At 46.9% G+C, this 67,688-nt stretch overlaps 1 protein-coding gene across 1 annotated transcript; it reads left to right on the forward strand.

Annotated features, from left to right (window-relative positions):
* Nucleotides 1-32,476: 32,476 nt before the first annotated feature.
* LOC111844447 (protein kinase C eta type-like) lies at nucleotides 32,477-60,376 on the forward strand. The gene is made up of 14 exons (XM_072702537.1): nucleotides 32,477-33,253; nucleotides 42,101-42,164; nucleotides 43,418-43,571; nucleotides 46,209-46,243; nucleotides 46,747-46,829; nucleotides 47,682-47,811; nucleotides 48,740-48,873; nucleotides 49,674-49,814; nucleotides 49,967-50,140; nucleotides 52,316-52,470; nucleotides 55,209-55,347; nucleotides 55,641-55,829; nucleotides 57,786-57,932; nucleotides 59,472-60,376. Exons 1-14 carry the CDS (start codon nucleotides 32,903-32,905, stop codon nucleotides 59,619-59,621), a joined length of 2,046 nt encoding a protein of 681 aa, XP_072558638.1. The 5' UTR covers nucleotides 32,477-32,902; the 3' UTR covers nucleotides 59,622-60,376.
* Nucleotides 60,377-67,688: the final 7,312 nt, after the last annotated feature.

The raw sequence follows: 67,688 nt of genomic DNA on the forward strand, positions 1-67,688 counted from the left end.
CATAGTTGAAAGTGGGAGGGACTTCCATGCTCACATGACTTCACTAGACTCTACTTAGCAAGCATACAGTGATTCTATGGTGGGTTTGCTAAGATGAACAGCAAAATGCTCTTTGTTCCTGCCTTATTACATTTACTTTTACTTTAAGGTCGTCATGTAAGCACAGCTTGATCCTGTTTTAGTTCGGAGCTGAAAGCCGCAGCAGACGCCAGCTCCCCCAGCACCGGCCCGGTCTCAGCAGCCAGGTCTGAGTCGTGTTCCAGTTTGACTGTCCAGTCCGGGTACTGGAGGAGGTGGGGGGGGGGGGGGTTGTTTGTATGCCTCGCTGAGATTGGGTGGGGCACATTAGCTGATTAGCTGTTTCATTAAGGTTGTTACATTGTCTGAAAACTGCAGAAACACTCTAGAACGTGCTACAGCTATGTGGCCTGGGTCTGTTTTCCATCTGTCAGCAAGCCCCCATTCTCTGCTCAGATTTGTTTTCTCTTGTTTTTCTTTTTAATATCCATCTTACTCTGTATCCTTTTCCAGTCTTTGTTCCTGAATTGCCCCCAGTTTGTCTGTGGAGTTTGTGCTGTCTGAAAGCTCTCTATGGTATGTATCTCATGGACCTAGAGACCTATGGCCTCAGAAAAGGACACTGCAGGTTTCGCCCGTGACGATTCACACGTAACCGCTGGGCTCCTTTCGCTGCCTCCATCAGTATCTGTCTGTCTGTGTTTCACACGCTGCGCCTTTAACTGTATCTTTCTCATCTTCACCCCTTGACTTTCAGCCACATCAGCGGCTCCAAGCAGCTTTTCCTACTTTAACATAAGATTTGGCATAAGATTCAAGTTTAGGTATCTGGTGGTTCTTCGTTTCGACGTGGATGCATGTGTGCAATTTAAGAGACCCTGAGTGACTCCCATCGGACTGCACTAGAATGAGCGGTAGGAGTACAGGTCATTGAGCTCATTATACTGGTTATACTGGCCTTTACCTGCCAGACCACAGAGCAGTCCTGTAAATCTGCATACGGCTGCATAGTAGCGGAATATACGGGTAAGCATTATTAAGCATTAAGAATGGTTTTTAAAGGTATTTTACTTTTAAATGTAGAAGCTGTGTGTGTCTGCATAGAGAATATAAAAGATGTGTGCAGTAAGCAGTATATTGTGGTTTGCAGTGGGACTCACTGGCGGATGGTATAAGATGTGTGCGGTAAGCAGTATATTGTAGTTTGTAGTGGGACTCACTGGCGGATGGTATAAGATGTGTGCGGTAAGCAGTATATTGTGGTTTGCAGTGGGACTCACTGGCGGATGGTATAAGATGTGTGCGGTAAGCAGTATATTGTGGTTTGCAGTGGGACTCACTGGCGGATGGTATAAGATGTGTGCGGTAAGCAGTATATTGTGGTTTGCAGTGGGACTCACTGGCGGATGGTATAAGATGTGTGCGGTAAGCAATATATTGTGGTTTGCAGTGGGACTCACTGGCGGATGGTATAAGATGTGTGCGGTAAGCAGTATATTGTGGTTTGCAGTGGGACTCACTGGCGGATGGTATAAGGTGTGCGGTAAGCAATATATTGTGGTTTGCAGTGGGACTCACTGGCGGATGGTATAAGATGTGTGCGGTAAGCAATATATTGTGGTTTGCAGTGGGACTCACTGGCGGATGGTATAAGATGGGTCAATGTTCTCTATTTGAAACTGAAAAGGAAAAGCTGGAAAACAGTGCTATCTGTCAACATCGTCTGTTGTGCTAGTCATTGTTTTTTTGTCATGTTGTTTGTCCAGAGGGATGTTGCTGTCTAACTATGTTTCATGTTATAGACAAAGTTGATTTGAGCTTGCTTACCACGCTGTACCGAAAGCAAACTCCACCGACCTCGCTTATGTGGTCTTTGAAAAAGATTTTGATGCTGCTTATATTTCTGAAGTTTTTAAAAAATGGTTTGGTTATGAGTGAGCAGGAGTCTAAGGAATAAAATCTGAGGCATCTTTAGCACAAACCTCGACCAGTGGGGATTGGGCTGGCAGCGCTGCTGTTTGCGTATGCGTTTCTGCCCCCTGCCCCACCTCTCCGGCATCGCAGTTTTGTAATAATTCTCTGCATTCCCTGAGGATGAGGGCTTTGGAATTAGGAAGAAGAGGATGATTTCTGTGGTTTAGGACTGGAGCCAGAATCCTTAGCGCCTGTGCTAAAAATGAAAGCAAAAACGAGCCGATGTTTCTCTTGGCTCTGAGCTAAGAAATGATTCAATCTCAAAGCCATGAACTGTTCACCACCAAGTGTCAATCTGGACGATATACTGAGCCCCTGTCCCTCCTTCTAATTGAGGGTGGGGGGAGTAAGGTTTTTGTGGGGAGCAGTTGTCAAGCAGCCATCTTTCATCGTCACGGCGACAAAGGGCAGCAATGGGGCCGTTTAGTCTGCGCAGGTCTCCCGGGATCCGGATCAAACGCAGGAAACCACACATGGGGGGGGGGGGGGTTAGGCGTTCGGCCGGGAAAGGTGCTTTGGATCGACACCTACCATCAGGCGTCAGAACATTTCCCATAATCCTCCACATGTGTCCTGGGTATAACAACCACATGTGACTTCAGCTTTGTGACAGCCAATGGGAAGTCAAATCAACATTTTTATATTTGCCAACCATCAGGGTCAGCAGCCTTCTATTGCACTTTGGAGTTATAGTCACTTTCTTTGGTTCTGTTACACAGAAAGTAAAGTGTCTTTTGCTCAAAGGTGCAGAGGAACTGGAAGCTATGCTTGGTGCATAGAGGCAAACATTCCCAGAACACGTTCAAGTGGCCTTAAAATCTGTTTTTCAGTCTTTCACAAAAAACGTTCATTCTTATGAAATTACACTTGAGAAGGAATACCTGCGCTGTCAGCTGTGTGAAGTGACTTCAGTGAGGGGCTTTATGAGGTGTGTGTTACCGTTGAGGCGGCTCTCTGGGAGTCCCCAGTGTTTCGTAAGAACCTTTGATGGGTTTTCCATGCGCCCAATCAGGTCTAAGCAGCTTCACTGAACACCTTAACAGCTTGACTGCTTTCCATTGAGCACAGGAAAACTGGAGAGTTATAAAAGACGACTGTTTTGCATGACGCGGCTATTGAGCAATCAGGAAACTATAGGACAGACAATTCTCAAAAACTTTGGACATATTTTGGTGAGATTACAAGCTCTGCACAATGAAACCTAGTAAGACCTGAGGTTTCTTTTATGCATGATGAGTTCATCTGTCCTCCCTGCTGTCACGCTCATCACAAACATCATGACTGGAGAAAGTTGCTTCTCACGTTAATCATTCTCAATCTTCGGTTCCCTTAAGCATTTGTCCTCTTTGAAGCTGAGGACATTGTGTGCCTCTCTGGTGAACTAGTGGAAGGTGACAGGCAGCTGTAGGGAGCGACCAGTGGACCTGGGATTATTTACCATCTTTCTCTGGGAGCCCTAAGGTCTGCAGAGCGGAAATGTGCATAAGCAGGAGCCTGCGGGCTGTTTGGTCCTGGTTGAGGATTGTGGCTGGACTGAAGGGGATCTGAGCTATGAAACAGTGACATGCAATAGGAATGCAGCCATTGAGTGTCGGAGGGGATGGGGGCTGAGCTGGCCCTCAGAGCGGGCCCCGGACCCCGGGGCCAGCTGGCCAGTACTGGGGGGTAGGGCTCAGAAAGGTCGCTTCCTGCGCCTGACAGCATCTCATCCATCTCCAGCACCACCATTCCTCTGTGGTCTGTCATCAGAAAAAAATATATAAACAAAGGAGGCCGCGCTGGGCTCTCGGGGGCCGAGGCCGGTGCCTGTTCATTAGTATCTGTCTGAGGCCGCCAGGGCCCAGCTGCCTTCTCAGGCCAGTGTGCACATTCATATTTACTTACGACTCACTCCCCTTTCTTGGGAGGATTCCTTTTGACCAGTTTTATTTGCATTTCCCTACATGTTAGTTTCATGCCCTGTGATTGGCTGTCATATGTGCATCATACTGTCTTCCTGACCATGGTTTCTTTGAATCACCAACATCTTATCAAAGCCACTTAAGAAACTCAATTAGCTTAAAACAATGTTGTGGCATAGTCCTGGGGGGGGGGGGCATTGCATTGGTGGAACCTCCTGGTGACCCCATAGCTGAAAAAAACCTCGATGTGGAATGATGTAGAGTATAGAGAAATGTCTTAGTAAATGTCTTTAATAGTGGAGTAAATGTGATGCGGTGCCTCATAAGGTGCCCATACAATGGTCTAAGTGGTCCTCATCGGTTCCCGTCCAATGGAAAAGGGTGCTGCTACGAAGGGGCCTCTATGCCCCTCCTACTTGATTACGTGCCCCAGAGGAGGCCCTTTCCAACGGCTAAAATGTAATGCGAGGCTGTATAGGGTGTCTGTCCATGTGTGGGAATGAGAGCAGGTGTCCTAATAGATGCCTTTCCAATGTCATGTAGTGCTATATAAGATGCCTTTACAATTGAGTAAACTTGAGGTGCCTTTCTGATGGATGTAACTCATGTGCCCTCTAGTATGTCCTTCTGAGTGAGTAAACAGGATGAACTGTCCTCTGAGGTGCCCTCTGAGGTGCCCTTTAAGGTGCCCTTCTGAGTGAGCAAACAGAATGAACTATCCTCTGAGTTGCCCTTTAAGGTGCCCTTCTGAGTGAGCAAACAGAATGAACTGTCCTCTGAGTTGCCCTTTAAGGTGCCCTTCTGAGTGAGCAAACAGAATGAACTGTCCTCTGAGGTGCCCTCTGAGATGCCCTTTAAGGTGCCCTTCTGAGTGAGCAAACAGAATGAACTGTCCTCTGAGTTGCCCTTTAAGGTGCCCTTCTGAGTGAGCAAACAGAATGAACTGTCCTCTGAGGTGCCCTCTTTGGTGCCCATTAAGGTGCCCTTCTGAGTGAGCAAACAGAATGAACTGTCCTCTGAGGTGCCCTTTAAGGTGCCCTTCTGAGTGAGCAAACAGAATGAAGTGCCCTCTGAGGTGCCCTTTAAGGTGCCCTTCCAAGTATGCAAACATGATGAAGTGCCCTCTGAGGTGCCCTTCCTAGTAAGCAAACATGAAGTGCCCTCTGAGGTGCCCTTTAAGGTGCCCTTCCAAGTATGCAAACATGATGAAGTGCCCTCTGAGGTGCCCTTTAAGGTGCCCTTCCAAGTGACCAAACAGGATGAAGTGCCCTTGTAATGGTGGAAAAAAATATCTCTGATGCCTGCCCTTCCAGTGAAGATAATAGGATATGAGATACAGTTTCCTGTATATGTAAGAAAATAGATTAAATAATGTACCCCCTAGGTGTTCCTATGCATGAAAAAGTGATATCTAGGTTGTCTCTGTTGTCGACAAAACATTAGTTGAATAATCTTAATCTGGGATGGGTAAAGAAAGGTATATCTCAGCTGATTCTATGGAAGTGCACTGCAGCTGTCTCTGAGCTGATGAGGTGCTTTGTCATCTGTGATGTCACTGTAGCCGTGTCACCAAGCAGGCAGCACTGAAAGCAGGGAGCTGGGGTCGCTGTCACAGCCCAGTAGGGAGCTGGACAGCTGTCTGCTGCTCTGAAGGTCAGCCAACAGCGTGCATACATACTCACTGGCAAACGTGGATCTGCACACTCACTCACAGCTACAGCCACTGTAACAGATAAACACTCACTGCTACACTCACTCTAACAGTTAAACAGGGACACGCTCACTCACAGCTACACTCACTGTAACAGATAAACAGGCACACGCTCACTCACAGCTACACTCACTGTAATAGATAAACAGGCACACGCTCACTCACAGCTACACTCACTGTACCAGATAAACAGGCACACGCTCACTCACAGCTACACCCACTGTAATAGATAAACAGGCACACTCTCACTCACAGCTACACTCACAGTAACAGTTAAACAGGCACACGCTCACTCACAGCTACACTCACTGTAATAGATAAACAGGCACACTCTCACTCACAGCTACACTCACTGTAATAGATAAACAGGCACACTCTCACTCACAGCTACACTCACAGTAACAGTTAAACAGGCACACGCTCACTCACAGCTACACTCACTGTAATAGATAAACAGGCACACTCTCACTCACAGCTACACTCACAGTAACAGATAAACAGGCACACGCTCACTCACAGCTACACTCACTGAACAGATAAACAGGTATACGCTCACTCACAGCTACACTCACAGTAACAGATAAACAGGCATACGCTCACTCACAGCTACACTCACTGTAATAAACAGGCACACGCTCACTCACAGCAGAGGTCTTGCCGCTGCCACCGGGGGGCTTAAGGGGCAGAAACAGGAGATGTGTTGGGGACACGCCACTGGGACTTGGGCCAGGAGAAATACAGCAGCGTTTGGGGCAGCACTCTGATGATAGATCTCCCTGCAAGGGGCCGGGGAATCTTCCACACATTCCGGTGCTGGATGCTCCTTCCAGAATAGCAGCAGAGCTACAGGCTGCCACCACAGCCAATGTGCCAGAGTCAGTATTTATGCTGCAATGACGCTTCCCCACCATTAGTCTGGGGTCATTTTTAGATTTGAATCTTAAAGTGACAGCACTGAGAGAAACAGTGTGTCCTTCTGTGCAAAAAAGGGGATGCATGTAACCTCGCTAACATACCATGTCCTTAGCAAAACATGCACAGAACATCCCTAAGCTAGAGAGAGAAATCCTGCATTAACACTCTCCCAAGGAGACCATTTGGATGCTTTGAATAATTATGCAGATCCACCAGAAATGATATAGAGGAGCCGTCTACTCAGTGTCCTCTGTCTAACCCTGAGATAGGTCTCGTTACGTTGTCCTGGGATCAGGGATTAAGTGCATATGATAAGCCTCTGATACATGTGCAAGGCTGATCTGTCTTGTGTCAGGCAGTGACCAGGGTGTGGCGCTATTCTCATTGTGGAAAACAGGGGCTCAGTGAGCGCATGAGAGATGGCGACCTCCCGGAACACATCATGTGAGCTCTCAGCATGCGACCCACTTACTCTTTTGAGCTTGTTCGCCCTCTGCAGGGGAAGAGCGGCACTTCGTGCACACAGACACGGTTAGCTTGTGGCGAGGACAGCTCAGGAATTCTTCATCAGCTGGTCAGGTGGACTGGGGGATCGTGCTGCCCCAGGACAGAGAGAGAGAGAGCGGCTGACACGGGGGTGGCGATGAAGTGGGGGTCGACAGCATAGCTTATGTTGGTCTTTGTACATTTACAGCAGCTCTTAATGAAATGTAATTCCAGCTTTATGCAGATAAAGTCAGACTTTTGTTATTTAGAACAAAAAGGGGTTTTTGCAAAGTTGCTGCTACTTTAAAAAGTTTGCTTCTCTCAAAAAGTATAAGCCTGTTTATTTACTTTATTTGGCTCAGTTCTTATGCTGTTTTTTGATGCTATTTGTTATAAAGGTCACTCCTGTGAGTAGCATACAAGAGAAGGAGCCGTTTGGTATTACTGTATATTCATGTCATTTTTATTGACAGTAAACAGACAAATATATGGAGTGTTCTTTCACTTTGGATGCATGGCATTATAGACGTAACATGTACATACACAGAGCAGATTAGGGGCCTTTTGCGATGTTTACAGTGGGCCTCTAAACGAGAGCGCAGCAGGAGAGGCACCGCCAGCGTTACGCTTTACTGTGTGACGTGTTAAGTGTCTCCCAGTGCGTTAATGGGCTGTGATGGTTTACTGTCTGGCCTCTCGTCTGATCGCAGGGCAGAGTAAGTGAGGCTATTTGTCTAGGATGATTTAGCCTCACTCCTCCCCCACTCCATCCCCGCACCCCCAAACAGGGCAGTGTTAGTGAGTGTGTGTGTGTGGGGGGGGGGCGCTGGGGGTGATATTAGGTTTGCTGGCTGTCAATCAAGAGCACTGGGTGAGAGGGACTGAAAAAGAAGAGGCCCATAGCCTGAGTACCTCTTGGGGGTCCACACACACACACTCGCACACACACACACACACACACATACTGTACATACAGACACACACACACACACACACTCGCACAGACACACACACACATACTGTACATACAGACACACACACACACACACACGTAGGGTAAACATATACTTATGGGGACCGCTCATTCATTTCAATGGGAAAAATGCTAACGCTAATTATGACAACCTTAACCCCTACCCTGCCCTAACCATAACCATAAGTAACCTAACAAAATACAAGAGTTTTTGCATTTTTAGTTTTTTCATAGCAGTCACCGATTTTTATAAAATAGAGTTTTCCCTTATGGGGACCAGGAAACCGGTACCCATAAGGGAAAAAAACAGATATTTATCACATTATGGGGACATTATGTCCCCATAAGGATAGGTAAACCGGCTCACACACACACAGATACACACACACACAGATACACACACACACACGTAGGCACTAAGGCGGGGAGGTACACTCGCACAGACACACACACACACACACTCGCACAGACACACACACTCGCACAGACACACACACACAAACACTCACACAGACACACACACACACACACACACTTGCACAGACACACACACACTCGCACAGACACACACACACACACACACACACTTGCACAGACACACACACACACACTCGCACAGACGGAGCCCTGCAGGTCCCTGAGGGCTGTCCGGCTTACAGCTACATGCAGCCATCTTGGATGAAATGGCTCCATGGGCCCCGGGGGGGGGTTCGATTAGCAGGAAGAGCAGCCTTCGGCGCCTGAAATAGCCGAGGCTCCTCTTCACAAAAAGCACGGCAAGATCGATAGGCAGCCGCCCCGCGGATGGGAATCTGCGTGCAGAGCCATCTGCAAAGCAGCCGCTGCGGCCTGATCACTCGCCCCAAGACGCCCGTGAGGCCTGATCACTCGCCCCAAGACGCCCGTGAGGCCTGATCACTCGCCCCAAGACGCCCGTGAGGCCTGATCACTCGCCCCAAGACGCCCGTGAGGCCTGATCACTCGCCCCAAGACGCCCGTGAGGTCTGTAAGTCGAGAGGAAATCCTTACAGTTTCCCTGCTGTTTGGCTCTGAATCCCGTCTATATGATCCTTCACCATTTACACAGCTACCACATTCACTTTTTATATGTTTTCACATTGGTTAATTATATTCATTCTGAATGAAGTTTTAAACACACAGGCATATGGTAGAACACTACAGAATTCCATAGGTTTTGGAACCGTCTCTAAAACCACATGACTTTTGGCCCGAACGTGACTTTATGGCAAAATCCACAGTCCCCCCCCCCCAGGCGCTGCTGCTGTATGGTGCTGAGGTGCCGGTGGGATGTCAGTCACACTGTAGCTGGAGCAGAGCACCGTCAAACAGCCCCTCGCATAACACATTACAGCCATGTGTATCATGCATTATGCATTATGAATACTCTATGAAGCTCTCATCTATAGAATCAGAATCACAATGCTTTTTATTAGCCAAGTATGTTTCCATACAAGGAATTTGCCTTAGTGGTGCTTTTAGAAGACATTACAAAAAACATACATCAATTAACAAAGGTATGTACAGAAAAGTAATAAACACTAGACTGGCAATTGGGTAATGTAATAATTATATGGTCATTTTTAAGAGTAGCAGTAATGATGACAGTGATATGATTAAACATGTAATATGTATGTGCATGTGCATGTATGTACATAGTAATAATTGTAATATAAATATAAAACTATATTAATATAACCTATATATATATATGATATAATAAATTAAATAGTGCAATTATTAAGTAGCAGCCAAGTCAACTCTATGTGTGAGAGAGCAATATGTATACAGAGTTAGCAGTATCTGTGCCTAATGTGCAGGAGTGCAGAATCTAATCTATAGTGCACTATAGATGCCTTCATAATGCATTATGATGGCCAGTATAAACATTAAGGATGCTTTGTACTGTATTATAAAGGTATCTATAGCGCATTACAGATGAGAGCTTCATAAGGCCGTCATAATGCATAGTACATGACTATAATATGATGTGCCTTTTTATAAATATTTATAGTCATGTTTATAATGCGCCTCACATCTCTGGGACCAGGGTTCCAGTCTCCGCCTGGGTTCCATGTGTGCGGAGTTTGCAGGTTCTCCCCATGTCGTCGTGGGATTTCCTCTGGGTACTCTTGGTTTCCCCCCACAGTCCAAAGACATGCTGAGGCTAATTGGGGTTACTAAAATTGCCCATAGGTGTGCATGTGTGAGTGAATGGTGTGTGAGTGTGCCCTGCGATGGGCTGGCCCCCCATCCTGGGTTGTTCCCTGCCTCGTGCCCATAGCTTCCGGGATAGGCTCCGGACCCCCCGCGACCCAGCAGGATAAGCGGTTTGGAAAATGGATGGATGTTTATAATGCTTTATGAATGCATTATAATGTATTGTTAATGTGTTTATAAATTAAAAAGCATGGCTTAAGTGTTAATAAACCATTGTTAAACCATTTTAAGTATATTATTATTAACAACAACAACAATAATAATAATGAATATACTTCTTAGCTTGTAATTCTGCTCTGTAATTCTACCTTTGCAATACTGGTGTTGGCTGGTGAGTGTACAAGCATGTTCCTCCTGATTTCGGATTTATCAATGAGGATGTGAGTGCGTTTTCTGCTCCTCGTTGGCCCTCCTGTTGGTTTCCTGTTATCCTTCTTCCTTGCTTGCCTGACCAGAAATGTGGCCTTGGCGGGCAGAATTTGCAAAAATGCTCAGTTCATTGGACTCTTTCTGCTGTTCAAGCACAGGACATGCATTTCTGTGGTCACATTCAAATTCCCTTGTATTTCAGATGGTTTGTTTTTCTTTCTTGGTTTGTTTTTATGGACTTTGGGATGCTGTTTCTCATATTTCCTCAGGGCTTTGAGTAGCTACTGTGATTGTTCACCTTTTTTAACTCCCCCACCCCCCTTGCTTTTGTTGTACCCACAATGCACTTCTCCCCTACTCAGAGCACATCATACTCTTCATGGTGAGCAACTTCCCTTTACTGTTGCATAAGGTCCAGAGTTTCCCAGCAGTCAAGAACAGTCTCATACCAGAATCAGTTACCTGAATGATGAGGTGAGGACTTATTTAGTGAAATTAACAGGCAGGGGTATAATCATGCCATCTTAGGTCTTCTGCCTGATTCGATTCCAATTCGATATCAATGCAATAGGAATACGACATGAAATACTATAAAGCAGCTTTACATATTTGGAGAGATGCCTAAAAAGCTCAAAATGGTGCACAAATTTACAAATGCGGAGTCACTGCGAACAAATTCTGAAAACCACTAAAGAAAAGGCCAAAGGCTTGTATTCCACAATCTTTTGAGGGAAATAAGGGTGTAACTCCTTAAAAACCAAACCTCTTTCAAAGCACAAAAAATGACTTCTGACTGAGAATGGCTGAAATAAAGATAAAAAAAAGAAATAATCCACATGCCATATGTGAGAACGGATGCTAACTTACATATATGTGCCAAAACATAAATTAGAATCTTTTTATTTGAGGAACATATGGGTATTGTTTATGGCTGGGAATTGATTCACAATTGCCATATTGGGATTCAATTTTAATCTATGTTTAAGACACATTCACTAACGAGCAATCTGACACTGTAGCATTAAAATTGCAAAGCAGTGTAATTGTTTAAGTTACCATTACCATTGCATGATGAAAATAAGATAACAAAAAACACTACATAATAATAAACACACACAAATACACTGAAAAACTTAGTCCGCACTTTTCCCTCTGCAGTTCTTGTACGTAGCCAGAAACAAATAAAGGGAATTTTCCTACAGGGATCAATAAAAAAAGTATAAAGCATTACACCTGCAGACTTTTAGTCACTTTCATTTGCTTTCATTGTTATTCATGACGTTTGAAAACACACATAATTAACAATACTGATAGCAGGTAACATCTGTTATGGCGAGTGTATGGCGAGCAGGCAAGCAGGCAATGGAAGCCGTAAATGTGGGTCACAGGACACGGGACCTGGAAGACAAAAGCGAAAACCATTAATGGGAGACTGGGAACATTACGCAAAACAGGCACAGGGGAACCAAGACAACTCCTGACAGAGAACAGAAATGCAGACAGACAAATCAGAAAGAGAGACACTGGGGGAACCCCAGTGGGCAGAAGGCGGCAGCCACAGGGGCAGCAGGCGACCGTAAGGCCAGAGTAGGAGGAGACCTCGGAGGGAGTGAGGAGGAAGCCGGAGGGACAGACAGAGGAGTCCAGGAGGAAGTCGGAGGGGGCACAAGGGGAGGTGAGGAGGAAGTCGGAGGGGACCCTGGCGAAGGCAAGGAGGGAGGGGAAGCCGCAGCAGGCGATGGTGCAGCCACAGCAGGCGAAGGCGCCGTCCACCGACAAGCTGTAGTGGGGGGACCCACAGGTGACCGACGAGTCGAAGCGGGGGAACCCGCAGGCGACCGACAAGGCATTGGAAGTGGGGCCAAAGGCGGCCGATGAGTTCATGAAGGGGGACACGCAGGCAACTATTGAGCAGGAGCTGGAGGAGTCGCAGGCGCCCCTGCAGGAACAGCCAAGGAGACCAAAGACGAGCCAGGGGGTAGGGCGGGCGGGACCCGAGGGATCGACCCTGCTGGGGCAATGGCAGAGGAGTCCTCCTCCTGGAGGAGTCCGTTGGGGCCATTAGGGAGGTCCCCAGGGGTTCCACTCAAGCTCCTCCTCTCCCACCATCAAGGGAGGAGGAGCGGTGATCTGATAGTCCGGAACCTCCTCTGGGATTGGATCTGGAGCCGGGACCTCGGGCAGAGCAGCAGGCGCAGGTAGCGCTGGGACCTCGGGTGGAGCAGCAGGAGCGGGCAGTGCACTGACCACTGATACTAGCGGGCCTGGCAGCACAAGAACAGGCAGGTCAGGCACGGGCAGAACAGGCAGGTCAGGAACATAGGAGGGTGAAGTATTGACCGACGGCGCAGCAGGGACTTTGGGCGTCGGTGTAGGAACTGCCGGCTCAGGACCAGCAAGAGGCGCTGCTGGAACCTCGGGCACAGCAGAAGCTTCGCTGGACGTCACATCAGCTGCCGAGACTAGAGCCTTCATTGGTGGTGCGTCAGCCACTGGAACCAGAGCCAGAGGAACTCACGTAGAAGCCAGAACAGGCGGTGCGGGATCTTCTGGGGCTTGGTCAGGAACCTGAGCGGGTACCTCAAGCACAGGAACATCAGGGGCCGGCAAGACTGGAACAGCAGGTGCTGGCGGGACAGGAACATTAGGTGCCGGCGTGTGAACCGCGAGGGTCTGAAAATCCACCACTCCTGCTGGAACCTCGGGTGCCGCCTTAGGAGCCGGTATTGCCCCTTTTAGGACCTTAGGGATCTGGGGAATGACATCCCTTACTGACCTGGCCTCTTTAAGGGCCAGGCAAGTTTCCGAAAAGGGGCATGCTGCTATCGGCGGCAGCGTAGTGGAGGCGATGTGGGCTTTTGGTACCTGCATGCATGACGTGGCGGTGATGTCAGGAGTGAACCCTGCCAAGTTCAGGTTAGGGAGGGGTTCCTCCCAATACATGGCGGGGAGAGAAGCTGCGGCGAGAGAAGCGGCTCCCAGGAAGATTGCCGGCATATCTTCTGGGCTACTCTGTTTTTGTTTTCACTTTTTGGTTTTTCTTCGGCTGGTAGCTGTCGGCGGAGGTTGTGCCGTCTCTGAGAGGACGGACGGTGCTTCCAGAACCTCTGTGCAATGCAGTGCGACTAGCTGGGCTCTCCTCTCGGTAACACGCTGCACCAGCCGTTGGAGATTTTCGTGCACCTCGCGTGTGCGTTCCCGGACTGAGATATCTCTTGAAGGAGAGTCCCGCTCCGGCTGGCTAGCTCCAGCGCCACGGGGGCCTCCCGGACCTCGGGCTGGCTTAGCCAGTCCACCACCTCCTGCAATAAACCAATGCGTTGCCGCTCGGCTCGCGGAGGTGCGTCGTCATGGAGGTCTGTCATTGTGTTATGGCGAGTGTAGGCGAGCAGGCAAGCAGGCAATGGAATCCGTAAATGCGGGCAAGCAGAGTTTATTTACCGGTCAAAGATTTCACTCACAGGCAACATTAATGACATACGGACTCAGACGTGGACTTAAATACACAGGATCACTAAGAAATAACACGAGACAGCTGAATACAATCAGGAATTCACACAAGGTTAATGAGGGGGCATGGCACACAGGAGGATTGTACGAGCAGGTCATGACAGCATCCAATAATAACTATTTGCTCTTTACATTGTTTCCTTTTATTTCATTGTTCAATGCAAGCTCTCACCGCACATAATGTTTTGTCAGTGTCATTTCAAACAGCAGGCGTGCTGTGCTCTGCAGGCCCAGCTAACTGAGGAGCACCGCCAGCTGCAGGTGGAGATGGCTTGCCGGGAGCAGCTGCGTGAGGCCACCCAATCCAGGGAGCCAGAGGGGCAGCAGGTTCCCTCTAAGCCACGGAAGGGGAAGGGTCATAGGCCAGGGGGACTTGCAATACCAGCGCCCACTGGCAGCTCAGCGTCTGCCAGCCTCCTGGTCTCCTCAGCTTTGCTAGTACTCATGAGTTCAGGATCTGATGTCCATAAAAAAATGCCATAACACCTGGATGAGACTGGATTGTCCTGTGAGACCTGGTTCTAGAGGCAGAGAGAAGTCATGTTTTTGGCACTCGAATGAAAGATTATTTAGTGACAAAAACTGCTTTGCATAGCAGAACAGATAACATTTCATGGAATAGTTCCTGATCTACCACCCTAATTTCCCCAACAATAAACACTTATCTAATTAGACAAAAGTAAATTCCAGTTTGGCCGTAACGATTATTTGAGAGTGAAAGCCATGACCATACTGCTGAGGACAGCAATGGTACTTGAGAAGACCCAATTATGCTGGATCCTGTGATCCCCAAAGTCACTTTAGTGGTAAGTAGCTTCCAGAGACCTGGAAAGCAGGTACTCCCTAAGAGATAGTACCTCACTGTGCAGGACCCCGTCTAGTGGTTCTCCAGGAAATTATGGCTCATTCTGCATCTGGGGTTTCCCTTAATGTCACAGGGCAGCAAGGGAATCCCCCAGCACACCAGACAACTCATACTGCATCCGGAACCCCATAGCCCATCATTTGACTCCTAATTTTTAGCTGTCATATGTGAGTCATCATGTGGCGCAAATACTGTGCCGCAGATAATATGTTTCCAAATACATATTTTCCATAGTCACTTATTAGTACACAGTCACACTGAGCCTGGAGTCTATGACAGGGCACACACTCATATTACAGGTAATCAGGAGACATCAATAACCCTCAGATCTGAGCCTCTCTGTCTACAGTAGTGATGTCCCCATTATGTCTAGGCTCCAGGAGTGCCTGGCTTATGCATCAATAACCGATTCAGGAAGTGTGGAGCATCCCCTCATGCTGAATAAGCCACGGATCATGATGCCGGTGATGAACGGCGGTGTTGACTGGTGCTCCAGCAAGACTAACGGACAGCATCCTCACTTTCCTGTTTCCAAAAGCAACAGGCAGAGCACTGGGGATGGGAGCGGCCAACACCCAGCGTGGATGTGGGTGAGCAGGCCTATCTGTGGGTAAGCAGGCCTATGTGTGGGTAGGCAGGCCTACTTGTGGGTAAGCAGGTCTATGTGTGGGTAGGCAGGGATATTTGTGGGTAAGCAGGCCTATGTGTGGGTAGGCAGGGATATTTGTGGGTAAGCAGGCCTATGTGTGAGTAAGCAGGCCTATGTGTGGGTAAGCAGGCCTATGTGTGGGTTAGCAGAGTGAACTTGTTGCATGGAGTGACGATTCTTAATTCATATGAAAGGTCATTTTAAACCTGAAATGTACATTTTCTTATTTTCTGCTCATTTCTGACCAGGGAAGCTGGCACTCTTGTACTTGCATTTAAAATTGATTCACAGAACATTGAATTCATTTTCACATACAATTATTTACCGAGTACATGTCTGTCAGTGATGATTTAATGCTTTAATTCTGTGATGTGCTCATATAAGCCAATGTTATTAAACAGTATTGCTCATTTGAAATGAGTTTACTATCTGTGTAAGGTGAGCACAAGTTTTGCCAGTCATGTTTTTCATTACGTTTCAAAAATAATTCTGTGTTTTTCTCATATTCACTTTTCTGGTTTGGTTATTGTTCGTCTGCTCAGCCGCCAGCATGGCTGCACTCGATAATCATTTTGTCATGATGTCATTAAGTCTCCAGTCACCTGCTTCCCAGGCGGGGTCAGATTGTCCATGGGTGTGGACATATTAGCACGAACTCATGCCTAATGAAAGAGTCCTTCTCTACCTCAAGCCTGACCCCCTTCCCTGAAGCTGACTGTCTTCTGAAACTCATTACGCAGTTATTAACATGGCCGATCATCTGGTCCAAGTTCAGTCCAGCATGCTTTTTTGCATTTACATTTACGCTACTAACCCAGCATTGTGACTCAGGCACATCCATGTTCTTTCACACATTCAGATGCTCTGTGAACTGTGAGCCCTACATACAACCTCTCTGTAGCACCCCCTGACACCTGAGGGTTAGGCTTAGATCCAGCACTGAGATTTGTCTACCAAGGACGGCCTGCCTCCCCATCCGTAACGGCCTATCAGCGCGATCAGTGTATATAAAGGTTTGCATTCTTTCTGCCTGGTATCGTATCTAATCCTCCCTTTCCTGCAGTCTTCCTTAATTTATGTAATTCTTCATCTTATTTGTTTGTCACTCTTGTTTTTCCAGTACAGCTCTTGCCTTACAGGCTTGTGTGTCCTTTTATCTATTTCTTTTATAAAATTACTTATTGACCTTTTCTGTCGATGTATGCTGGAGAGAGGCAAAGTGGATAGCCCAAGACAGACACAGTGAAGGTCCTACACTTAGACCAGAGAGAAGACGAATAACTAACTAACTTGTGTCCCCCCTGCACTCCCTCTCAGACATTTAGACCCCGCATATGTTCCATTTTAAGTACCAGGAGGATTCACCTCATACACCTGAGGTTCCAGAGTCCTGAGCACTCTGTATAAGATGAATATAGATATTCACCTCATACACCCGAGGTTCCAGAGTCCTGAGCACTCTGTATAAGATGAATATAGATATTCACCTCATACACCCGAGGTTCCAGAGTCCTGAGCACTCTCTATAAGATGAATATAGATTGTGCCGTTGTCACATTCAGCAATTCTAGGCTCCTCTTGCATTTTTATGCCATATTTCTCAGATTCAAATTCCTGATTTGGATTTGGGATTAATGGCCAATGCAAACCACCACCTTGACGGGAAGGATGGTCCTACTCACACTGGGCAGATGTCAGCTGTCTCTCTGATGGCTGTCCTTTCTCTGACTGGATCTGCGGCGTCTGCCAGGGCGGCTCTAAACAGCGAAATGCTAAACCTCTGGCCTCCAGAGTTTGCCAACGTTCTGGCATAGCTGACACGGGCGGGTCCAGATCTCTTCTGCCCTTGAGAACCCTATCTGTCTTAGATCGAAACAGACAGGCCCAAAGTAGACCTAGAACGGGAAGGTTGTGAAGGGCAGGGCTGCTGTGACGCCCGCTTGGGGTTTAAAATAAAGCAAAAAGCTGAGACAATCAGTTTCTTTGCTGTGAACAGCCCTGCTCCTCGTACTGCTTCCCGAAACAGACTTCCTCCCGGAAGGCGTGCGGTGGACACCGAGCTCAGTAACGTGTCTGTTTTATTGTTTCATCCTCATCTAGGTGGCAGCAGAACAGCTTGTCTGAGTTCAAATCATCTCCAGGCATCTGCTCTGCATTAAGTAAATCCATCTCACATGTTCTTCTATCAGCCGGCTGCAGCTTTATGTCATAGCATCCATTTGTGGTTAGATGATGACAGTCCTTGATGGGCAGGTTGGTATCTCAGGAAGGAAATCTGCTGAGGCACGCTTCCCGGTCACCATGCACCATGGTCACGTGGCAGCACGCTTCCCGGTCACCATGCACCATGGTCACGTGGCAGCACGCTTCCCGGTCACCATGCACCATGGTCACGTGGCAGCACGCTTCCCGGTCACCATGCACCATGGTCACGTGGCAGCACGCTTCCCGGTCACCATGCACCATGGTCACGTGGCAGCACGCTTCCCGGTCACCATGCACCATGGTCACGTGGCAGCACGCTTCCCGGTCACCATGCACCATGGTCACGTGGCAGCACGCTTCCCGGTCACCATGCACCATGGTCACGTGGCAGCACGCTTCCCGGTCACCATGCACCATGGTCACGTGGCAGCAGGCTTCCCGGTCACCATGCACCATGGTCACGTGGCAGCACTCAGTGACGTGTGGCTCGGTTGAGGGATGCAGGCACTCAGCAGGTTTTGATCATGTCTTAAACTGCCGGCCCATCAAGTTTAAAGTTCTAGCTGAATATTTACGAATGCTTGCCAAAAATTATGGGGATTTTAGCGTGCTAGTAGAGGTGTACCATGTTCAACTGAAGTCATTTCCGTGCAAGAGGACTGACAGTACACAGTAATCACCCTCTCCGAGTCAAAGACTGACAGTACACAGTAACCACCCTCTCCGAGTCAGAGACTGACAGTACACAGTAACCACCCTCTCCGAGTCAGAGACTGACAGTACACAGTAACCACCCTCTCCGAGTCAGAGACTGACAGTACACAGTAACCACCCTCTCCGAGTCAGAGACTGACAGTACACAGTAACCACCCTCTCCGAGTCAGAGACTGACAGTACACAGTAACCACCCTCTCCGAGTCAAAGACTGACAGTACACAGTAACCACCCTCTCCGAGTCAAAGACTGACAGTACACAGTAACCACCCTCTCCGAGTCAAAGACTGACAGTACACAGTAACCACCCTCTCCGAGTCAAAGACTGACAGTACACAGTAACCACCCTCTCCGAGTCAGAGACTGACAGTACACAGTAACCACCCTCTCCGAGTCAGAGACTGACAGTACACAGTAACCACCCTCTCCGAGTCAGAGACTGACAGTACACAGTAACCACCCTCTCCGAGTCAGAGACTGACAGTACACAGTAACCACCCTCTCCGAGTCAGAGACTGACAGTACACAGTAACCACCCTCACAGAGTCAGCGACTGACAGTACACAGTAACCACCCTCTCCGAGTCAAAGACTGACAGTACACAGTAACCACCCTCTCCGAGTCAGAGACTGACAGTACACAGTAACCACCCTCTCCGAGTCAGAGACTGACAGTACACAGTAACCACCCTCTCCGAGTCAGAGACTGACAGTACACAGTAACCACCCTCTCCGAGTCAGAGACTGACAGTACACAGTAACCACCCTCTCCGAGTCAGAGACTGACAGTACACAGTAACCACCCTCACAGAGTCAGCGACTGACAGTACACAGTAACCACCCTCTCCGAGTCAAAGACTGACAGTACACAGTAACCACCCTCTCCGAGTCAGAGACTGACAGTACACAGTAACCACCCTCTCCGAGTCAAAGACTGACAGTACACAGTAACCACCCTCTCCGAGTCAGAGACTGACAGTACACAGTAACCACCCTCTCCGAGTCAGAGACTGACAGTACACAGTAACCACCCTCTCCGAGTCAGAGACTGACAGTACACAGTAACCACCCTCTCCGAGTCAGAGACTGACAGTACACAGTAACCACCCTCACAGAGTCAGCGACTGACAGTACACAGTAACCACCCTCTCCGAGTCAAAGACTGACAGTACACAGTAACCACCCTCTCCGAGTCAGAGACTGACAGTACACAGTAACCACCCTCACAGAGTCAGCGACTGACAGTACACAGTAACCACCCTCACCTAGTCAGCGACTGACAGTACACAGTAACCACCCTCACCGAGTCAGCGACTGACAGTACACAGTAATCACCCTCACCTAGTCAGCGACTGACAGTACACAGTAACCACCCTCTCCGAGTCAAAGACTGACAGTACACAGTAACCACCCTCTCCGAGTCAGAGACTGACAGTACACAGTAACCACCCTCACAGAGTCAGCGACTGACAGTACACAGTAACCACCCTCACCTAGTCAGCGACTGACAGTACACAGTAACCACCCTCACCGAGTCAGCGACTGACAGTACACAGTAACCACCCTCACCGAGTCAGAGACTGACAGTACACAGTAACCACCCTCTCCGAGTCAGAGACTGACAGTACACAGTAACCACCCTCTCCGAGTCAGAGACTGACAGTACACAGTAATCACCCTCACAGAGTCAGCGACTGACAGTACACAGTAACCACCCTCACCTAGTCAGCGACTGACAGTACACAGTAACCACCCTCACCGAGTCAGAGACTGACAGTACACAGTAATCACCCTCACAGAGTCAGCGACTGACAGTACACAGTAACCACCCTCACCGAGTCAGCGACTGACAGTACACAGTAACCACCCTCACCGAGTCAGTGACTGACAGTACACAGTAATCACCCTCACCGAGTCAGCGACTGACAGTACACAGTAATCACCCTCACCGAGTCAGCGACTGACAGTACACAGTAATCACCCTCACCGAGTCAGCGACTGACAGTACACAGTAATCACCCTCACCAAAGCCTGCTTTCTTCAAGTACAACAGCACTCTGTAATACTAATACCTCTCAGGCTCATATCATTTACATTTCTTTATTCAGCAGACGCTTGTCCAAAGCGATGTACAAGCCAGGCAGACAGCACATTATAAACATACAGAAACACTGAGCCAGGAGTCTAATGGACTGACCCATAGTCAGGTGTAGAATCCATTGTGTCACTGGCCCAAATGTTGTATGTTAACTGTGAAACAATGATTATCTCAGTCTCACGTTCGTTATTCGATGGGTGCTGTCCATCAGAGCTTCTCGCTGTTACAAAAACTGCCAAACAAGATGGCGTTGCGTCAGCCTAAACGTGTCACTGTGGGTGAGTAAGTATTTTTGGAGCTCAGCGTTTCAGCATTGCGCCTTAAACAAATGAGGAGTTAATGTTTTTTGTGCCCTGTGAATTCAGCACACAGACAAATGAAAATCTCAAATGACGACATTAGGCTTGTGGAATATCAGTTTGCTTTCGGTACAAAGCTGAGTCAGATATCTAATTTCAGTTCTCTGTGTGGGAGAATTTATGAATTCATAAGCTTTTGAAGAGTTATATAGCTGCAGTTAACATAAATCTATTTTTATTAAATACGCTGTTTCATTGCAGATTTAGAAGGCTAAACGCGAATAAGTGCTGTGGTGCTTCACCTTGGAGCTGCATGATCACGAGCCGCTCAGCACTGAGAGGCCGAGATTCGGGGAAGTTTAATGTCACAGCAGATGCCACCAAGGGCCGGACAATCTCAGTGTGTGCCATGACACCTAGCTTCCAAGCTGGGGTCACGGTCCTCACTGAGGAGATGGGGGCAGGTGCCGTCCTCACAGTCACACATGTAGACAGCCAGACCCCACCCCCTTTGGAACCCTCATACACCCCTTCAAGCCCGTGTCCACAGCAATCCTTGCTTTTAGTAAAAAATGGCTGATTCATGGCTAACCGACGGGACTGCTACTCAGCGTCTCTTTCGAACAGGCAGGCTCTAACCATCTGAAGGTACATAATGTATGTAATTATTTATGGTCAGTGAGTAAAACCCATTACTGAAAGCACATAAATGACTGCGATCCAGTTCAGCATGGATATTTCTGGGCCATCTTCAGGGGATATGGTTTAGAGCTCACTCTGGGGGGGGGGGGGGGGGGTGCATACAGGCTCAGACGTGTTGGGCAGTTGGTTGGTTAGCAGGGTGGGGGTAGGTGGGGGGGACTGGTAGCTTCTCATTTGTTTGTCTTGCTCCTGATGCCGTGTAGCAGTAACGGTCCTAGCCGATGAGGCGCCCTAGGCGAGCGTCAGCGCCGGCGCCCCCCGTCCCAGGCATAAAGTCTTGGTCTGGAGATTAATGTCCTGGACCTGAAAGACCTCCGAATGCTGCCCAGTTAGGAGGTAGAGCCTTGGCTGCAGGACTCTTTTCTCTCCAGCAGGTAGTGTGTCAGGATGTGACCCTTCACCCTGTGAGACCAAAGGGGAATAGATAGTTCCCCCAAAATGACGACTGTTAGCTGCATGCAGAACATAAGGACTAGAGGTGGGGGCCTCAAGTCACATAAATATTTACCAGCAAGTCTTTTCCCAGAAAGCCGCAAGGCCCCCTGATGTCACCCTCATGCTGACGGCGATTTTAAGACATTTCTAATGAATTATCATGGGATGCACAGCAGTGACAATAGAGAAGTTTGTCTTCAAGAGGCTCCTAAATCTACTTCATATGGCTTCATGATGTTCCTTTATGTCAGTAGAGTGACTGCTGGTTCTTCACACTTCACACCCCTCGGCAGCTGCTGGCGGTAACTGCCCTGATTCTCCTGCCGCAGGGGGTGTCGCCTCCCCCCCACCCCCCACCCCCCACAGACTCGATCACACTGCTCTGCAAAGACCTGAAACTGAAGGAAAGGGTGTTTTAGTGTGGATTTTATACTTACTGTCATTTTCACACAGGCATAACTGAACTACTTTTACATTTTGTCACAAGATAAAATGGAGCCTTAAAGAGCGGATTTCAGCCATAACGCAGTTAGACTGTTTACCTTTATTGAGCAGAGCAGCTCTGTTGTATGGACCCCATCTCATGGCCTGGATGATTCTGGCTGTAATGAGAAGACAATATTCCTGAGGTAGGAATTAAAGGGCCAGACCCATTCAAAGATGCGCAATGTCACTTTACAAGGAGGCTCCCTTTTGTCACTTATAAATGGTAGTAACCTGTTATGAACTGTTTATAACTCCTTTATAAGGGAAGTATTATTGTAACGTAGACACACTTTCAAAACCCAGCAAATTTAGTCGCAGAATTATAACACATTTACTGTTTCCCATCCATGAGATTAGGCTTCTTCTGAGCTCCTGCTTGGAGATGTTTGCATATCCAAAGAGGTGGCAGAGAGGGTGAGAGGAGTGATAATGGTGATGTTAGAGGGTGAGAGGAGTGATAATGGTGATGTTAGAGGGTGAGAGGAGTGATGATAGTGATGTTAGAGGGTGAGGGGAGTGATAATGGTGATGTTAGAGGGTGATAGGAGTGATGATGGTGATGTTAGAGGGTGAGAGGAGTGATGATGGTGATGTTAGAGGGTGAGGGGAGTGATAATGGTGATGTTAGAGGGTGAGAGGAGTGATAATGGTGATGTTAGAGGGTGAGGGGAGTGATGATAGTGATGTTAGAGGGTGAGGGGAGTGATAATGGTGATGTTAGAGGGTGAGAGGAGTGATAATGGTGATGTTACAGGGTGAGAGGAGTGACAATGGTGATGTTAGTGTATGATACCATGTCACAGTGCTGAATTCCTGCGTACAACAACTTACATTCTTCAGAGTGTAATATTTCATACTACTAGAACCCCATTTTCACTGATCATTGATAATTACATTTTCAGTGATAATATTTTGAAGATAGGAATCCTCAGATGATGAATTAGCCATTTTAGTCTTGGAGGTTTTTACTGCTGCTACTCAAACCACCATGACACTGGTTTGCTGTTTGCTTTGAAGACCTCAGAAGAAAAATAAAATCATGTTTAATAATGAATTAAATAAAGAATAAATGACAAGGTCTAATATAATTATAAATATGAAACAGCAGGGCATTTATAGACTGTGTTGGACAGATACAGTCCATAGACAGTGTTGTTAAAGTGTCTTTGTGTCTCTATATCGCCCTCAGGGTGTGATTGTCTGCATGTAGCTGGTGATGAACTGCGTCTCTCCAGTGTCCCCAGCTTAATGCCCTGTCCTGCTTCAGACCAGTCATTGCCCTGCACTGGCTAAACGCATTCATGGCACAGTCCTAATTCCTGAGGCACAGCACCATCTGATGGTGTCACAGAGGTATGACATCACACATTTGGCTCTTCCTGTGTTTCAGGGACCTGCTGTTGAGTGAGTTACAGTAATGCTTTTAAAGCACAGCCTTGGTACCAGAGTGTTGCGTTTGCATAGCTTGGGCACCATTTCTGAGCTGTAGGCACTGAAGGCCAGACTTTCTCAAACTTCACAGGCAGGTCAGCATTGCTTTCATTTCCCTCGAAGACCCAGTGTGGCCTCTGACCTGCATCTGGCATAATCTCTTCAGCTGCCAAAATTAACCCCCCCCGGCAGAATCTTCGTGCATCGCTTTATTTTAAGAGGTGTTGACGGTGTGTTTGATGATTGGGGCATTACGAGGCTGGCCTGCTTTGTTTGCCTGCTCCCCCCTCGCTGGGCTTCCTGGGCGATCATGTAGCTGCCCGTGCGTGACCCCCGGGTGGGGGACTAGCTGCAGTGCCCCCCCAGGCCACAGTGCCCCCCCAGGCTCCCCAGTGGCTGTGTGGTTTGCCATCTCCGTGGTCAAGACATTACAGCCCTTCAGCCTTTAGTGGCACATGGGGAGCCAAGGAACTGGGGGTCGGGGGGGGGGGTGTGTGTGTCAGTGATGATATGAGACAGGAATGCCAGTCTGCAGTGACTCACAGGGCAGTCCAGTGCATGTGCATCACCCACAACTGGAGATGCCTGTATTATTTCTTGGGATAAATTGCCGTCCCACCCAGGGTGTAACCCAGCTTTGTGCCCTGTGCTGCCTGGGATGGGATCCAGCCCCCCCATGGAACCTTGACCGAGATAATGTTGGATGGGTGGATGGATAAAACATACCTACAATCAGAACATACATCTGTTTGGAAGCATACAAACCACAGCCATACATATGTAATGTGTATCGTGCGATTGAGAGAGGTGCAAATGATGAGCAGATGTCTTTCCTAATCATATTTTTTAACTTACCTAACTTACCATTTCATGGCAGCCATGTGGGGCACAGTGAGCAAACGCTGTGCTCATTTATCCTTATGTGCTGAGAAACAATAAAGAGTCTTTAGTCAATATACAGAGTCCAAGCATAATGATGGGATCCTAACGGGGTCAAAGGGATCCCACTGAAGCAGAAACATTCCCTCTGAGTCCCAGCTACGTTCTTCCTTGAGGCTGTACCAGGCTCCAGTCCCTGTCTCCATCTTGTCTTGGGATAGTCCTGTATCCCCCCCCCCCCTCCATCCTCACTTCTTCTTGGGGATGGGGCCAGAGTGCTGTATGCTTCCTGATTTTATTCCATACTGCCTGGTCATATTTTAAGCACTGAATCAATCTCTAACCTACAAGAATCTTGCAGAAAACAGAAGATTCCATACGCTGTGCTGTGCAGGTCAGGTCAGACAGTGAAGTTTCATGAGACAACATGAAATAAACAAGCCTGCTTAATATTTCCTAAAAGGGTCATTCTGACTGGTTTCCCATTAGAAGGAAATTCAGCTCATATCTGTGTGTTTGTCTGTGAATGAGAGAGTCTCTCTGTGGAAACCGGGCCTCGGCTGCCACCTGCTCTGTTGTCTGTGTTGCTCTGAACACCCTATAGGCCACATCCTCACAAACACCCTGTAGGCCACATCCTCACAAACACCCTGTAGGCCACATCCTCACAAACACCCTGTAGGCCATATCCTCACAAACACCCTGTAGGCCACATCCTCACAAACACAGCAAACTGAAGTGAAAAAGTAAAAAAGCCAAAACTAACTGATGAATTTCACACAAAGACAGCAAGGTGAAATGATCTGTGTAAGATCTCAGTGGAACAACAGGAGCAGAGTGAATGCTCTGAAGCAGTCCTGGTAACACTGAAAGGTTCTGTCCAGGATGAGCCAGCATGTGGATGCTGGCTGTCCAATCAGGAGGGGTGGGCGTGGCCTCATGGTTCCTGAATCATTTATTCTTTCCATTGGCCACCTGGCATAAACATAAGCTTGCTGCCTATAGACAGCTAAGTGATCCAGCTCGGAATTGAAAAAAAAATCAACGATCCACAAGAAGGAAATCTAATTGAAAATGGCCAAAAATAAACATTCATGTCCATGGATCCAAATTCAAGGATTCAAAAGCTTTATTGACCAATGAAATACTTGCTTGGAGACCCTCCCTGCATACTTAAACATATAATGATAGATAACAATAAACAGCAAATATGGAATAACTGGAAAGTGAGAACAAAAAACATGCATACAATATATACAATATAACGTAATATACAGTATATTGGCAATATGCAATATTCAAACAGTATAGCAACATATCATGGGGCAAATACAATGACATATACAGGACAAGCGGCTGAGCTGCTTTTCAGATGGACCTTTAATGTCATTTCATGAATGTAAAGACACTGTTGGGGTAGAAAGGTCAGTCCAGCGCAGATCCTCACTAATAATCACTCCAGTTGCCTCCTGCCCAGAACCAGCTCAGTATTTCTCCTCCCTCAATCGATTTCACGGTCTGTCACAAACCTGCTCATCCTGTCAGTGCTGCACCGTAACTACAAGATTTCTGTGCAGCGGAACATTCTCTCCACCAAGCTGTGCATTAGATTCTTTCTTTCGGAGGTAACGTTTTGATGCTTTAAAGATTATTTCATTCCTGCCAAGATCCTGAGCATTTCCCCTCTGCGATCTGCAGCTTCGAGTTGCACGGTTACTCGAGTGACCCACACACTGTGTCTCAAGCCCTGCTTTGAAACTTCATCCTGCGATTTTAGCATAAACAGCCAGAGTTCAGCTGCCTCAGTCCACCGCCTACCCAAGCTTGTCCCAACCTTGTATTCTTTCCTTCACAGTGAAGTGTGGAAAATGGTGGCGGTTAGGCCCTGCGCCCAATCGCTCCTGCCCACATTCCTGGGAGTCTTGAGCTTTCACCCTATATTCCCAATTCCTATTGTTTGTTTTTGCAGGATGTCGCAGTTTTGTGGTACGACGGAGAGAACTTCCACAAATGGCGGATCTGACAAAATGAATGGGACATTTTAAACCTCATGTGTAAGAACCCAAGCTCTCTGCTAGACAAACACACTGTATGTTACACCAGGACTGGCGGCAGAGCAAATCTCCCGGCTGGGTCCAAGAGTTTCGGGGGCTGAGGGGGGCACGGGAGAGGAGCAATGGCGTCACGGGGGGCTGAAAGTCGTAGAGCAGCAGCGTACCACAGGAAGCAGGAGCCACACCACCTGGGCTCACACAGTATGTCCTATTTTTTCTTTTTTTGCATCTTTGGCTTTTTTGGGGGGGTTGGGCAGGCCTTTTTGATGCCCCCCATGGAGCTGATGTTGTGTTACACTGAAATAAAAAACGCCAGTGACTGTGAGTTGCACTGATGTAGGGATCAGCACACATTAGGACATGAGTGCCTTCCTGTCTGGCTGACACCAACGCCCCCTGGCTTACAGCAGGGGTACTGCAGGGGTACAGCAGGGGTAATGCCGCACTGGGTCCTCATGCAGGGGGGGGGGGTCTTGGCGGAGGAGAGACTGACCCCCGTCCGCGACGCCAACGCACATCTGGAGCCAATAACCGTGGAGGAAAGTGCCCCAGATGTGGGGGCGGCCTCCCCCCCCCCCGCTGTCACACAGAGGTCCCCCTCTCCTTACTTGGCCTACTCTCGTTTTCCTCTGCTATGTCCAGTTGGCAAAAAGCTCTCTGGGGGGTTTTATTGTCCTCAAAGCCCTGACGGAGCACCTCTGTAGAACTGTCTCACAGTGTAGCTACTCTGAAATATGAAGCAGGAATGGCCAGGACTAATCACTGACTCCGCCCCCTTTGTCTGTAACCCTGCTCACAAATCCCAGGGGACCCCATGAAAGTGCCCCCCCCCCCCCCAAAGTATCACCTTCCACCTGCGGCCCCCCCTTGGGGCAAAATGCAGACATATGAGACGAGGGCCTGGGCGGGAGGCCGGCGTGTGTGACGCGGAGACGCCCTGCATGGCCCCACTCTCCTGGTAGGGCGAGGGTGGAACCCAGAGGACCAGGGACCCGGGGGGGGGGGGGGGTGTTCAAGCGCCTGACTCACTGTTTGGGTGTCGGAGGTTTATTTAAAGCAGTGGCTCATTAATAAACATCCACATTTCCAGTCTGAGCGAATCAGATGAAGGTTCCCCAAATCCAGCACGAATCAGATGAAGGTTCCCCAAATCCAGCGGGCCCTGGAGACCTGGCACCTTCCGATAGGGAGGGGACACCATGCCGAATGGGGTTACCGTCTCCTCTGCACCCCCACCCCCCCCCCAACCTGGTGCAGACATTCAGCTGGGGCAGGAATCCCAGGGCAGAGACCCTCACGCTTTTCACTCCGCGTTCTCATGATCCATGGCATCTGGAACCCCACCTAAATAAATGCTAACTGGAAATGGAGGGTCACCCCTTCTCTTTCTCTACAAAAATCTGACTCCAGATATTTTAAGTGGGGGGGGGGGCGGTCCCCAGGACGGGCCTGAACATGCATGTCACCCTGACTCCCCACAGAGGAACCTTTCATTTGAAGAGCATCTAAGCTGTGTTTCTTGATATCTTTGCTTTTTATTGCCCTTTGTCTGATATTAGAACTTACATTTAACATTAAACATAAATTATATAGGACACATGAGAACCTAAGCCATGACCCAAGCCTTCGCAGTAGGAGTCCTGGATCAGCCCAGGCCAGCTGCTAGATACAGACAGACAGACAGACAGACAGACAGACAGACAGACACTTATACACAGACAGTCACACACACACACACATATCTGTGGGTTCCACATTTTCAGTGTTGGCAGCAGCTGGTTAGTTTGTAACAACGTTACTCAGTGCATGGGAATTGCAACAGCTGCAAAGTAAAGAGGGGAGAAGCGTGTGTGTGTGTGTGTGTGTGCGCACGTGCGTGTGTGCATATGTTTACCCTACATGTGCGTGCGTGTGTGTTTCTGTGTGTGTCTGTATGCGTGTGTGTTTGTGTGAGTGTGCGTGTGTGTGTCTGCCCAGATGGTGCATGTGAAAACAGAGAAGTTATATTATTAAATTACTGAGACAAAGCCACCCTCCGCTTTTCTAACCAACAAGGCAGACCAAAAATGTCCTATCTACAACCCCGTGTCCAAAAAAGTTGGGACATTGTGTAAAATGTAAATAAAAACAGAATGCCATGATTTACAAATCATATAAGCCCATATTTTATTGAAAATAGAAGACAACATATCAAATGCAAGACTGAGAAAGTTGTTCAGTTTCAGCATTTGAAACACATTTGAATTACATTTTACACAGCATCCCAACTGGAGTTCTATCTATCTATCTATCTATCTATCTATCTAATCAGACCTAACAAACATACTCAGATAGTGATGTTGCATATAACTCCTGTTTACTACACATGTAGTACAGTTTATCCTTTCTTCATGGCCACTGGTAAGCACTGAAAAAATGCGCACATAATCCCTCTAGTGGCCCAAAAGAGACATACACTGACTTCGTTCACTGTGTTCCCATCTATCCAAACATCCACGCCACTACAGCGCCCGCAGCAACAGTGAATCTATAGCCCATGCAAGGAAACACGGGGGAAGGCGGAGGGGAAAAGCATGAATGCTAGTTCATTATGGGGCTCAGGCACACTTACACACTTGTGGGGATGCAAAACGAAACTAAAGTTAGAGATGGCGTGGGGAGAACATACAAACTGCACACGCAGAGATCAAGTTAAAGTTAGAGATGGCGCGGGGAGAACATACAAACTCCACAGGCAGGGAGTAAGTGCAGCATTTAAAGCCCCAAAGACGCGTGAGGGAACGGGGCCGCCCACTGAGCCGCTGCGACGCCCTCAAATCAATGAAGGGAATAGAAAATTTACATGTATTCATGATTTATTTTATATGGTCATTTTAAGCAAAAGAAGAAGAAGAAGACGAATTTACGTGCATACTGTACTTCTCAAGAAAATTAAACCAAATGACAATTTAATTGTTACATTAGAGACCGCGTGCAAGTTCCTCCATATTTATGTTTCATCCGGCAGTCCAAAAGCATGTCCTCTACGTCATTAGATGTCTCTAAATTGCCTTTAATGTGTCATTTTGTGCATGGTGTCTGTGACGTTACAGCATTCAGCCCTGGGTGCCCCCCCTCTTCCAAAAAGGCTCCAGGTTCACCGTAACCCTGTACCGAAAACACTGTCTCAGTTGCCTTCTCTACTAGAAGATGAGGGAAGTATCACGGATATCAGAATAAATGCTCAAACGGCTTTCCATATGCATGCAACACTTGTGACACACTGGTGCAGTGAGGCATAAAGGAACAAAACACGCGACGTGCAGCGCACTGCTGTGTCTTTTCGGTTTGAACCTCCCTGTGTAACCAGCGTGCGCTGGTATTTTATGCAAATATGTAGGCTGCATCTCTGTGGCCGGTACCGATTACTTTACTACTGTGAGAACTGGGTACGTGCCCCGTGATCAGGTAAAGTTAGCGTACAGTGTACATCTGCATAAGCAGGAAGTCAAATTTACGAGTGAAAAGGGGAGCCGATTATTCTATTATCACCAGCAGGGGTAGCTGTTTCCTTGCTCTCCGCATACCCGTAAATCCAAATAGAAGTACACGTACTTCATATGCTATACCTATTCCTTTCCCTCAGTCCAAAATCAGTCAAATTAATTCACCACAACGCACAGCAGAATAGGGTATTTCAGACAAATGTTTCTCGGCGTCCAACACCTAAACACACTGAACACAGAACCTTCACTGGATAAACGTATTACAGTTTTTCTCGATTGCTAAAACACTATAACCAATCTTTTGAACTAAAATTTCAAAACCATAATGCTATTTTTCAAAAAGCACACCCATTTCCCTGAACTATAAACACTATTCCCCTGCTTTAACACATGAGTCAAATTTGGTGAACTGTTACTGCAAAACTCTACACACAAATGTCTAAATTTTTCAGTGCTTACACCATGTGGTCATTTAGAAAGCACTAGCATTCAATAATGTTAACTTAAGTCAGCAGAGTTTAAGCTCAGTTAGCACACAATTAACCAAGTGGAAACACTAGGAGTCAAAATTTATCACACACCAATCAGAAACTTTGATGGATAGATAAAAGGGCCAAAGTCAGCTCATTCAGGTTTGAAACAATGGATCCAAAGAGATGCAAAGGAGGAGGTCGAGGAAGAGGAGTAGAAGGAGGTCCAGGACATCAGGGAGGACGAGGTGGAGGAGGAGGTGGAGGAACATAATTGGCCATCGGGCTATTGTAAATGTCCCTAGTCAGCGTGGAGGGAATGTCACTATGTGCGCAGCCATCAGCCAATGAGGGGTACTCCACCACCATGCCATTCTAGGACCCTATAACACTATGCTTCTCCTTGCTTTTCTTGATGGTCTAAGACAACATATGTTCCAGCTGGACTACAGGGAACCAACACAGCCAGAGCAGCCTCACTACGTTGTTGTAGTGAGGCTGGATAACATCAGCTTCCATCGCGCTGCTCTGGTTCATGACTGGTTTACCAATAACCCAAGGTTTTCTAACATCTTTCTGCCTGCATACTCTCCCTTTCTAAATCCGATAGAGGAGTTATTTTCAGCATGGTGGTGGAAAGTGTACGACAGAACCTTATGTCCGTGTTCACCTCCTCCAGGCCATGGAAGAAGCCTGCCTAGACATATCAGTAGATGCATGCCAGGGGTGGATCAGGCATGCATGAGGATTTTACCCCCGCTGCCTGGCTAGGGCCAATATAACCTGTGATGTGGAAGAGATTCTCTGGCCTGATCCAGACCAAAGACAGGATGCTGAGGTGGAATAATGTTTTTGGTGTGTGTTGTACTGTATAGTACATGAATAAAAATGTGTCACTGTATATACATTGGTTGCGTCTTTTGTGTTCATCGTGTGAAAAGATTTTTGAGGGGAAGAACCACAAGCAACATGACTTGCCAGTTTTGGCAATATTGTTTTTAATTTATTGCACCAATGTGTAAGACTATGTTGTAGTGTGTGTGTTTTGAGGCCTTGTGTGTGATGTCTGTGGGCAAAGTTTGGTTTTTCAGCAACAGTGAATGGTTTTGAGTGTAGAGCTTCATTTTGACCTGAAAATACGATGTTTGGGAAATTGGGTGAGACGTTATGGATTTGTGTTTACTGTTTTGAGAATATGAGGCATAGTTTCAAGAAGTGTGTTTAAGCAATCGAGAAAAACTGTAATCGCTAGGTAATCTATCTATTTTGTGCGTATGATTCATTCCATTGGAGATTTAATTGTTAAAAAAATACCCATAAATAGCTTGATATATAATAATTAATAACAGTAGGATATGTTGGGACAATGAATCCGCAGAAAGGGAAATGCTGAACAATGTGATGAGGCAGCTGATCACAAAATTGTGAAGAAGTTTGAGAACCTCAACTATACATTTTTTAAGGCATAATATAACATAGGCTGGTCCATCACATATCTGACTGTCTCACTAGTAAACCGCCGGTCCATCGCATTAACCAGAAGGTGACACGTCCCACCCCCTGGGGGCATTAAGCCGCCCTCTTTCAGTGTCGAATGTGTCACAGTTTCTTTACTATTTCAGGTAAATCTTTAAAAGCATCGAAACGGAGGTGCCTTTTTATACCCGAGACTGTACTGAAGACAGCTTGAAGGGTCGATCAGCTTCGTTAGCTCGCACTCTCGCTAGGAAACATGCATTAAAATGTACTTCCCCTTCTTGGAAGCTGTGAAAGCCTTCCCCCAGGGAGGCTGCTTTCGGTGAAGCGTCGCACCGCGCAGAGACGCCGATCTGCGGCACACACGCCTGAATATACCGCAGCTATGAAGACTGGGACTTTCAAGCACCCTGCATAATATTTTGTTTATCTTGTTTATCGTTCATTGCTGATGTTTTATATCCACCGGCGTTGTTGAAAGTTTAAGAAGAAACGCACGGCCGTTAGGTGATGTCCTGCGTCCTCGGCTGGCAGTGAACCTGAGCTCTTCGGGCACCAACATGAAGTTCGACGGGTACCTGAAAGTGAGGATTGGAGAGGCGGCGGAGCTTAAGCCGACCACCTATTCCCTTCGCCACTCCAAGGTTTTTAACAAGAACTCCTTAGCCATGGATCCTTACATTGTGGTCAAGGTGGACGATTATAAGATCGGGCAGACCCACACCAAGCAGAAGACCACCAGGCCGACGTTCAACGAGGAGTTCTGCGTGAACGTGCGCGGCGGCCAGGCGCTGGAGCTGGCCGCCTTCCACGAGACGCCGATCGGCTACGACGACTTCGTGGCCAACGCTGTCGTCCAGCTGGAAGACCTGCTCAAATTCTCAGCTATGAATGAGACCTACGAAGGATGGGTGAGCTGAGGTTTTCAAACACACGGAAAGGCTGGAGTTGACAAAAAAATCAATACATTTTTATGAGGGGATCTGAAATGCCTAAAATTTAAGAAAATATTTGAAGAAAATAACTATATTTCTGTAAGTAATTAAAAGTGACTGAATATATTTGATATAAAAGTTTATAGCCTAAGTTAACTAGCTTCCAAGTGGAGAAATGTTTTATTGTATATGCGAAGAGTGACGTTACCTGGTATCTCGCAGCGCGATTACACCTGTAAGACCGAGAACTTCTCTTCTGTATCTGCCGCTTGTGCACTGGTGGTTCGTCTGGACTGCGACCGCACACTTTTGAAGTCGTGTAGAAGGGGCTTGTGCAAATCTGCCACCAACACAAGCGGACGCAGTAAAAATGCCACCTTTTAAATAATGTCTGGAAAACGGTAAACTATAACTATTGGTCACATTTCCTGTGTGTTACAATTAATTAATTTTACTTTATCAACTCTCCCCTCCACCCTCAAAAACATACTGGATATTGAAAAAAATTTGATGTTATTTAAGGTGGATCATGGCACTTTTACCTTCAGAATTATTATGGGGCTATAATAGTTTTCCACCAGCAGACACTGAAAATTTAACTATTGTTTCATCATAATTCACATATGTCATGTAGCCTATGTTGTGTTAAGTAACCATTTAATACCCACTTCTATATACTGAGGGCCGTACAGGCTGGTGTGTAGGTTAGGTGTCCAGAAGCTCATGGGATCGAATCCTTATCCGTGACTCTTGATCCCGAGACCCTTGACCTCAACCGCTGTCTATGCCTTCCACACTTACACATCACTTTGGCTGAGGGTATCTGCTGAAACAGGCTTCCCCAGTTCCGGTCCCGTCCTCCAAAAGTGCCAACTGAAGGTGGTAGTTGGCTGCTGAGCTGAATAAGTGTGTCTGAGCAGGGAAACCTGCAAACTGTGACTGGCCCTCCAGGACCAGAATTAGTGAACTGGATGCTAAAACATAAAGGTGATGTAAAAACATTCAAATTGAAGTGAAGTTTACACACCATCGAAATTAGTCTCCAGAGTCAGCCAGATTAAAGTTCAAGGTAACATTGTCTGGAGGTGTTTCACTGAGGAGAGTGCTTTGGCCTGACATCATCTCAGTATCTCATCATGTGTGAGACGCATCGTTGGCCTCAGAGCTGAGTAACTCATCAAATGACAAACAGCCGCATCTACAATCAGCATAAACGGGGTTTCCTGCTAAATGAACTGTTGGGGTATTTCGACCTCCACACAGGCATGAACGCCCACACACGGTGACACACAACACAGACACGTACCATAGTGAGATCGTTCCTGTCTGTAAATAGATTGCCCTTTGAACTTTGTCACTGCAGCTCACAATGACAGCAGGCCGAGATCTCAGACACAGAAGCAGTTTGATAGAGCAGCTTTTCTTGCCCATCTTGTCACGTCTGCTGTTTTCTCAGACTCTGTGGAAACCTGCAGGCACACACACGCTGCTTGCCGCACGTGGCGGGGGCCCTGTCCCTCGCTCCAGTGGCCCTTCGCATGGCTGAGCTCCATGTGCCCCCCCCCCCCCCCCCCACTTGCAGGACGCCTCTCACTTCCCCCCTCGAGAGACGCTATTATGAGTCCATCCCAGCTGTTGCGGCAGTCATGTACAGCTTCATGCACTGTGTGTTGCCTCTCGCTTTCTGCACTGCCAGTGATGCACTGCCAGTGATGCAGTCCTGATAGTCACTCATCTAAGATCTGGGCTGGGCAGATGCAAACTCAGTCCTTCACATTCTCTAGGGACAAATGTAACAAGATTAGATCAATACACCAAAAATCAGGTGGTCCACTTACAATCTCGACGATGATTCTAGCAAAGGAATAAGAATCCCTGTAACCCCAATGCTTATACTCTCTGCTGCCCATTAAGGAAGCTTTTTCTCAACAGACGAACCTACTTGTACACTGGTTTTTGTTCCAGTTGAAATATAAAGCTTAACTTCCCAATTAATAATGTCCATGATATGATTTACCTTCCATGCATGAATTTTCAGTGATCACTGATCTAGTTGGGGTCACAGTGACGGCTTAACAGTTGGGGTTAGACATCTGAGGCACCCACAGGATCACAATCATTTATGAATGCAGGGAGTTTGTCTTTGGTGGATGGTAACGGAGAGGTAGTGCAGATGTTGTGCACACAGCTCTAAGGGGAGTCAGGATCCCGGCCCACAGCCGTGAAAGTGGGTGTCGGCTCCTGGAGACGTCCTGTTCTTAGGTTCACTATGAAGCCTACGAGCCCTTGTGTCAAACATGTGACCCATCAGTTAAATGCTTAAAGTACTCAATTTATAGACTTCGGTCAGTTACTTTCCAAATTATTTATCTCTATCTAAATGAGCACAGATTGTTCTTTATTGTATAGCTTATAACTGTCAGTAATATGACATCATGCTGGAAACCTGACACGGGATCCTACTGGGTCAGTCCTTGACACAGAATCCTACTGGGTCTGTCCCCAAGATGGGATCCTACTGGGTCTGTCCCCGACACGGAATCCTACTGGGTCTGTCCCCGACAGGCGATCCTTCTGGGTCTGTCCCCGACACAGAATCCTACTGGGTCTGTCCCCAAGATGGGATCCTTCTGGGTCTGTCTCCGACACGGAATCCTACTGGGTCTGTCCCCGACACAAGATCCTTCTGGGTCTGTCCCCGACACAGAATCCTACTGGGTCTGTCCCCAAGATGGGATCCTTCTGGGTCTGTCCCCGACACAGAATCCTACTGGGTCTGTCCCCGACACGAGATCCTACTGGGTCTGTCCCCGACACAGGATCCTTCTGGGTCTGTCCCCGACACAGAATCCTACTGGGTGTGTCCCCGACACGGGATCCTTCTGGGTCTGTCCCCGACACAGAATCCTACTGGGTCTGTCCCCGACACGGGATCCTACTGGGTCTGTCCCCGACACAGAATCCTTCTGGGTCTGTCTCTGTCTCGGACTGATAAACCCTGCTGCCATGATGAGGAGAGTCCTCTGGTGCACTGACAGCTAATGATCTAGTCACAAGCACATGTACTTTCCCCACAAACTCACATCGCGCCCCAGCACTTCATCTGCTACTAGCACTGCCGCTAAACGCAGCCCTGTCACTACTTCCTTCACTGGAGGGCTAAATGCTTGAGGCTATGGGTTGTTGCACATGCAGCTGGCTGGTTTGGCTGCTTTAACGCTGTTATCATATAGTTGCCATTTTTACTGATTTACTGGCAATGGTCGCTTGGGCATAGCGGTTGGCTAACAGTTCCTTTCTGTTTGCTGGACACGTGGCTTGTGACAGAGCAGACACCCATCTAAGCGATTTCTCATTGTTGACCCTGATATCTTGATCTGTTGAACATCAAAGTGAAGATCACTGACCCACCCTAGCTGCAGCAATAGCAGGAATGTCATGTATGTGAAATGCAGTGATTGACAGCTATTAGAGCGTGTATGTCACAGGCGTGTTTACCATAAAGCACAGGACGCTAACATGGTGCCGTGTTTTCTGTATCCTTCTTATGTTAAGCTGTTCATGGCCGCATTGAGCTACAGGAGCAGAATGGCGTGATAAAGCAGCTGGCTGCGTCACTGGGGCTCAGCTGCGCTCCTTTCGGTTCTGGTGTTGGTAGTGAATCATGCTGCTTATGCTCATCACCTGCCACATGAATGCATCCCTAAGTCGGCATTGTTGCGCAGTTGCATGAATACCTGAGATTCTGCGCCTGTCATGCATGGAGATGCTTGTCTGCCAGAGTGCGGTGACTCATGCACGATTGAGACGATTTCTGTGACTAACCAATTAAGCCATGTTCCTTACCTACCAGGATGAATTTGTTAGGAGGAGGGGGGCTTCCCATTGGTGATTTGATGTTACCATGACGTCCCAGTTCAGTGTCAGAGCCCTTATGAACATGCCCTCCCACTTCATTAGCAGAGCCCTTATGAACATGCCCTCCCACTTCATTAGCAGAGCTCTTATGAACATGCCCTCCCTCTTCAGTGTCAGAGCCCTTATGAACATGCCCTCCCTCTTCAGTGTCAGAGCCCTTATGAACATGCCCTCCCTCTTCAGTGTCAGAGCCCTTATGAACATGCCCTCCCACTTCATTAGCAGAGCCTTTATGAACATGCCCTCCCACTTCAGTGTCAGAGCCCTTATGAACATGCCCTCCCACTTCATTGTCAGAGCCCTTATGAACATGCCCTCCCACTTCATTGTCAGAGCCCTTATGAACATGCCCTCCCTCTTCATTAGCAGAGCCCTTATGAACATGCCCTCCCTCTTCATTGTCAGAGCCCTTATGAACATGCCCTCCCACTTCAGTGTCAGAGCCCTTATGAACATGCCCTCCCTCTTCATTAGCAGAGCCCTTATGAACATGCCCTCCCTCTTCATTAGCAGAGCCCTTATGAACATGCCCTCCCACTTCATTAGCAGAGCCCTTATGAACATGCCCTCCCTCTTCATTGTCAGAGCCCTTATGAACATGCCCTCCCACTTCATTAGCAGAGCCCTTATGAACATGCCCTCCCTCTTCATTGTCAGAGCCCTTATGAACATGCCCTCCCACTTCATTAGCAGAGCTCTTATGAACATGCCCTCCCTCTTCATTAGCAGAGCCCTTATGAACATGCCCTCCCTCTTCATTGTCAGAGCCCTTATGAACATGCCCTCCCTCTTCATTGGCAGAGCCCTTATGAACATGCCCTCCCTCTTCATTGTCAGAGCCCTTATGAACATGCCCTCCCTCTTCATTAGCAGAGCCCTTATGAACATGCCCTCCCACTTCATTGTCAGAGCCCTTATGAACATGCCCTCCCACTTCATTAGCAGAGCCCTTATGAACATGCCCTCCCTCTTCAGTGTCAGAGCCCTTATGAACATGCCCTCCCTCTTCATTAGCAGAGCCCTTATGAACATGCCCTCCCACTTCAGTGTCAGAGCCCTTATGAACATGCCCTCCCACTTCATTAGCAGAGCCCTTATGAACATGCCCTCCCACTTCAGTGTCAGAGCCCTTATGAACATGCCCTCCCTCTTCATTAGCAGAGCCCTTATGAACATGCCCTCCCTCTTCATTGTCAGAGCCCTTATGAACATGCCCTCCCTCTTCATTGTCAGAGCCCTTATGAACATGCCCTCCCTCTTCATTAGCAGAGCCCTTATGAACATGCCCTCCCACTTCATTAGCAGAGCCCTTATGAACATGCCCTCCCACTTCATTAGCAGAGCCCTTATGAACATGCCCTCCCTCTTCAGTGTCAGAGCCCTTATGAACATGCCCTCCCTCTTCAGTGTCAGAGCCCTTATGAACATGCCTTCCCACTTCATTAGCAGAGCCCTTATGAACATGCCCTCCCTCTTCAGTGTCAGAGCCCTTATGAACATGCCCTCCCTCTTCATTGTCAGAGCCCTTATGAACATGTCCTCCCTCTTCATTGTCAGAGCCCTTATGAACATGCCCTCCCTCTTCATTAGCAGAGCCCTTATGAACATGCCCTCCCTCTTCATTGTCAGAGCCCTTATGAACATGCCCTCCCTCTTCATTGTCAGAGCCCTTATAAACATGCCCTCCCTCTTCATTAGCAGAGCCCTTATGAACATGCCCTCCCACTTCATTAGCAGAGCCCTTATGAACATGCCCTCCCACTTCATTAGCAGAGCCCTTATGAACATGCCCTCCCTCTTCAGTGTCAGAGCCCTTATGAACATGCCCTCCCTCTTCATTGTCAGAGCCCTTATGAACATGCCCTCCCACTTCATTAGCAGAGCCCTTATGAACATGCCCTCCCTCTTCAGTGTCAGAGCCCTTATGAACATGCCCTCCCTCTTCATTGTCAGAGCCCTTATGAACATGCCCTCCCTCTTCATTGTCAGAGCCAACTTGGGGATTTTTACCATCCTTTGTACTTCTGTCCTCAGTATTGGAGCTGGTCTTTGGCAGTGGATGATGACGTCACATGGGTGACGAGAACACGAGAGTAGTCAGGTGCGCATCACAGATGGTACAATATCATCTTTCTGCTCTGATATCGATTTTAAGTATCTGGCAATTCGAGTCTGATGTTTTGTCCCCTTTATAAACTACTAAGCATTACATGACATATTTGTATCAGTACATTTAACTTGGCAAACCCTCTGCATTTAGTGTTGTAGCGGCACCGTTTGTGTACGTAGGTCATGCTGCTCAAAGAAAAGCTGTGGCATCATGCTATAGTAAAGAATCCGCATGCGCACAAGTCTCCAGTACACAACATACAATGGTGCACACATTGAACTTTTAAGCAGCAATTATCCAAACTTTAGAAAGAGTATGAGGAAGACATCTAGTTTGTATTAATGTTACTGTGTTGCGACTTTAGAAAACCAGTACTGGCCTTACATACATGCATTAGGCAGTTTTGCTTTTTTCTTCCTTCAGCGAAAAGTACAGCAACTGTTTCCTCGCAGCCGACATAGCAGCTCCGACACACGCGCAGTGACCTGTCATGTGACCCTTGCTTCTGTTCACAGCATGTCATACTAGGCCTGCAAGCAATTTCATGATTTTTCAGGCTAGGCCTATCTCTGACGGAAGATCAGATTGGTTTCTTAGTACCTCGTCAAGTTATTTAACTAATTAAATGAATGAATTAATTAATTGAGCTGGTGCTGAAATTTAACTAATACATGGAATGGCTGAGGTGCCCCTGAGGAGAGGTTTGGGACCTGAAGCGTGTTCCTCTAGCCATCCAACAACACATCAGTCACTCTTTGGAGAACAGAATTAGTTCTTGTTAGTTTTTATGTTCTTGTTAGCATATATACAAAATTGTGTGTTTTTTTTGAGCAAATATACTTACTACCCAGATAACTAGCTTTAAACAATTTCTTTGGCCTTTGCACGCTAGTGTACCACCGTGGGTGGATATCCATACATGCGTATTTTGTTGACTTGAGGGTAGATCAACATGCGCTGCATTTTGGCTTTAACATTTCTGACACGTGGTCACCTGTGTAGCAGATATGTCTTGATGCGTCACTAACACATAAAGGCATGCGTTCCGGAATATGGCTGCATACCGTTCTGCAGCATTTTTGCGTTATAATCATTGAAGTTCGTTAGTCCATTAGGCAGACGGCCACGCGTGAGGTATACGCGGTGTTTAACATGCAGCATGCAGTGACCTTGCAGTGTTTGACATGCAGCATGCAGTGAACTTCTCTCAGAGATACTCACCTCAGTCAGTCATGCTCAGTAGATCAGCCAAGCAGGCCTGATGCTGATGCTGGTGACCAGCATCTACGGCTAAATGCACGGAGCCTCCCCGCAGCTTTTGGGCACCATGCGATTTACTGCACTTGGGGCAGCTGGCTTAGTTTCTTCAGCTGCTGATAAGTCTGTTTCTGAGTGACTTGAATATTCTGCTGCCACAAATTCTCATACATGCCACTCCTGCCTGCCTCGTCTAACCAGCAGGACTGGATCAGCTGTTTCACCTCCACATTTCTGACATTTCCCACCCATGATGAAACACAAAACAACTCTCAACCATTTGGGCAGGGCTCAGAAATACTACCATTTATCTACTCCAAGTCCAACTGTGTTTACTCACGATTTAGCTTTTAACTTCCTTTCTCTATAAATGCCCGTGTAAATTTAAGGAAACATTTCCATTTTATTTTACGTGTAATGTCGTAACATTTCAATATGATCTCTTTGTCGTTTGTGTACATACCTTGTTTTTGTTTTTATACCGGTAGCTTAGCAACATGTATTTTTCTGTAGGGCCAGGTTTGGTACCTGAAATAGGCCTGAGGAAGTCAGTGGCACGTATGCAGACATGCACTCAGCTTCTGTAAGCCAGCCTGGCTCTCTGCCTGCTCGCACAGCAGCCGGCCGCGGCGAGTCGCGACACGCCACCCGATACTGGCCTTTACTTGGCTTGGTGGCCCTCATGAAAAACGCCTCTCACTTCCTGGAAGGCAGGTTTCTGTTTCGCAAGTGGCATTCTCTGCAGGATTTTGGGTTTCATTTTCTCACTTTGATCATTCCCAGCAAGTGTCAGTCATTGACTTCGTGGAAGATAATGGCACTGAGGATGCAGATCGTGTCCTGTCACTCTTACTGCGATGTAGGTCACAATGTGCCCAAAACCTCAGGTATGGAAGTGTGAAATAACACTGGCTCGCCTGTTGGGGGTGCTGGTGCCCCCCATGACTGAGCTGTGTGAGGGAAGCTTCTGCTTAGAAGCCCCCTGAGCTCATGACGAATGCTGAACGTGGAGCAGAGATGCTGTGACAGGAGCAGCCTGAGCAAAGGGGTGCCAGGAAGTGGTCTCTTCCTCGCCTGTAATTGGTGGGGGTTGGCTGCTGCATAAGCCCCGCCTCTTTCCCCTGGCCAATGAGCACTCTCCTCTTTCTCTGACAATACACTCTACCTGTTTTTCAGTGGAGCTTGCAATGGTTTACGGGAAATGTTGCACTGAAAAGAGAAGTGTGCATGGTGCGTGTGTGCAGTGAGAGACGTGTACTATGCAGTGGACATGTATATGCTACAGTTGCTGCTGTTTCTGTCAGGCTCTGAGAGTGCATTGGCACCAACATTCCCCTCACATCCCTGCTTGCAGTAATTACTTCCCGCTATTAAGCTCTAATTTTGTGTTTGAGTGTTTATATCTCTGAGAGCAGTCATTCTTTTTCATGTAAACGGTCCTCAGTTCGTTTCAGGTCGTATCTTATGCGGAAGCTTAGCCTTCTAATTACAGACCTTGACTCACAATGTGTTGCTTCCTTGTTGTATTTCTTGCCCAGCTGGACCTGGAACCCGAGGGCAAGGTCTATGTCTTCATTTCTCTGACAGGCTCCTTCACTGATGGTAAGACTCCGCCCCCTCTCACCCCCTCCCACAAACAAACTCCAAACACCACAGCAGACTCACAAGATCTTAATTCCAACAGAAACGCTTAAGCCTTGGCCTGGGCTCTGTTTCACTGCTATATTTCACTCAGCTAACAAACACTGTGACAAATTATAAGTATAATAGTGCCTTATTTCCCACAAGCAGAACAGGATGGTGGTGGGCCTGGAGCTTATCCAGGAAGCTCAGAACAGAAGACAGGGAACACCTTGTTCATGGATGTCACTACATACCAGGACACTCAGACACACAGAAAGATAAATTAGAGAGACCACTTGACCTTACCATGTGAATTTAGTCTGGGGGAGGAAACTGGTGTTCCTGGAGGAAGCTCGCATCAACAGGGGAGAATGAAGAAAGTACTGCACCAAGGCCTGGCAGTGGGAATCAGACCCATAACCCTGCAGGGGTGAGACCGCAATGCTGTGTTTGTCTGGGAATCAGACCCATAACCCTTTAGGGGTGAGACCGCAGTGCTGTGTTTGTCTGGGAATCAGACCCATAACCCTGCAGGGGTGAGAATGCAGTGCTGTGTTTGTCTGGGAATCAGACCCATAACCCTGCAGGGGTGAGACCGCAGTGCTGTGTTTGTCTGGGAATCAGACCCATAACCCTGCAGGGGTGAGAATGCAGTGCTGTGTTTGTCTGGGAATCAGACCCATAACCCTGCAGGGGTGAGAATGCAGTGCTGTGTTTGTCTGGGAATCAGACCCATAACCCTGCAGGGGTGAGACTGCAGTGCTGTGTTTGTCTGGGAATCAGACCCATAACCCTGCAGGGGTGAGAATGCAGTGCTGTGTTTGTCTGGGAATCAGACCCATAACCCTGCAGGGGTGAGATTGCAATGCTGTGTTTGTCTGGGAATCAGACCCATAACCCTGCAGGGGTGAGAATGCAGTGCTGTGTTTGTCTGGGAATCAGACCCATAACCCTGCAGGGGTGAGATTGCAATGCTGTGTTTGTCTGGGAATCAGACCCATAACCCTGCAGGGGTGAGATTGCAATGCTGTGTTTGTCTGGGAATCAGACCCATAACCCTGCAGGGGTGAGAATGCAGAGCTGTGTAAGTTTGCAGACATTCACTGGTTTGTGATCGTGGTTTATCTACTGTACCTTCTTTAAGCTGTACCACAATTTTCACACCTTCTTCCCTCTAAATGCCTGTTTATCACTTGCTCTCTCTGTCCCTTCCTCCTCTCTCATTCTCCCAGAGGAGGCCACAGCCAACCCAAGGCAACTGAGGAAGTTCACACGGAAGCACCAGGGGGCGTTGCGGAGGAAGGTCCACCAGGTTAATGGTCACAAGTTCATGGCCACCTTCCTGCGGCAGCCCACTTTTTGTTGTCACTGCAAGGAGTTCATCTGGTGAGCCTCACTGCCCCCTACAGGCCACATGAGTGTTTGCAGGCAAACACATCACTCACTCATTGGACAGGATAAGATAGAATGAAATAGCAATTCTTATTGAGTTATGGCACAGACCGAATGAGTGGCAAGTACAGATGCTCCTAGATTTACGATGGTTTGACATGATAGTTCGACTTTACAACAACAACAACAAATTTATTTTTGTATAGCGCATTATCACAACATTACATTGTCCCAAAGCGCTTTACAGCATCCCCACCCAAAGCCCCCAGTGAGTAAGCCATAGGCGACAGTGGCAAGGAAAAACTCCCTAGAAGGAAGAAACCTTGGGAGGGACCAGACTCAAAGGGGGAGCCCATCCTCCAGGGGCCGGCAGGGAGAGTCAAATACAGTTAAATGTGAAACACAAACGGGGAGCAGGGGGGAGATGGCAAGCCGGTGCCAACGCTCCCTCCAATCGCCAGGCAGCCAGAAGGCAGGGAGCGGGTCATACAAGGAAGATGACACTGGCAGAACGGCGAGCTGGATGCACGAACGTCATTGGTAGTGGCGACGTCACATGTTGCAGGGTGTGCTGGACATCTTGATAGATTGAGGGCTCCAGGCAGCACCCCCCAGGAGAAGGTGGTGGAAATAAATGCAATTAGTCAAAGTAAGGGAGACTATAGGCAGTGCTAAAAGGTAGATGAGTGCAATATGAAGTGCAATGCTCCGGCAGATATGGCTATGGCAGCATAAGTAGGAGGGAGAGGCAGGTGGGAATGCAGGCATGGGGAGTCCCTGAAATGTCAGCACTCCAATCCCACAAGCAATTGTGAAGCTAGAGTGACAGCACTCACAATGGTGTGATAGCAATGCACATTCTATAGTCATCAAGCTTTGAATTTTGCTCTGTTTCTGGGTTGGCGACATGCTGTCCAATACTTCCTGCTGGGCAATGGCAGTATGCACCCAGACAGGTTTCCAGTCTCTGTAGCAACTCTCATGTGTTTAACATCGTGCCGTGCAGTGTTTTTTCTTGCGTTTAACCAAATGAACTCATTCATTTATATACTTTTCAATTACTCTACTTTAGTAAAACATAAAATAAAAAGACAAAGGATGCTGAAAGGCTGGAATGTAACATTTAATCTTTCTGATCTCCAAACTTCGTGTTTATCAGTGTGACACATTATGTTTGGCTGTTAACATGCTTTTGGGTGTCATATCACTTAGTACCACCATCACACTGTTCCTTTATTGCCTTATTAGTGTGTCTATTGCAGACTTCCGCAATGAAGAGAGTTCCTCTTCTATACTGATAGAAGAATGTATTTATGAACTGCCTCTATGGCCTCCTTTGCAGACCTCAGGGGCAAATGTTTAGAATTTGGATTTTTTTGTGTGTGTCCTTGGTTCTTGTTTGGCTTCACACACACAGTGGTACCTCAGAACTCGAAATTAATCCATTTAGAACTCCAGACCGAATCCCAAAAAGTTTGAGTTCTGATCGCATTTTCCCCATAAGAAATAATGGAAAACCAATTAATTGGTTCCCGGCCCCAAAAATTATACCTAAATATGTTTTTTCTTAGCATTTAAACACAAAATGAGCCGGATAAAACAAGAAGAGCATATACTGTACTAAACATATCTAAGCACATTTATCAAAACAGTAATTTGTAAAGTAAGAAAATAAATGTATCCAAACAATGTGTAAAGTAAAAAAAAAAACAATGTGTCCTGCCCCGATCATCCGCTCCTATAAAATAACTCCCTTGTTAACCTTGTGTGGAATCCCTGTGCAATCAGCTGTTTCTGGTTGTTGTTATTAGTCCTCTGTATTTCGTCCGTGTTTCAGTTTGTTTCCCCACTCTGGTCATTGTATTGTCCGTCTGCGTTTTGCCTGCCTTACCTGTAATTAAACCCCGTATTCCCCGATACCCTGACGTCTGCGCCTTTGTCTCCGTTCCGTCCCCGCTGGGCACGACAATATTATTATAATTCAATGTATTAATTGTTTATTATTAATATTAAAATAATTAATAAGAAATCTTTATTTTTAAATGTATTTTATTATATAATAATAATTACTGTTACTGTCTATCATTGTCTAGATGTATTTTTACTGTCAAAATATATGTATTCAGCTAGTGTAAACATGCACGATGCTATCGCAGCGAATGCGAGGCTGAGACTGAAGCTTTACCCTTTGTTTCCGCTGAGAGACGTGCCGCGTGATTAATTTCCCCGCGCACACAAGTTATCTTAGGTCGGCGTTCACGGTTTGACTTCTGAGATTCAAATCGAGTTTTAGGTAATTCGAGAAATTCGAGTTCTAATAAGTTTGAGAACTGAGGTATCACTGTATGTATATATATATATATATATATATATATATATATATATATATATATATATATATATATATGTCAGAGTCACTGTGTGTGTAAAGGCTGTGCTCATGTGTGAAAAAAGGCCACACCCCTCTTCAAAAAGGGCATGCCCTTTTGTGGATAAGCCACGCCCCTCTGCAAAAAGGACTTTCCCTTGTGTGGATAAGCCACACCCCTGTGTGAAAAGGCCACGACACTGATAGCACCACCGACAGGCTTGGTCACTCTGGTGGGTCTAACTGCTCTTCTCCATCTGCAGGGGTGTGTTCGGGAAGCAGGGCTACCAGTGCCAAGGTGAGCGACACTACCCCCCCTCCCGCCCCCACCCGCCACATCTCACACTGCTGCCATGACTATCATAGCTATCCCAGTCTTATGCATTCCATACAGCCTTTGCATTGCTGTGAGTATGATTAACATGCTGACAGAATCAGAGGGCTTGGCTTTTGGTGCTCGTCTGTCCCAGAAGACAAAAATGATTTATTAGAAACGTGATTAAAAAAACAAGAAGTATATTGGCCTTACTGTGTCAGTCAGTAACATGGTGCTGGAGGTATTACCAAAAACTATAAATAAAGTAGCCATCATTTTAGTTTATTTAAAAAAAATATATAAACAGCTTTGTGAATTCCTAACAACAGAAATGTGATAAATTATTATAAGAAATGTGTATAATTTAAAAAATGCGTTCCTATGACAATTTCATTTGTCTGATGAGCCAAGCTAAAAGTCATGTGACACACTTAAGACCCCCCGCACAAACATGTGACCTCCCTCTCTGTTTGTGCTCCCCCCAGTCTGCACCTGTGTCGTCCACAAGCGCTGCCACCAGCTGGTGGTGATGGCGTGCCCACGCATGAAGAAGGTCGACGCAGAGGAGGTGAGAGGTCACCATGCAGTGTCAAGTTGGATCAGAAGCAGCTGGGTTCAGCAGCGGGCCACATCTGCCATTTTTAGGGCAACAGAGCAGCTAAATGCTAATGCTTAGTTAGACGTTTGTGTTTGACACATGCTCTGTGGACGCTCGTTCTGGTAGAGGTGTGGGGAGCATCTCTCAGCAAGCTGTGAAGGTCAGTCACTGCAAAGTACTTTTTTGAGAAGCATAGCACTGAGTTTCTTTTAGTTGTATAAAGGAGGGCCGAATACATCTATCCTGAATTTCCATTGAGAACCTTTGTTAAAATGATTAAGGCAGATTTGCAGGGAGCTACAGAGCCGAGCTTCAAAGAGCAACACTGATAATCCACTGAAGTATATTGGAATTTGCTGATCAGTGGTCATTGCTGACACACCACAGCACACAGTGCACAACAACAAAATGTGTCCTCTGCATTTAACCCATATGTGACAACGTGACGTAGCAGGGGGCAGCTAATTCAGCGCCCGGGGAGCAGTGTGTGGGGGCGGTACCTCGCTCAGGGAACCTCAGTGGTGCCTTGCTGGTCCCTAACCATTAAGTCACCACTGCCTCACAGATATCACCACTGTGCATGTCTGGATTTCAGCCTTTACTGTCAGAGATGGATTTTATGCCAGTGGTGTGTATAGAATGTGACTGGAAACAAGAGGTCAATGGGCTTTGTCACTCACAGTGAAAGACCACAGTGCCACCTACTGCCCATGTCTGGTACTGCACGTCTTGTTTGAGCACTGCTTCCCCAGGACAGCGTAAGGGGTATAACAGTGAAGTTTGACCCCCTTTTCATCTTGCCTCCCCCCCCAACGCCCCCAGGCCAGCACTCAGGGATTCAGCATCAACGTTCCTCACAAATTTAACATCCACAACTACATGGCACCTACTTTCTGTGACCACTGTGGCTCGCTGCTGTGGGGCCTCATCAAGCAGGGCCTGCATTGCAAGAGTAAGCATCTCTCTCAATCCCTCACCCACAGTACCAGCTCACAGACACCAGGTCACAGATATCAGCTCACCAATATTAGCTCACAGACACCCGCTCACCAATATCAGCTCACAGACATCAGCTCACCAATATCAGCTCACAGACACCAGCTCACCAATACCAGCTCACAGACATCAGCTCACCAATATCAGCTCACAGGCATCAGCTCACCAATATCAGCTCACAGACATCAGCTCACCAATACCAGCTCACAGATACCAGCTCACCAATATCAGCTCACAGACATCAGCTCACCAATACCAGCTCACAGATACCAGCTCGCCAATACCAGCTCATCAACATCAGTTGACATATATCCCCCACATTCTTCCATTATGGTTTCACTCACACTTCTGTTCACAGTTTTCCTCAGCTTTCTTTCCTATTATTCAGGCTTTATCCATCTCTTTCCTCCTCATATGTCTTTTTGCCACTAAATTATTTATGTTATGTTATGCAATCCAAGCTGTAAACCAGGGTTGGGGCCATTCCGGAATGCATTGATCAATTACAGTCCAAATAAGGAAATGGAACTGGAGTTGGAACTTAAATCTCCCTGAAATTCAAATTCAACTTCAATTCTGTTCCCCATAGTTTTTTTTTCCAATCCCAGCTTCAGTTCCATTTCCTGATTTGGACAGGAATTGATCAATGCATTCCGGAATGGCCCCAACCCTGCTGTAAACATACAAACACTGTTTCACAATAGAGTACAAATGGAAAGGTAGGCTTTTGTATTTGTTGCCCTTATGGCAGGCAGTGTGACGAGCACCAAGCAGGTGTGCTGCTGGCAACGAAGCTGAAGTGGCTTCTCTGCTGCTGCACTGGCATCTTTTCCCACATGCATGTCTGCACTTGTCCTCTCACATGTGTCCACCTCCCTCGGCAGTCTGTAAGATGAACGTCCACATCCGCTGCAAGGGCAACGTCGCTCCCAGCTGTGGGGTCAACAGCGTGGAGTTGGCCAACTGCCTGAAGGAGATGGGCTTGCAGGCGGGCGGACTCTCCAGACATGGCTCCTTGGTAACTGCTGTTCTCTGCACACACAGCAGCACACACCTGCACAAACACCAGCAAACACCTGCACACACCTGCACATGTCAGCACACACCCACACACACGCCAGCAAACACCTGCACACACATCAGCACACACCTGTACACATGCCAGCATCTCTCACCTTTTGATGACATCACTTATGTGTCTGTCTCACCAACGGAATTCAGCCATCCCATCAGCATCATTTTTTTCTCCAGACCATTTAAGTATTAGATACAAGTATGAAAGACTTAATGCAAGCTATAGTGTGAATGTATCCTGAAGTTCACCTTTCATCTTTGACTTGAAGGAAAGCTGGGTTCCGCCAGAAAAGAAGCCAACTCTGGCTAAAAATAAGCCAGTTTGATTAACACAAATACTAATTAGGCTCAGATATGGAAGATAGGATAAACCTATGGTTTAATTTGGGATTTGTTATATGGTAGGCACTGATTTACTTCACTTAGCAGCAGATCCAGTGATGTCTGACTTAGCCAGTGATACCTCTGTCTGCTCTGTCTGTGTTGCTGTTTTCATGTGCCACTTCTCACACACATTGTTTTGATTATTAAAGAAGTGCAAAGGCTTTTTATTTGGACAATTTAAGTTTTGTTGTTTGAGTACTTTGACTCTTACTTGAGCTATTATATTTAAGTAATAGTATCTTTTCTTGAGTGCAGATTTTGGCTCTTCTACCCACCTCTGCTCCTTCCCCCGAATCCCATGTCAAACCTTCACTGTGTGGGCTGACCTGTGATCTGTTTCCCCCTTCTGGTTACTCCCAGGCACAACAAGCCACATGTAATCAACGAAGCCCTACTTCAAAGGGACAAAGCCCCACTGAAAGTGAAAAACAGAAGAGCAAGCGTCTTGGCTTGGCCGACTTCACTTTCCTGCAGGTTCTGGGAAAAGGCAGCTTTGGCAAGGTGGGAATGTCACATTAGGTTTGTCTGTGCCTACCTGAAGATGGCACTATTGTTGGGGTCCTTTATGGGTGTGTTCATTTCTGTGCCTGCCTGAAGATGGCACTGTTGTTGGGGTCCTTTATAGGTGTGTTCACATCTGTGCCTGTCTCTAGGTGATGCTTGCACGCCTGGATAAAACGGAGGAGGTGTTTGCTGTGAAGCTGCTGAAGAAGGACGTCATCCTCCAGGATGATGACGTGGAGTGCACCATGACGGAGAAGAGGGTCTTGTCCCTGGCTCATAGCCACCCCTACCTGACGCAGCTGTATTGCTGCTTCCAGACGCCGGTCAGTCACGTCCCCTGGGCTCATACCTGCACACTAGTGGACAAACATACACAGTCACTAATAGTTACTATCACTGCTTGGAATTTCACAAAACTGCATCATAAAGAGGCAGCCAGACTGTGCAGTAAGAGACTTTTTTTAAAGTCCACTAGATGGCAGTAGATACTGTCAGTTAAATGATTGTCAACAGCGGCGGATAGTTCAGGTCCAGAAAGTAAAAATCCAAACACAAAATCCCAAGATTTTGTTTCAACCAACCAGTTGAGTACTCTGTGACTGTGACTCTTTATACTCAATTAGTTGGTTGAAACAAAATCTTGGGCTGGATTTTTACTTTCTGGACCTGAACTATCCACCTCTGATTGTCAAACTGTTCAGGAAAGAGAAGATCTTGTATTTCATGCCACTACTAATATGTTTTCCATGGGGGAGTTTGCTGCCTCTTCGGTACAATCTGCTTTTTCTGAACCTGCATATCAGAACAGGGCTTTTTGTTGGACTGTCACAGGGTCTCTATGGAACAGCTTTTCTGCATGAAGCCTCCAGTGAGTTCTCTCTGAGTTTAGCTCACTTTGCGTTCAGCGGCCGCAGCAGTAATCCTAGAAAAGTATTTAACGGCATCTGGCAAGTGCGAGACATTGTTATGTGGCACAGAGTCTCGACCATGACAGAGCCGGGCAGGAAGCTTGGTGTCCAGTGTCAGGTGTAGTAGTAGGAGAATAAAATGAGTATATAGTAGCCATGCATGTGCCAGAGAAACGACGTGTAAGAGATGCTCCCAGAATCCTTTGCGAAGCCACTGTTAGCTCCTTGTAATGCCACTCAGTTTCAGCATAGGGGTTGGCTTAAGGGTGTAGATTTGGTTTCAACATTGGTAGGGATCAAATTATTCCCCCCCACCACCCCAGCACTGGTAGGGGCATATCCATACCGTCCATACCCAGATCTACGCCCTTGGGTTGACTGTCTCATTAAGTGATGCATCTAGAGAATCAAGACCAGGGATGTGTCATGGTTCTGGACGGCACGGGAACGGGAACGGGGCATGGTGCACAAAGAAGGGGCGGACGACCCACTTGCGGCTCCAGCAAACAAAACAGGGTTTATTAAACAAAACAGAAAACACAACAAAACCAAAAAGACCACGAGGGGTCAAAACTAAAACAGGGAGGAATTAACTAAACTAAATAACACACAAGGAAAACTAACTAACACGACACTAAAGTAAAACCAGAGACAAGACTAGACAAGGGCATAGATGACGTAGACAAACCATAGACAAGCGTAGACCTCAGAGACACGAGCTTAGACATGAGACGAGACACAACGCGATGAACCAGCGGGGAACAGAACAAAGGCAGGAACTAATATACTACGGGGGTAATGACTAACACAGGGCAGGTGAGGCTGATTAACAAAGACTAGGGAAACAGGACACAGGTGAAACCAATTAACTCAAAGACACTAACAATCAGGGAAACTAAGAATTAATCAAGGAAACAGAAACCAACACTAGGGAATAAAACAGGTAAAGACACAAGCAGGGGCACAAGGGACAAAACCAAAACAAACTACAAAATCAGACACAAGAACTAAAGAAACTCAAATGAAACACTAGGGAGCAAAATACAAAAACAGAGGAGGCGGGAACTCAGGACCGAGGGGCAAACAGACAGCACATGCTTAATACATTGAGCCACGAGACCAGACAAGAGACAGGGGAGAAACAAGGACTAACGTATGGACGGGATGACCAGCACCACCTGCTGGTCAAACGGGGAAGGGGCACGGAAGGACCACAGCGGGAGGCTGACCCTGACAGGATGTTTCTAGCTGTTGAAAAGAACAGGGGCTAAGTGAAGTTTACCTGGGGCTTGACATTTTGGATTTGAAGGAAGTTTGGCATTGGGGCTAAAGTACTCGGGGCCCGAGTGATCGATCCTAGCGACACCCACGATCAGCACCACTTCCTGTTAAGCTGGCTTCCCAGTCCGGAATCTGAGGTCTGACGAATCTGGCTGTGCTTTTTCCTGTGTTTGCCCGAGGGTCTGTGGGAGACCTCTGTCGCTGCTGGTAGAGCACAGGCAGCGGTGACTCTCTGAGCTCTGTTCTTGCAGGCCATCGCACACATGTAGCGAGGCGTCTTATGGTGACGTTCCTGTCCTTACGTTCCAGGAGCGCCTCTTCTTCGTCATGGAGTTTGTCAATGGCGGCGACCTCATGTTCCACATCCAGAAGGTGCGGAAGTTCGAGGAGAGGCGTGCATGCTTTTACGCTGCCGAGATCACCTCAGCCCTCATGTTTCTGCACAGCAATGGCATCATCTACAGGTGGGCGCCCCCTACAGCCCAATCACTCATACTGCACCCCACATAAGACACAAACTTAACACTGAGCGATAGAATCCCTCTGGAAAATACCGGAGGCTAGCTGTATAAGGATTTAGGGGGTTCATCTGTTGTACCCTTGACAAGGTTCTTGCATTACTTCACTCAAATACATGCATCCAATATCACTTTCTTTAAGCTGCTTTCGGTAACACTAATTAGCCACTTATAAACCAATTTCCTTAATGACCAATCTGAGGGCTTCTTCTGACTGTACTTTGGTTTTATGAATGAGCACAACAATGTTATTTGAGATTCACTCAGAATCAGACGACGTTTCCATCCGCAGTGACAAGCTTCCTCTTCAAACAAACCGCTGCTTTTCAGCTCACAGCTAAACTCAGCCCTGCAGATGTAGCCTTTGCTTCTGATTAAATCTTACTTACGTCCCAAAAGGCACGGAACTGCAGTAAATCCTCTCACTGTGCTAAAATATTTGTTTAATTTTTCTTTCAGCTGAAGCATTTCGCATGATTGCAGGATAGATATTTAATTCTTTTATTTACATGCAGCTTTGAATCACAGGAAAGGGGGGTGGGGTCAAACAGGAAGTGGCTCCACTATTATGCTGATAAAACAAACACAACATTAAACAAACTTAATCACCGAGTGGGAAGGAACCAGGCTGTGCTCGAAAAAGGCCGTCAGAAACGTTAACTATGAGTCATAACAGATTAGGGAATTTTGTGCTTCTTGGGAAACAGATGAAAGAAACTGTAATTGTATAATTATAAACTTAATATTTAATACGTCATTGTTAACATTAAGAATAAGGGCTTAATTGTGAAACAATTGTTTAATGAGAAAATGCCTTTAGCCTTTTATCTTTTCAACCTTTTTCACTTTATTTAATAAATGCTTGTAATCTGTGATGTTTTTCGATACATTTCCTGCTCAGCGACTGTATTCATCAGCTTCCCCTGTATCTTAGCCTGACTTCTGTGAATTAGGCCTTATCACTCTGACAATCAACACAATGCTTTTTATGGATTGCATTGAGCTGGTGGGCTGCTTGGCCAGTTGATTGCCTGATTGTTTGAGGTGCCTAGAACCTCTTATCGATGGACTGGAATCTCATTGCAGGCATTGCCCATGTTCCTGATGCATTTATCTGTGCTGGTTATTGATCTGGGGTCATTCGGCCGGGTTTGGTGTGTTGATTAGTCCTGCCCATTGTACTACCTGCAGATTCGAACAAATTGGCGTGTTGCGTTTTGTTCTGGCCCCTCAGTGGCGTGGATAACGAGGGCATCACTGCCCCATTGCCCCGTCTCTCTGCTGCGTGTTTCCCTGTGTGTCAGATAGCCCCACCGAACTGCTATAAATAAATCTGTCCCTGTAACGGAATCTTTTCCTCGTCATCAAATCCCCACGTCACACGGCTGATGCGTTCTCACCGTAATCTGCGGATTGGCAGTTTATCAGCACGACCAAACCACCATCAAAGTGACACTCTCACACTCTCATTCATTCAGTGCCAGCATTTCAGATGAACCTGCCTCACCTAATGGTTGTAAATAGGAAACATTTTTAATATTCAGTCAACCAAGAGGCCCCATTGTTCAGGGATCCGTTGAGTGTATCTTTATCTCCACATTGTTTCTGCAGGTTGTCCGGGTGCAGCCACACCCCCACAATAAATCGTCTCTATGCAGTTGATCCCAGATTAACACTAACGACTGCCTCTTCTGAGCAAGGCTCGTCGTCGTGGAGAATTCTGAGAAACCTACATCATGTTTTTTTTTTCCCTAAGTCTAAACATTTTGCCACGGACTAATTTGTCCGTGTACAGAGGGGATGAGGATCCCTGGCCCAGAGTGATAACCTCACTGTAAATGTGGCATGTCGGGATAGGAGCATCAGGAAGGAGCTTCAAGTTCAGGGCCGGTAAACGTCTCATCTCGTACTGGGTGTATGATTCTGTGGGTGGAGTGTAAATCCTCAGGCTTTATCAGTTACCGTGACTGAAGGCAAACATCCAGGATGCCTGCGTATGGATAATCTGTCCCTGACAGGTGATAGCGGGAGACTGCTCACCTAAAATGGCGACTTGGTGAAGTCCTGTGATGACATCACAAACCAAGAAACCGAACGATTAAAAAAAGAAAAAAAAGGAGAGAGACGTAAACAGGACAGTGCCTGCCAGGGCAGTTCAGCTGCTGCAGCTTTTTTGCTATTTTTTTCCCTGCACACTAGAAAACTAATAGCTGCAGTGGAAACAATCTGACCACTAGAGAATAAATGAAATAACTGCAGGCTTTGCTGTTTTTCACTTCAGGACGGAAAGTCAGATGCACGTCCTTGTTTGTTTGTTTCGTTTGTTTCTGGGGGCTGTTTGCCTCACGTTATCGGTGCTTGGCCATCGCTCTCTCGCTTTTTTGCATCTCTTTTTAGATGTTTCATCTGTGTGTTTCAGCAGTTGTTTTGATCCAAAGTACCTCTCTGCGGTTTCTTCTCTCTGAAACCCCAAGGAGGAAATGGTTTTAGAAGGAAATGATGAAGACTTGATGGGAACTGGATTGGCCTCCCATCTAGAGCTTCCTGAGAGGCTTCTGGCTCGTGACCCAGTACCAGGGGAGCAGCTTGGGAAGACTGATGGATGGATGGATGGATGGATGGATGGATAATAAAACATGTACTGTAGAGATAAACTTAGATACGCTCTTCATGTTTCCTGCCAGGGACCTTAAGCTGGACAATGTGCTCCTGGACAAAGACGGCCACTGCAAACTGGCTGATTTTGGCATGTGCAAGGAGGAGATCTTGGAGGGTATGACCACCAGCACCTTCTGTGGAACCCCAGACTACATAGCCCCAGAGGTAGCTGCTCTTCCTGGAATGGCTCAGTGCCGCGACGCCTTCCACGTCCCAGCAGCTTCTCCTTCCTTCCTTGCTGTAGTTTCACCTCCAGTTCCTGCTCCTGGTCCTCACTGACACCTTCTGTTCCCTCTCTACTCATTAAAAGGCCAGTGGTCTTGCTTTGGTTCTTCTGTGTGGTTAGCACTGTGTCCCCTGTTGGTATCAGGACTGTGTGACTGTGTGCGTGGCTGAGTGTGTTAGTGTGTTAGAGAGAGACAGAGAATGGACAGCTAACATTCATCCATCCCCTCCAGATCCTGGAGGAGATGGCGTACGGTCCCTCCGTAGACTGGTGGGCCCTGGGCGTGCTGCTCTATGAGATGCTTCTGGGCTACGCTCCCTTCGACGCCGAGAATGAGGACTCGCTGTTCGAGGCCATCCTGACGCAGGAGGTCACCTACGAGAAGTGGCTGAGCAGCGAGGCTGAGGACATCCTGAAAGCAGTAAGTCCACCGGACCACCACGATGCTCGCAGAGACAGTTTAGCCTGTAACAGTAATTATACCACCTTTAATTATATTATAACACCTTTAATTATAACTCATATCTCCCCTGCTATACAATCTGACCTCCAGCAAAAATGCTGTCTATATACATGGACAACAACAACAATGTGGTGACACCAACAGTACACTGCCAGAGAAACAAGTACCAGGTTGTACCTTTGAGGGTACAATTACTTGTCACTGGAGCTGTACCCTCAATGATCTGCTAAATATACCCTAGTTGTAGGTAAATGTTCCCTTTTTAAGGTGCAGAAATTGACTCTGAGGTACATTATTGTACCGTTGGGGATAGTTCCAGGGCTGTACCCTTTTTTCTGCCAGTGTAGTAGCAGTGTTGGTAGCTGAGGTGAGAGGGCAGCACAGCTGAAGGCCTGATGTCTCCTGTGATGATTAATGAGCTGATTCTGAGTCCCTTTGCCCTTCGTGAGGCAGTCGTGAGTACGCTGCCCTCACCGCATTGCCCATGGGTCCCTCTGCCCTTCGTGAGGCAGTGGTGAGTACGCTGCCCTCACCGCATTGCCCATGGGTCCCTCTGCCCTTCGTGAGGCAGTGGTGAGTACGCTGCCCTCACCGCATTGCCAATGGGTCCCTCTGCCCTTCGTGAGGCAGTCGTGAGTACGCTGCCCTCACCGCATTGCCCATGGGTCCCTCTGCCCTTCGTGAGGCAGTGGTGAGTACGCTGCCCTCACCGCATTGCCAATGGGTCCCTCTGCCCTTCGTGAGGCAGTCGTGAGTACGCTGCCCTCACCGCATTGCCCATGGGTCCCTCTGCCCTTCGTGAGGCAGTGGTGAGTACGCTGCCCTCACCGCATTGCCCATTAGCCTTTCACTACACATGTGTACAGAGTATATTTGTATATGTGGCAAATAAAACTTGAAATTGACACTGAGGAGCCTGACTGCTGCAGTGGATTTCACTTGTGCTCCAGATTCCAGATGCTTCCAGATGATTCTAAATTCTGCTCTGTAGACTCCTGTCCTTCTTTTGGTTTGATTGGCTGCTACCTGTTCACGCTATTGTTTTCAACGGCAGCTTACCCAGAATGCACTGCTGGATGTGTCTGTCAGGAGCGGGTGAGGTGCAGGGACATGTGACCCTGTGACCCAGTAATTTGTGGCACGGTGATGGCAGGGAGGAAGGGGACTGTGTCTGAAACTGGGTTTAACAAAACTGGTTCTGAGGAATGAAAATAGCATTTTTGGCATAAGCAGCAGGTGAAATGGGCGGCATCGCTTTACAGGACAGCCAAAAGGGGACCTGGTCAGGTTTACTGCGACGGAAGGGAAGCCTCACTCTCACGGGAGAGATGGGGGTGAGAGACAGGCAGTCAGCAGTGGAGCAGGCATGCAGAGACCCTAACCCTAACCCCTAGTGACCCCCAGAAAGGGCGGCTGGATCAAACCAGCAAAACCAGAGACCATCCTGGCACTGGTCACACATTCATTTACCTCATAAAAGTGGGTTTGTGATTCATCGTCAACTGGGGGTCTGAGTCTCCTCTATGTGTGTGTGTGTGGGAGCCTCTGTACACAGACTAAGTGTCATCTCATGTGTGTGGATGTGGTGTGTCTGTGCCCTGCTCTGACACTGGCCAGTGGACGGACGGACAGACGGACGGAAAAGTTAAAACTATTGATGATGACAGTTTTCATTGTTGGATAGAATGAGGACGACCAACGTTGTACCTGAGCTAAAAAGCAGCCGTAGGTATTCAAGCATAGGAATAATGTCTCAGTGTAGTGAACTTGAATGGGATAAGTAGTGAACGTTTGCACCCTAAGTTGAAAAATGTGAACCTTTCTATGAGAAGACAGATGTGGGTTTTCGGACGGATCGTTTCCTGTGTTTTGAATGTTCTGGGGGTATTTGAGTCCTTCTCCTCGTCCCCGCAGCTCCTGACCAAAAACCCTGACCAGCGGCTGGGCTCTGTGTCGGCCAGCGGAGGGGAGAGCGCCATCGCCAAGCACATCTTCTTCCGCTCCATCGACTGGGAGCTGCTGAACCGAAGGGAGCTCGAGCCTCCATTCAAGCCCCGGATTGTGAGTCTGATATCTGCTTACCATTGGATGAAATGTTGGGGCGAGACCTACAGTGGGTAGAGTTATAATGGGCAGCCAATCACTGTGTTGCATGATGGCATAAAATAACATCACTCATTATAATCTTATCTTATAAGTGTTGTGCAAGTTACTGAAAATTAGCCATTGGTTACAGTTACTAGTTATTTTGTTCCAGAGTAATTCAATTACTTTACCAATTACTCCATATAAAACTATTTAGTCACTAGGGAAAGTAACTTTTTCATTAACTTTTACAGTAAGTTTTACATTACTTCAGTTCTTTTATTAACCTAGACAGCACACATACGTCAACAGCAGGTTGTTTTAAGATCAGGACATCGATAAATGATCGCGTTCCATTTAGGTCTATTAACATTTAAAATATAACATATGTTAATGTTTGAACAAATGACCTCAGATGCATTGCTGATGGATTTTAAAGCATCACGGAGATATTGTGCCTGTTCATGTCTGGGCAGTTATATTGTTTTAGCGCTGCTGCTGTGACAGTGTAACACAACACAACTGTCAGATTGTATCTGTCACTGTACCTAATATCAGCCATTCATCATGCAATCATAAGGTAGATAAACAGGAAATTAGGGGAATTGGCTACATTTGTCTATTAATATTTTCACGCAAAATAAAAGTAACAAGTAACGAGTCCGTTTAAAGTCACTGCCTTTAATTGCATTATTTAATCTGAAAAGGTAATTAGGTATGTTATTCGTAACTGCCAAAAATAGTGGAATTATCGTCACGGGTTACTTTGTAACGCTCAATAACAAAACTGCTCATTATGCATTTTAAAGCTGCACTTCTCTCATTTTACGGTAAAGTAATTGACTTTTATTTAATGTGAATACGGTGCAGTCCTGCAAATGCAGGCTTTTTTGAATTTAGATGTCTTGTAGGGAAGTTGCCTGCCACTATTTACAAAATACATTGTGCAAAGTACATCATAAACTACACAAATATTACAAGGTAAATAAATGATATAGAGTATTAAAAATGAAATTTGGATTTATTTGGGGGACATTCACATGGCGAGATTTATGGGTCAGCAGGTATCATCATGATTCCAAAAAGCTTACACAGTCCCATAACCTCCCTGAACCAGAACCATAACACAAGTGGGCTTTGTGCTCTCCCTGGTACACAGACTGGGTGGATCTACATTTTAAAGAGCAAATACTGATTATGTTCCTGTTTTCTCTCAATCTCTGCTTGATTTAAAACAATGGGAGGCAGCAGTTCGGTGTGGTGGCCCCATGCCCCCCCCCCCCCTAAATGTGGTTAAAATAAAAAACCAAAAATGTGTGATTAGGTGAATTGGTGACAGTAAACTAGATATGAGGCAATAAATGATATAGAGTAACACATAAGGCAGTATTGTGTAAGATGGATGGAGTCATGCCCAGGGTCATGTTCTGTAGAATTCAATGAATCTCTTGTCAGAAATGCATGAATGTTTCGGTTGTTGTTTGCCTGACCTTTGGTGTGTTTTGCTCGGTACAGAAAACCACGGAGGATGTGAGCAACTTTGACCCAGATTTTACACAAGAGGAGGCCTCACTCACGCCTATCGAGGAGCCTGTAATTCCCTCCATCTCTCAGGGCGTCTTCAGGAACTTTTCTTATACGTCTCCAGAGCTTTTGGAAAGATAGAGCTTCCTCTGTCGCCCTCCATCAGAGCTGCCCTCCACGTCCCCGGTTATGCTGCCTTTTGCTGGCCTCTCATACCATCATTTTCCAGATACTCCAGATACTAATGGAGGAGTGCAGTTGAAGAGGTGTTTTGGCCGCTTGCCGCGTTCTTATCGGAGCTCTGCGGAGCGTGTGACCTCGTCAGCTCTGAGACACGCGTTCGCATTACTTCTGATTCCCAGAAACGTCTGAAACCGATGCTCAGTGATGAGACCCAGCTCCTTCTGAGGCCCGCCTGAATGAGTGCAAAGTCTTCAGCAATCTATTAGCGCTAAAGCTTCATAAAGTAGTTCTCCTAGCTTGTGTGAGATGTGCCGGCTGTCTGTTGTGTTGGGACTGGGACTGGTTGCTTGACTGGACTTCACACAGCACACACAACTGGTTAGGTCCACAAAAAAAGTGGAAAGCAGACCTTCGAACCGGCAACTAAACTCCAGTGCGGCTTGCTGATGCTGATCTGCTGACATGCGCATTTTCATGCACCTCATGTTTACTTTCTTCAGAGGGAAAATGGATTTTTTTCTCGAGGCAGAGTATTGCCTCAGCATGACTTCAGCCCCCAGCGCAGGATTGGCACCATTGTCTCCAGTCAGCTTACTGGGCCTGAATGCACAGGCATCCCAGTCTGCCTCAGTAATAATAATATTTCCTGTGACATTTTCCTCATTATTAAATGTGTCATTTTTACATGGAAAATCATGAAGACTGATGCTTCCTTTTCTGTGTTTGGGGGGGAGGGGGGGGTTCAATCATGCAGTTATCTTTTGTGGGCAAATTTTCTGAGAAATGTTAGATATGGCAACTGATATCGTCACGATTATCAGCATCTTCTGCCAAAAGTGTTTTTGAGATTTCATCTGTTTTTGAGTTCCTGTTGGAGAGGGATTTGTTGGTCAGCTTGCGGAAAATGGCAACGCAAACGTGTGTGCGGGGGAAGGAAAAATTGTAACCGTCTTGTTTAGGGAAAAACTTGGCAGTAATTTGCCAGGTTGTCTATTGTGGGCGACAGGAGGCAGCCGGTCTCTGCTCCGTGCTGATGGGTATGAACTGTCTGCATGTTCATCCCTCTGTGGAACTGTCATAAATCTGACTTTCCATTCAGGCTCACTGCTTGGCCCGAGTCGCAGTGCCTCACTGCCACGTGGCCTCACACTCATCCGGAAGAAGCCAGCTTCACCTGACTGTACCCTGCTTGGCCGAGTCGCAGTGCCTCACTGCCACGTGGCCTCACACTCATCCGGAAGAAGCCAGCTTCACCTGATGGCACCCTCCTGTGGCTTCTTCAAATGTACACATTAGATGATTACCATGACTGCAGTTTTCAGTACTGTGAAAGAGCATCAGTACTGTGAAAGATGAATAAACCACGCCAAATAAAATGTGAAACTGCTGTAGTTATGATGATCACAGGTTATTAACTTCTTGGTGTGTTTATTCCAGTTGTAACATCTGTATGGGTGAACTACACATTTATTAACCTAAAACAGGTGTGTATGAATCTTCCAGGATAGAGACTCATGCTCTGCGGGAAATAGCTCTGCAGATTTCTGAAGGTCCCCTACAGACATTGCCAAAGGCAACCTTCCAGACTCATGAATGTTTTATTCTTAGGACAAACCTAAATATCTCTCACTGCCATGTTACCGTGGATGTGGAAGGGGCCCAGTGCAAAGAAAACAAACACAAACACATTTCATGCAGACATGTGAAGTTCTCTTCAGTGTGCGTCTTTGTCTCTGCCCCAACCCGTGTCTCCCCCAAGCCAGACTCCGCCCTCATCGTCACCGCAGGTCCAATGAGAAGGATCCCCCCCCCCAAGCCAGACTCCGCCCTCATCGTCACCGCAGGTCCAATGAGAAGGATCCCCGCTGAATAAGCAGCTCCAAAAAAGCCACGTGGCCTTGCACTGGATTTTCTGAGGAATGGAAACTGACTTTCTGGAAGAGATGAGGATTGCATGGATAAAGGGATGAGAGGGTGGAGTTTAATGGGGGGGGGGGGGGGCTGGCAGGGGGAAAGGCCAAGGATAGCAGAATGTGGGCACAGTGGTTCAGACTTTCCCGTTAGTGCTCAAAAGGCTGTTTTTTTCCTTTCCTTTGCTTTCCAGTTGCTAATGCTTACTGCAACAGGCAGAACTGCCGAGCAGTTCAGCGGGTTCGTCAGAATAGGCCACATGCTGCAAGCCATTGCTAAGCAAGCGTGATGTCAGCAGCGGCTGAGCAAAGGTGTGAGCTGACTCACGCAGAGCCAGGCTGACAGTGACCTGAGTCCTGTCTTCCTGCAGTATGTCCTGTAACAGAACATAACCCATGTTGCAGAACAGATAAAGCACGTTTCCCTACATGCCCGTGACTCGGTGAGCTGGCCAATTCCCAGTCCATCCTGTCCATCAGAACTCCAGATTCCACCCAAGCCCCAAGTATGTCTCTATAGACCCAGGCTCGTGGATCTAGGCATTTCGTTCCAGACTGAAGGTCGCACTGAGGTCAGATTTTCTATCTGGTAAACAACTCGCTTAACACATAATTTATTAATCTATTTTTACTGCATATTTTACAGGAGAAGCAGGGCCTTATTAACCTATTTATAGCTACCCTGGTATTGACTATGGCAATAAAAATAGATTCCATGACATTTATTACACAAACTTTCTTGAATAAAAAAAACAGATACACAGGCAACCCACTCTGTTCACTTCCTTCCCCACACCATCATTGATCACAGGTTGGCACCAGCGCTTAAAGCACAACGAGGCCACACAGCCATATAAACACAAAGACCTTTAGTATTCCTGGCTATAAAGCCTCCAGTGCATTTTGGAACACGAATAAAGAGATGTGTGGTGCCAAGTATCTGTCATTTTTGTGGCATAATAATAACAGGCTTGCAAAATGAGCAGTTATTAGCTGAACAATGCTCCTTTTATTTGTTAATGCAACGTAATACTCTTGATGGTAACTAAACTAATGCCTTTGATTTAATGGCCTAATCTGCATTTTTACAGGCTAGGCTACCTAACCAGCCTTAACACTGCAGTAGCATTATCTTGTTTGCTATGCGATTTACCTCCTGTTAAATGTTTATATACATCCATCTCCATGGACGCCAGGGTTCCAACTGTCTACAAGTGTAACAACATAAGAACATAAGAAATTTACAAACGAGAGGAGGCCATTCGGCCCATCAAGCTCGTTTGGGGAGAACTTAACTAATAGCTCAGAGTTGTTAAAATCTTATCTAGCCCTTTAAGTGCCCTTTAAGAAGCTGAGGGCTACTGTGGGGCATCATGGGAACTGTAGTGCCTTAATTATTGGTTTATTTCCTCTGAATATAAGGGGACATGGCAACATTTTGCCTGGGCTTGTGTCCCTTTGATTTGGGTCTAACAACAGCCCTGCTTCCATTTCAAGCTCCAAGTTGAGCTGAGGTTCCCAATTGGCCCTTTTTGAGTTAGTATGTCTGATCGGCATCCTTAGAAAGTCTGTCCTACGCATTACATCCCTGTAAACCCGATATATATCCATCACTGTCCTGTGGAATCCCTGTCACCCCGTTACCTTTACTGAGCTGCTTCGGAAAAGACTCCTTCCTTCTCTCTGTGTGGCTGTTGCACATGGTGGTATGTAAGCAGTTATCATCCTCCCTGATATCCTGTGGTGTAGGCTCTGTACGTTGGGCCTTTTCCTGCTCGGCGATGAGCTGTGACAGCTGACGTGCCCAGAAGACAGGCTGGCACAGATCTCTATGGCCTGACTATGTGTTTGCAAGAAAAAAACCATACAGACATTTGTGAGACGGAAGCAAATCTGTAAGGACGGTTTACATTCACGTTCAACTCAAGTGAGTGCCATCTAAGAGATCCTGACCGGCTGCAGAAGACCAAATGTGCACCATGTCCACAGCCGAGGCCTGTCAGAGCTCTGTCAGCGACACCAGTACCTCCTACGTCCTGAAGTCCACATCCAGAGTGCATTAGAGTTCAGGGAGTCGGCAGAGCAAAGAATTTCCCATCTAACGAAAACCACAAAGAAACAATGAGTCAGGTATCCGAGGCACTCCCTTCTTGAAGAATCATTCGGTGTTGCCCTCAGGGCATTGCACAATACTGCTTATTTCTTTGCTGTTTACGGCATCCTGTTAGGCCGCAGATGCATTGTCCCACAAATAGCATTGTGGTTTTGTCTGATGGTAAACTACTTAAACCCATTCGTATTCATGATAGCTTTCGCTATACCGTGACACCACCTTCCTGCCAGCAGGCGCCCCCAGGGGGCCTATTTGCATCACAAACTCATCCTGTCCCGGCGCAGCCTCTCGGCAGGGGCCTCCACAGGGTCTCTGCACTTGGTTCTTCATGCATCCACTGGCTGCCCCGTGCAGACCCCACCTCCACCCATGACCCTCCATTCACCACTTTGCAGCAGCGAAGTGAGACTATTGCCCTGAGGGCCAGGCTGACCCACTTTCTCAAGTCCTGTTAGTGCAGGGCACCTTAGTTTAGGGTGAATTTTACGTAATAGGAGCCCACCAAGCTAACAACAGGTGTCTGTGGCACGTTTCTGAGGAGAAACACTCATTTCAAAGGGGGGGGGGGGGGGGGGGGTGGTCACAGAGACCACTGGAAAGGGAGCGCTGTTTAAGTGTCCCACCTTGCATTTCTCAGTAAGGCAGCAGATAGCTCTGCTATTATTACATTGCTTCTTTTACCAATAATTTAAAAAAAAACTTATTGCTAGTGCTTTTGTGCTGTTACAGACGATGTTTATGACATTTATTATGGCATTTCCCTGCCCTGGGTTGGAGAGTGATATCAGCGTAAGGTCAGCGGTCATTCCCGCCTGCGTCCACACTGTCACTGAAGTGCTGGTGGTGTGCTTTATGGATACTTCGTGAGGAGGTGGTGTGCTTTATGGATACTTCCTGAGGAGGTGGTGTGCTTTATGGATACTTCCTGAGGAGGTGGTGTGCTTTATGGATACTTCCTGAGGAGGTGGTGTGCTTTATGGATACTTCCTGAGGAGGTGGTGTGCTTTATGGATACTTCCTGAGGAGGTGGTGTGCTTTATGGATACTTCCTGAGGAGGTGGTGTGCTTTATGGATACTTCCTGAGGAGGTGGTGTGCTTTATGGATACTTCCTGAGGAGGTGGTGTGCTTTATGGATACTTCCTGAGGAGGTGGTGTGCTTTATGGATACTTCCTGAGGAGGTGGTGTGCTTTATGGATACTTCCTGAGGAGGTGGTGTGCTTTATGGATACTTCCTGAGGAGGTGGTGTGCTTTATGGATACTTCCTGAGGAGGTGGTGTGCTTTATGGATACTTCCTGAGGAGGTGGTGTGCTTTATGGATACTTCCTGAGGAGGTGGTGTGCTTTATGGATACTTCCTGAGGAGGTGGTGTGCTTTATGGATACTTCCTGAGGAGGTGGTGTGCTTTATGGATACTTCCTGAGGAGGTGGTGTGCTTTATGGATACTTCCTGAGGAGGTGGTGTGCTTTATGGATACTTCCTGAGGAGGTGGTGTGCTTTATGGATACTTCCTGAGGAGGTGGTGTGCTTTATGGATACTTCCTGAGGAGGTGGTGTGCTTTATGGATACTTCCTGAGGAGGTGGTGTGCTTTATGGATACTTCCTGAGGAGGTGGTGTGCTTTATGGATACTTCCTGAGGAGGTGGTGTGCTTTATGGATACTTCCTGAGGAGGTGGTGTGCTTTATGGATACTTCCTGAGGAGGTGGTGTGCTTTATGGATACTTCCTGAGGAGGTGGTGTGCTTTATGGATACTTCCTGAGGAGGTGGTGTGCTTTATGGATACTTCCTGAGGAGGTGGTGTGCTTTATGGATACTTCCTGAGGAGGTGGTGTGCTTTATGGATACTTCCTGAGGAGGTGGTGTGCTTTATGGATACTTCCTGAGGAGGTGGTGTGCTTTATGGATAGGACAGTTCCTGAGATTACAGCTCCACTCTTAACTACAAATCATTTTAGTTGCAACTGACACTGGACTTCCATGCAAGTAAACATCACATGACTGATGTCACGACCCTGCAAGGTCTTTACCTCCTACACCCACGGGCAAAGGCCCCTCATGATCACACCAAAAAAAGATTTGGCTTTAATGATATTAAAATCGATCCACTGCAAGCCGATCCGAAGAAGCACAAGGCAGATGCCACCCCAGGGGGGATGTCAGTCGAATTAAATTAATCAGGGAAAATCTGTTTAGTATAGCATTTTTATTTAAGTAGAATAAAGAATGGAGGAAATGTCTCAGTCCCAAACAGAAACAGATTCTGCTACCGTTTGTGTTTTTTATGTATGTTGCAAGATAACCAGCACCTGAGCAACCAAAGTAATCAAGCCAGCTTAGATTGCGAAGATAAGTTTAGGCATTAAAGGTGACTATAGTGTTTATAAATTCTATCTATAATGCTGACAGGTAGCCAGCATGTGGAGGTAAGTATGAGGCTGACGCCTTTGTTTTAGCTCCAGTGTGATCATTTATGAAATCATCTGGACAGTTAAACAGAAGAGCATTAAAAGTATTTTTTACAGCTAATGACTTCATTCACCAGCTCTTTATAGAGTTGCACACAATAATATCTCCATAACTTTGATTATATTCGACAAACGAAAAACAGCGGCATGAGATACATTTATAATACACAAGCTGACTATATCATTTGTGACAGCAAGGCCTTCTGGGGTGTCTGTTTAGATACAACCTTGTGTGTACTGAGTATGTACTGAGTATGTACCGAGTATGTACTGAGTATGTACCGAGTATGTACTGAGTGTGACTAACAGAATGTGAACCACAGAGGGAGATGTGAAGCCAACATGGCTGAACTCTCTCCACCTTCCCGCCACACCCTGTCTGTTCAGCTTATTTACTCTTAGATTTGTCACATGCACACACTCCTGTTGTCACTTCAGCGCCAAGTGACAACTAACCTTCACTGCCTTGGTCAACTGGATGGACGATTTGACTTTTCCTTTATTTGGTGGCTACATATTATCACCTGTTAATAAAAACAAATTTATTAACTAGTTAAACCAGTTGTGAACTAGCAGGGGCAATGTGTGGCACAGTACTTACATGTGTGATCAAAATGTCACCAATTCAAATCCTATGCAGGGCCAGAAGACTGATGCTGCCATTGGGCCCCTGAGCAGGGCCCCTGGCCAGCAGTATGCAGTTGTACACCACTGTGTTAGACAATCAGAGTATTTAACCACATTTAAACATTTTAATCAAATATTTGTATATTAACGGAAACACTGTTTCCTGACGCATCATGAGTAACCGAGCGGCGGTTCCCAGTCCTGTCATGCCGCATATCAGACTGTCCACATGGCCAATTTCATGGCAGCTGCGTGGTCCCCATCTTTCTCTATATAATCAGTAAAGGGAGATAATAGATCGATGGAGGACTTGGGACCGATCTAAGATCACATTTGGTATTGTTTCTGCTTTCAAAGCTAAAAAAAGGGTTTTCGCGTTTCCTTTAATGAACATACGTTAACATTTAGCAGTATGCTTTCATACTGAGATGTAAAAGATGGGGTAAGAGGCTGGTAAATGCCACTACGATTTCAAATAAGTCAGAAATACTAAATCACGTAGAATACTAAATTAAGCGTATATTAAAGTATATTCTGCCATTTATTTACCAGGTAAGCAAATAGCATTGTGAACATACTGCTTCTCATTATTTAAAAAATCGACAGTAGTAAAAGTATTCAGTGCATCTATTTCTGCAGCGATTTTCCTTAATTATACAATCGTCTAAACAATCAAATATTTAAGTATACTCCTGTGTTTCCAACAGAAACAGAAATCGGATAGGCCCATATTGTTGCTACATATTACACTGGTTAAACAGTAATATATACCATTGTAGATATACGACAAATTCACATAAATTGTACAGGAATTCAAGTATTTCTTTTCTGCCCTGAAAGCTGTTTCACTCTTGTTTTTTTTGGCGATATTGTCTTTTAGGATAAAGTCTAAAACTGACATTT

This window comes from Paramormyrops kingsleyae, chromosome 19 (genome assembly GCF_048594095.1).
Source record: "Paramormyrops kingsleyae isolate MSU_618 chromosome 19, PKINGS_0.4, whole genome shotgun sequence".
Classification (NCBI taxonomy): Eukaryota; Metazoa; Chordata; class Actinopteri; order Osteoglossiformes; family Mormyridae; genus Paramormyrops; species Paramormyrops kingsleyae.

What these genes read in the sequence shown, in the direction of transcription:
- LOC111844447 (XM_072702537.1), top strand. Translation starts at nt 32,903, where the DNA reads ATGAAGTTCGACGGGTACCTGAAAGTGAGGATTGGAGAGGCGGCGGAG. An exon ending in GACAGGCTCCTTCACTGATG is followed by an intron (nt 42,165 to 43,417) that starts GTAAGACTCCGC and finishes TCATTCTCCCAG; the next exon opens with AGGAGGCCACAGCCAACCCA. An exon ending in TCTCCAGACATGGCTCCTTG is followed by an intron (nt 48,874 to 49,673) that starts GTAACTGCTGTT and finishes GGTTACTCCCAG; the next exon opens with GCACAACAAGCCACATGTAA.